This window comes from Scomber japonicus, chromosome 19 (assembly GCF_027409825.1).
Source record: "Scomber japonicus isolate fScoJap1 chromosome 19, fScoJap1.pri, whole genome shotgun sequence".
Classification (NCBI taxonomy): Eukaryota; Metazoa; Chordata; class Actinopteri; order Scombriformes; family Scombridae; genus Scomber; species Scomber japonicus.
In genome coordinates this window covers 2895018-2967106 of record NC_070596.1, presented here as the reverse complement: position 1 = coordinate 2967106, position 72089 = coordinate 2895018, and the positions used below count along the sequence as shown (strand labels likewise).

At 38.1% G+C, this 72089-nt stretch overlaps 3 protein-coding genes and 1 long non-coding RNA gene across 5 annotated transcripts in view; 3 read left to right on the top strand and 1 right to left on the bottom strand.

Annotated features, from left to right (window-relative positions):
* Positions 1–192, top strand: part of lmnb1 (lamin B1) — a 15518-nt gene extending 15326 nt beyond the window's left edge. The window contains exon 11 of the mRNA XM_053340004.1: positions 1–192. This exon is cut by the window's left edge and continues 1932 nt beyond it. The gene's annotated coding sequence lies outside the window, so the exon portion shown is untranslated.
* Positions 193–2537: 2345 nt separating this feature from the next.
* On the bottom strand, positions 2538–11858 carry LOC128380264 (E3 ubiquitin-protein ligase MARCHF3-like). 2 transcript variants are annotated; one of them, XM_053340009.1, is made up of 6 exons: positions 11742–11858; positions 9815–9856; positions 9405–9721; positions 4282–4486; positions 3982–4191; positions 2538–3348 (listed from the first exon to the last, which is right to left on the bottom strand). In XM_053340009.1, exons 3-6 carry the CDS (start codon positions 9662–9664, stop codon positions 3199–3201), a joined length of 825 nt encoding a protein of 274 aa, XP_053195984.1. In that variant the 5' UTR covers positions 9665–9721; positions 9815–9856; positions 11742–11858; the 3' UTR covers positions 2538–3198. The 2 variants fall into 2 exon arrangements, with proteins under 2 accessions (XP_053195984.1, XP_053195983.1); XM_053340008.1 differs by lacking the exon at positions 9815–9856.
* A 13764-nt stretch (positions 11859–25622) lies between these two features.
* slc27a6 (solute carrier family 27 member 6) lies at positions 25623–54907 on the top strand. The gene is made up of 10 exons (XM_053340002.1): positions 25623–26182; positions 29325–29534; positions 32578–32736; positions 39415–39539; positions 43603–43797; positions 50288–50378; positions 50469–50667; positions 51396–51493; positions 52133–52263; positions 53943–54907. Exons 1-10 carry the CDS (start codon positions 25696–25698, stop codon positions 54117–54119), a joined length of 1872 nt encoding a protein of 623 aa, XP_053195977.1. The 5' UTR covers positions 25623–25695; the 3' UTR covers positions 54120–54907.
* Positions 54908–57236: 2329 nt separating this feature from the next.
* LOC128380266 (uncharacterized) lies at positions 57237–59793 on the top strand. The gene is made up of 2 exons (XR_008323479.1): positions 57237–57340; positions 57426–59793. It is a non-coding gene; the product is annotated as an uncharacterized LOC128380266 (long non-coding RNA).
* Positions 59794–72089: the final 12296 nt, after the last annotated feature.

Below are 72089 nucleotides of genomic sequence, written 5' to 3'. Positions count from 1 at the left end.
AGAGTGACATTAGCAGTCCTACAGTGAAAAGTACAGCAGCTTTCAGCCAGGCTCACTATTACTGCTTCCTCATTTTAGACTGAGGGCAGAAAGGTGATAGTGTTCAATATGGCCTCTCCACCTTGACCATCCCGGCCGGGTGGGGCTAAGGCATGTTCATTATAGTAGATATCTTTCACATAATATAAAACTATCCTTTTTCACATTCTGTTGCTATTTGGTCATTTTTGAATGTTTTAAGGTAAAATGATGGTGAAATCTTACACATTGTACCTTTTTTTTTTTTTTTTTTTTTTTTTTTTTTAAGACCTTATGTGTAGGTTTAGGAACTGTGGCTTTTTGATAGTATTAAAAGATTTAAGACAGCCACCCCTGCAGATCTGACTTGACCCACAAAAATACTGACAGTAAACGATACATCAGATTAAAATGTTTGCCATCAGAAGAATTTGGCATGATGCTATAATCAAATGTTACACATGGGGGTGCTTTAATGTAATGCCATGCAGCATATGCTGACTTTAAATAAGCATTGCACCACTAATTAAGAAGTGTTGATTGTATTCTTAACTTTTGATATTTGAAGTGTTTGAAGTACTCTGTGTTTGTGTGTTACTATGCATGCTATGGTTGTAATCTTTATAGTTGAAAGATTAAAAATTTTTTCTTGTACTTGTGTCGTACTTGTACTTCTTTTAAATACATAATTCCATGTAGCCGCATACAAGACAGGATATTAAAACATAAACATGCATATCAAGCAATACAGATAATGATGCTGGATTACAATAATGTATATGGTCCTGTTTTTACTGATCTATCCATTGTTCACCACTGACCCGTGACTGGATCACAGTGGCATCAGACTGAGTCAGGATACTCAAATGTCCTTCACCCTGACAACAGCCTCCACCTCCTCCCAGGACCAGAGCGTTCCCAGGACGTTCCCAGGACAGAAGCGATATGTAATCCCTCCAGTGCAATCTGAGTCTGTCCTAGTCAGTATCACTCTACCTCCTACACTAGCTCAGTGTCCTTCCTATCCACATCCCTAGAACCAGTTTACGATGCCCAACTGGCAAAGAGACAAGTTCCTCTTTTTGTTACTATACTTCCACCACAGCTCAACAGGAAACACTAAGAGGGAATTTGATGGTAAAAAGACTGTAAATGTGTCAGATATCACTTGATATGACTAACTCACACTGATGAAGCTCAATAGAAGCTGATCATCTACTTTTAAATGAGTGTGTGGACACACTGTGGATTTAGACCTCCATCACTTCCATTGAAAGCACATTTCAAGGAGATCTTTTAATAGTCAGTATGAACAGGAGGAATGATTACAGAGAGGAAAACATCTTTACTGTTCATATGAGGCAGTATGTGACTTGAAAATAGGCTACATGAAAAATTGTGAAGTTTATTGCATCACCAGGATAAGTTTACTGACACAAACATGAAGCTCTTTAAATGTAGAAAGAACTGTATCACCATATAGCACTACGTAGGTTCTGATTTGTGATTTGTCTTAGGTCACATTTAGACATGATGGTCTCAGTGGACCAGATTCATTCTTCAGTCAGTCTTACGAGTGATTTACGAGAGCTTGTTGCATTCACCAGTTTTCTCGTATTTAGGATTTTCTCTTAGGTATGAACACAACCTAAGAGTGGTGCAGTCTTGTTGTAACAGTCATGTACAACCAGCCTGTCATTCTCCAAAGCAGTAAAAACATGACTGGTTGCTGACTAACGCTGTTATTCTCTAGGATGTAGTATGTTCTGTTTTAGAATATGATTGTGGTAAGTGTTCCATTTATAATGTTGCATGTTCCATTCTACAATGTGATTGTGATGGTAAGTGTTCCATTCTGGAATGTTATTGTGATGGCATGTCTTCCATTCTAGAATGCTGGATTTATCATTATAGAATACTAATTGGGTAATGGGTTTCAATAGGGACATTTGTGTCCCTAAGGAGCCCTGAGGAACAATTGTGTCTATACAGTGTATTATAGATCTATTAGAAGTGATTAAAATAATAATAATAATATATATATATTAAAAAGAATGTCCTTGGAGAATTTGTTGCCATAAGCATAAACACAGTCTAAATGATCAAGAAAATAAAAAATGAAAAGCCAAAAATGTCCTTAGTGAGGCACATTAACTGAATTAAGACCAGTCAATTGCGGGCAGCTTGTCCAATTGAGGACAAACGCTGTGTCCCCAATTTGGAAAAAGCTGATTTTGGGTCAGTGGTTAAGGTTAGGGTAAAACATGTAAGTCTATGTAATGGCCCCATTACTAAGTTACCTATGTTAGTGTGTGTATATGTGAGTGTGTGGTTGTGTGTGCATGGGGAGATGTGAGAAATATATATATTTTTCCTACAGTACCTGCCAGGCTCCACTGTATTTGGAAAAGTGATGGATTGATTATTCTATTCTAGTTCTGTGATGGATTAATTATATAAGGCTGTGATAAACCTCATATAATCAATAAATTAACCTCACCAACACAAGCGTATTTATTGAATACTGTATTTTATTTTCAATCAACACACACATAAAACAGAACAAACAACAAATACAAAAGATAACCTTTGGTTTAAATGTGTCTATCAATCAGAAGTGCCAAAAACTCTCCACTGACTAATTAAAACACTTTAATGTACCATGAGAGGACTTTAAGGCTGTGCACCACTTGACATCACACATCTTTATTCATCCATGTCTTTGTTTATGCTGCTAAAATATGGACATCCACAGCTTACTTGTTTCTGCTGAAGTAAGTGCTTACAGAACAGTCATTTTTAAAAGGAACAGTCTGATATTTTGGGAAACTTCTCATCTGAATGAGCCAACAACATTTCCATAAATGTCAAATGGTCCTGTTATTTGAAGTAATGCTAGAGCCATAATATCTTCATTATGGCGCAAACATGTCTCACTTGGGCTTCATTTCATCTAAGGAGCAGTGCTATTACTGCAAGTGACAATCACAGTGTTTATCCCTCTGTTGTTTGGTTCAACAGAGGTCCCTCCCCCATCAGGGGGCTGCTTCATCAGCTCACTGTGTGATCCATTCACATGTGACATCAGCTCTAGTAGGTCTCAGATGAGTACTTGAAAGTGCAAAGTGAGCAGAGGATGAATAATGTCCATGAGAGCCTGTGTTGGAGCAGGCTCTGTGCTCACACTATCGACTCTTTGGATGGCTGCTTCCCTCGTTGTGAGCCTTGGAAGGAGTGCAGCGCTAACGGTTCACTGTGTAACAGGAGAACCACTCTCTGATTGGACTGTCGCCACTCGTTGTACAATCGACAGTGATACCTGAGAGACACCTGGGGAAGACAGAACAGATGTTAGAATTTCCCAAAAATGTCACACTACCTATTTTATGTGTTTATGGTTAGTACTTCTCAGCTTGTGAGGGTCTGGAAGAAAGTGATGATGTCACCAGTGTTATGTCAGCTTGGGCTAACATTCATACCACAAAACTTAAAAAGTTATAAACTGGAATTTTGTATTTAGAAGTATGTGGGTGTTAACCAGGTGGAGAGGGTCTAAACCACAAGATGCTTGCATTAGTTGCATTATGGGAAATGTAGGATCCAGTGTTTTGGAGCTTTGTTGCATAAATTCTGACCATTCTCTTTTTTTTTTTTTTTTTTACCAGTCTTCTGTGTGTCCCCGAACTTACTAGAAGCGCAATGTTGAAATGCTAGAGTAACATTTAAGTCAGGTGCTAAAGATAGCTTGTGTAACCCCCTACTCATACATATTACTAAGAGATGACATACTAATAGATGTCAGTCATTTTCTATGAAGACCTGCTACAACACAAGGCACAAGCACACAGAAGTATCAAACATGCATAATGTAGTCAGACCTGCAAACTCAAGTTGGATGAAAATGTGATGAAATGGGACAGAAACTGACCCCCCCCCCCCCCCCCCACGCCTCAGCATACTCACCAGTGTCCAGAAGAGGTAGATGGTAAAGAGGGCAATTGTCAGTGTGATGAGCCCCACGGCCTCCAACCGACTGGAAAAGTGAAGATGATCGATGGCACCGCGAAGGCAGAGCCAGCCAGAGATGGTGGCCAGAGGCGTGATGAGCAGGAAACACACCATGTCACCAAATAGGGTGCGCTTCTCCTGACGAAGACCCGGGTTCTGCAGCCACTACACACCACCAGAATCACAAAACACAGTCAGTAACATATAAGGTGAAGAAATAACACTGTGTTAACTGTTTCTTACTTATCTCCGTACCTCGAGCAGCGGCCTTGACTTCCTCTGCACGGTGAACTGGTAGTGACAGAGCTCACAGTGGCTGGTTCCTGAGGCAGACAGCCAGTGCTCCAGACAGCTGCGGTGGATGGTAGCCAGGCTCCCTGAACATTCACAGGGGGACAGCAGCTCCTCCTGGGCCCCACTGTCATGGCAGATCCGACACATGGGGCTCTCTGTCAGGGCACTGAGAAGACAGACGGTTATAATGCTGTGTGAATATATCATGTATCATATATTTACATTACATGATTAAACTGCATCATACATCCAAGGAAAATGCAGATGCTGGATATTTTCAGCTAGAAGCTTGGTAAACTGTGGTCCACATAAGTACACAATAGGAATGTCTGTCACTCAGCACTAAATACAGCTTTGTTACATTTACAAGTGAATGAAAACTATTTTTCCAGCTGGACATTACTGTTACAATCTGTTACACAAGTGGGGTATCAAATGACACAGAACACATCTTTCCTACTTTAACACTACACTATTTGTGGTTCCTAATTTCCATCTATTGATTATGACCAGGAAACAGCTGATTACATAGATAGCTAAAGGGGACCCATTATGATTATTTCCAGCTCTATATTTCCATTCTGGGACTCCACTAGAGCAGCTTGGCATGATTCACAGTTCATATATATCTTATACTAGTACTTTATGCAGCTCCTCAGTTCAGCCTCTGTCTCTAACAGGGAGTATTGGCTCCTTTTATTGGGATTTTTTGTGAGTCAGCAGAGCTTTGTTAGTGTGACTAAAAACCAGCTGACACAACATATGGAGATACTTGGAGCTCTTTGTTCAGCAAATCAGTTAGAAATAATGCAGGGAAGAATCAAAGTGATGAATAATAATTGATGTTGGAAATGTAAGACAGAGGTGAGAACTTTCCTGCACTGTATTTGTAACAGCATTCTGGGTTAAACTTCCTGAGTCATTGGTCAGGTATAGTGATCCCCCTGACCCCTGAGGAATGTTTATTAGGGGATAGATCTCAGGTACCAAATGTATCAAAAAGAAACTGCCTGTTATTGTGGTCCAGAATTATTTTAAGATATTGGAAATCTGCTGTATCAGCGGACTTGAAGGACTGGATGAATGCAATGGTGGAGACTGCATCTTATGAGTCTATGTTGAACAGACTGAAAGGGAACAAGGACGATGGGACCTACACTTGGGAGCTCTTTGGGACCTTTATAAAGGCTGATGAAAATTCAGTCCGGAGTACCAGTGACTGAAAACAGTACACCCCCTTCCTTTATTATGAACTGATTTTCTTTCTTCCATATATGTGAGTCAGACTTGTTCGCATTTTTAATTTTGATTATTTGGTATTCTCTATTTCCATGTACCATGTCTCATATTGTCTACGGCAGAAACATTGCCTGTATCACCAACCCTGCAATGTTGAAAAATTCAATAAAAATTTAAATGACAACAAAAAAGAAATAATGCAGGGAGGAACAGTACAAGCAGAAACAGCCACAGTGATGATGATGTGCTTGCCCTGTTGTGTGATGGGAAAACACCCACAGTTTACCAGCACAGCGTGACTACCCCCAAAACAGTGGAAACATGCCACAATGTTAGCAGAGTGGAGCAGTGAGCTGGTGTGCTGCGTGTGGAGCAGATGACCATATAAAGACATCTGTCGTCAGCTGAGGCTGCAAATAGAAAACAGTGTGAAACCCAGCATTCACAGCAATCTGAAGTCTGAGCTCATTGCTCACAGTGATGACTTCTACATTTCCCAAATATCTTAGCCATGTTTAATATGAACAGCCAACATTATATATACATATATGACTTAAAATGAGGAGAAACATAATAGAAGTCCTCTATTGAGACAGATGTGTAAAGATTTTGCCTGTAATCTAAATCAGCTGCTGTACCAGGACTGATCTGAAGTGAAAATCCTTCATTCTCTGATACAACTCAATACCTATATGTGAGACACAAGTGTTTTCCCACAGGTTTGAAATGTACCTTGAGGTGGTCAGGAGAGACTGGTTCCAGTTTCTTAATGTTAAGTAAAACTGTGAAAGGGTGTTAAAAACAACAGGTTCATGTTAGGGTTGTGTGGATCTTCTGCTATGTGACCCCTCTCTAGATGTGTACTTAGTCATTCATTTAACTGTATTTAGTTTATCCTAATATTACACTTATATTTGAAGTAGTGAATTCGAAATAGCCCACATGTGTGTGTCTGCTGCATTAGTACGCAGAGGTGGGAAGTATCAAAGTATTTGTACTTTGTTACTGTACTTGCGTAGATTTTCCGGGTATCTGTACTTTACTTTAGTATTTATTTGTCTGATTACTTTTTACTTTTACTCCCTACATTTGAACACAAATATCTGGACTTTTCTACTTCTTACATTGTCAAAACAGGCGTGTTACTTTCAACCTCTATGAAGACATGATGTGCAAATAAGCAATAGAAAACCTTTTTTATTTTTTTCTCTTGGTGTGTACAGTGCTCCGTGACTCCCTGGTAAGATGTCACCTTGGGCGGCTGACACATTGAAAGCTCATAGAATCAAAGTGTGACAATGTGTGTAGACAGTATGGAATAAGAGAAGTTTACAGAGGTTAATAACAGCAGTCTGTGTTAAAACAGTAACGCAGCAGTGGCGATCCTAGGATCTGGGGGGCCTCAGCCAAAGAAGCCCACTGTGCAGGTTGCTAACAAAAGAGGAAAACTATCCAATTTTGTGTACTGAGAACTTTTTATGTTTTGTCAAGTGATCAAAAGAGATATTGTGTATTATTGATGGTAAAAATTAATTTATACTGTTTACTTTTGAACTTTCGCAGCCTGTACATTCTTACTTTTACTTGAGAAAAGGAGTTGAATCAGTATTTCTACTTTTACCAAAGTCCTTTTCTACACAAGTATCTGTACTTCTACTCAAGTACAGAATGTGAGTACTTTTGCCACCTCTGTTAGTACGCATGGTAAATGACACACTAGCAAACATTAAGCCGGTCCCTGAGTAGGAGGAATTTTTAACACTGATATGATGAAATTGCTGAAATGTTAACGCTTAAATTACTTTTTACACCAACAGCACTGAAATGCTGCCAGCAGAGTGTCATTTGCTTCAGTTCATGGGTCGGTGTCATCCTTCTGAATCAGGTGGGTGCATGTCTATTGCCTTCAGCTGGAAGAGTTGGAGGCTGTGTATGGTGTTAGCTACTGTTGTGTTGGTAACTAACTTCAACTACCACGTTGCCTTGAATAACAAGCAGGTTATGTGATGCCACTGGCATATTTTATGACAGTGCTGTGCATTCTGCAGACTGCTAATGCAGTTGAATGATTTAATGCAGTGTCAGCACTTCTTCCTCTATGTTGATGTGGAAATAAAATGATCTATTGTAGCATTTCAGTTGTATGCATATATTTCTGTTGTTTGTGTTTACACCTCTGACCACCAGGCGGAGCTTCACTTTTCTTGATGAGCGCTGTACTTAAGGAAGTCAAGGTGCATCAGCGGCAAGTCATGCTTATTTTTTGAGTGAGGCATACAGGGGGTGCTCTCCATTCTGCTAATTCATGCTCTTCTATCCGCCAACATGGAAGATGTTCCAATCCCTTAAACATGCACCTCAGAGGAGATGAGGAGACGAGGAGAGAGGAGAGAGGAGCCACAGGTGTTTCCTCTGTGGACTTTTTTTTTTCTCTTAACCAGACAGTAACACCTCTTTGATCAAATGTCGTCATTGATTGGTCAGTTTAGACGACAGGACAATAAACAGTCAGGCTGTTGTACAAACTACTTAAAGAAGTAATACTCATATGTGATTGCAGTTAGCTGTGTAACAGCAGCTGATCATACAGTCAAGCCCGAAATTATTCATACCCCTTTTGGACATGCCACTTTTTGTTCAAATATAAATAAAAGCTGACTGAAATATTTTTTTTACCACAATGATGCCTTTTGTACATCGTCTTTTTATCTTCTTGGAGACGCCTGTGTCACTTCCGGTCAAAAAACAACTTGCTGGTTGAATAAAAGTAACTTTAAGTCAAAATTTGCCAGGGGTATGAATCATTTCGGGCTTGACTGTATGTATTCAGAAAATAACATTGACTGAATCATCAATAATATCTCAACTTCTTCTGGAAAATATGTGACACAGCTGCATGTCTCATATAAAATCATCCTGAGCCTGAAAATCATGTCAGACTGTCACAAAAAAAGCTAGATTTTATTTAAACATGGCCTATTCTGTAGGTTACAGTTGTCTCTATAGCTCCTTTACATTGTGCTGTTCTTTCAGTAATTAACACATGTAAATTGTCTAATTGTGTGACAGAGTTTTTAAATTGTTGCCTATTAATGGCTATATATTAATAGCTGATTCCTTCATATTCGATAGTTGAGGTGATGATTCCTCAAAATAATGGTGGAGTGAGTGAAGACATCTTGTCTGGTCAAATAAATTCCTTTCAGGGAGATGAGAAGTAACAACACTGGAATGAATTATCTTTAACTATTTTTTGATGGGGTGTTAGATGCTATAATATGTGGATGCCTGTCAGACTGTTTATTTGAACAGATATTGAAGCTACTTCTGTGCTGTTGGAGGATGTCACTACACCACTGTGCTGTCAGTGATAACTGTGTGCAAACACAAACCCTGAGTCATCAAAAGAGGCTAAAGATCTGTTAACATCTGCATACTGAAAGCAGAACCAGCTGTGATCCAGCTGTGCCGGCTTCATCAGAAATTGACGTCACCTCAGATGTTCAGAGGAAAGAGCCTCTCATTCACAGCCTCTCAAGTGTGTTTCCTCAATTCCTCTTCCCTCACATACTTCCTTATGTCTTACACAGGACGAACTAAGACTTGAGGATAAGACCAGTAAAGGGAACAAAGAGACATTAATGGGAGGCACTACAATGGACAATACTAAAATCAGCAAGTGGTGAACTCCAATGATCATATGATAAATCTGACCTTCTGCTCATCAACAAACTGGCCCCGATTCTCAAGTATAGTAAATGGTCAATACAATTATTGTTTTGCATATATCCGTCATGGACAGGGTTGTGACAAAAAAACAATGATTGAAAACGTGCATGACCTACCACTGTTTGGTGTATGCATCCAACCCTGCAGGCATCAGCTGACCGTCCAGTCTGGAGGACACCTGTGTGTAATAATGAGTCTGCTCGCTGGTTGACACGCTACTCTCCTCCATGGTTTTACCTGGAAGAGCCTCTGCAGAGAACCCATACATGGAGTCTGAGTCGGGTTCAGGTTCAGGTTCAGGCCGGCATCTTATATGAGCTGTCAGACACTGGTTTGGCAAAACTTCTGGCAACAAAGTGCAGCGACCCGTCGTCATGGCAATAGAGAGGAAAGTGCTGGACACAGATGGAGGGGCTTACTGGGTGTCTCCCATCTACAGAAAAAGAGAGAGGTGTTCAGATCAAACGGCACCTCACTAATTCCTCACCGCAGAATACCAGCATGATGTCTATGTGTATTTACATACAGTGTCATTCTACTGCAGCAGTAGCACTGTGAGAATTTAGCCCTAAATTTAAAAAAAAAAGTGTCAGAATACGGTCTTTGGTCTCCTACACTCGATATCACATTTGAGTGATGCAAGAAAATGTGTGGCTTTTACCAATTTTCTAGTATGGAACATAACATTCTGAGACAGTGGTGACATCACTGAAAATAGGTCCGAAACATGAGCTCATAAGAAACATGAGACTGCTTGAGGCACAAAAGTTGGAAACAAGCCACCAGTTTATCTAGAATTTGATTCATTTGGAAAGAGTTCCTCATTACACAAGAAATCTGTCAATTGTCACACACAGTTTGGACATTTGCCTTCCAAATAAGTTTGGTCATCTGACTTCATGTTTCCTGACCTATCAAACCTTTTTTTTGATTTCCTTAAGTTGGCTTGCTTAGTATGCTAGAAAAAACTCCATTCTCAGATTAAGACAGAGAGAGGCAGTTATATTCTTTATTATTATTATTATTATTACTACTATTATTATATATGTATGTGTGTATGTGTGTATCTGTGTGTGTATAAAAATGGTTTATTTTGTTTATATGTACTGTGGTTTGTTAATTTGATTAGCACTGTCTTTTTGTCTGTATGCGTGTGCATGTGTCTGTACAAAATATAAAAAAAGAAAAGAAAAACAAAGAAAACTTAGCTAGGGTCAAAGATGTACTTACACACTTAACATGGACATTTCTGATTGTGACCACCTGATGAATGCAAATCCTTTTAGCTCTAGTTTGGTCTAGGAAAAGTATCTCTTTAGCTGATAAATGCTCCACTATGTTGGCCATGTTGGTCTAATATCACCTTCAGACAGCAGACACATGTGATGAGGCCTTATGCAACACATATTCCACGCACATGTTTGGACCTGTTCATGAGACAGTTATCCTGCTTCTCACTGTTAGCAGAGACTGCAGTCTGCTGTGTACTTCATACATCTCTCTCTCTCTCTCAATTTTTATCTGTTCCAGGTGGTAATGCCAGGTCGTCAAAGCCAGGCTGTATCCAACCCAAGTCTAGAGGAGTGTCTGCTGATATGTGTTGACCCATACAGATCAGTCTGGATGGGGTATAACTCAAAATATCTACCTGCTGCTGAAAATCAGCGTGATATGAGTGCAAACAATTAGCTGAGATGCTTAAAAGCTGAAATAAACTACAGAGCTGGTTATTATTCTACTTTTCACATTATACAAAGTCATCTGATCATTTGTTAATATAAAACTATGCAGTTAGTCAAAGTGAAAGCTAACAGAACTTCTTATGACATGTGACAGCACAGGTGTAAGAAATACAATGAATGATGGCTGAATTCCATTTAGCTGCTTGAGTTTTAGGGTCGTGGTATGAATCCATGCTGGCACTGTCACACTGTCACACAGGCATTACTGGGAGCCATCTTTAATGTTATTAGTGACAGCTGCTTTTCCTGCTGCTACAAAGCACCACTAACATTTCATTCAATATTCTCAATTCAATTTTCTTATCATAACTCTCTCAGCTGTATCATATCTCAGTTCCAAGCAAACTGCACCATAAAAAGTATACTTAATATTTTGAGGCTAACATAAATGTAGACGTGTTGCTCAAAAATGAATGCCCATGTAACGTTACTGCAACTGCTGAGAAATACAACATTAATGTTTATATGAATAAACATGACATTAGAGAGTTTTGTCCTTACAGTCACGTCAGCTAATGTCAGCTAATGTTAGCTGTCGTACTGACTAACTTCACGTTGTTTCTACACAAACAGCGCAGCTACCTCCTGCGTACAGTACGCACTATTTCCTCTTCTTCTTGCTGTGTTTTGATGCCAGCACGCAGAGGAAGTTACAGAGGCCTCATGTGCCACACCTTTCCTCGCTACTTTCTTCACATTTCATTCACTTACCTTCAGTCGACAGCCTGACTCCGCTGTAGCTCCAGGTTTAGCGGCAAACAATGCTAATAAGTCGCGGTGTCTCCCTGAACTCATGTAAGTGTGTGTCAAAACTCTGCTAACAAGACACTGCGCAAACTTCCGCTTTGAGCTAAAAGGTTGCTGTTCGGTTCAGCTGTCTGGCTCTGTGAGAGTTCTACCCTGAGTTATGTCTTACAGGCACATCTATTTTACGCTCCGTACACATTTCTCCCTGTAGTCTTCCATGGTTGGTTGGCGGAATGTTTTTTTTTTGTTTGTACAGTGGACATGGTCCCGGGGAAAGCCTTGCCTGTGAGTCTTACTTCAGGGCAAAGTGTGAAACATTTCTCTCTAGCCACTGGTTTCTGGCCACTAACATCATGTGTAGTCCAGTCTATACATAGACTGGATTAAATAGTAATATGGGACATTAACTAATGTGGGACAATGAAGCTCCAGTGCATTTATCTGTTTTTCTATTCAATTATTTTAAAGCTAACTATGCTTACAGTGTAAGTTATTACTTATACTTATATACTTTATTTTTATTATTTTTATTATTAGTGTGTGTGTGTGTGTGTGTGTGTGTGTGTGTGTGTGTGTGTGTATGTTTTAATGTATTATTCACTTATTTATTTATTTATTTATTTATTTATTTTGTTATTATGTTTTTGTAAATATGTAAATATGTACCGGAAGACTGATTGTTAATAGAGTAGTAGAGAAGGGGTAGGTTTAAATAAGCATATGCTTCATCCTACTCCTTTTTGGACATGTTGGGTTCACATTATTATTGTTGTTTTGACTATTCTCTAACCCTATTGTTTGTTTCTCAGATTACTTTTTTTGTGTCACTCATACATGTTTGAAATAAATCAAATCAAATCAAAAATGTTTCCATGTTTTTACTGTTATTGGGTTTTATTTTTATTTCTCAAATTGCATTTTTTATGTTTTTTTATTTCCAATTCTTACTGTTAAATGTTTGTTTTATGTAATGCACATTGAGTTGCCATTGTGTATGAAATGCGCTATATAAATAAAGCTGCCTTGCCATGCCTTATATTGTTTAAAATTACATACAGGATTCTAGATTTTAACCTAAAAACTGTTGGCCTACGAAATTAAATGACTAAATATGGGTTTTGACAGATAAGGCTGCTTTATATTAATCAAAGTATTTTTCAGCCTAAAAACTAGTGTCCCAGATTACAAAATCTAGATATTCTGAAATGATTTGGTATGAGGAATATTAATATATATGCCATTTTCCTTTTGAGTACAATATCTAAAAATTGTCTCCTGGTTTAACAAGCAAACGGCATTAGGGATTTCATAATGATATAAGGTGTTGATATAATGTATTGGATTCATATGTAGATAAGGTAAACAAGTCAGAATTGCAAAAAGTGTCCCACATTACCCTGATCTACCCTATGGTAAATGGGGAGGACATATATTTCTGTGTAATATAATCTAATCCAACATGGACCTCTCTACAATAGAAATTGTAGCTATAGAAATTAAGGCCTGGCGAAAAAATAGAATAAATTAAAAGATGGGTGGCACGAAAAGAAATCATTTAGAATGTAAAATATAAATGATGCAGATTATATTAATTTATAAACTCTCTCTGCATTAGTTGATGAACTGAATATGTTTTTTCTGCTCCCTGTGATAAATGTACTACATTACAAATTGAATCTCTGAAGTCTGAGTGGAAACTGATAACGTCCTCTCAAATATAGGTGACTAACGTAGTTCTACTGTAGCTTTACACATCATTGACATTAGTTATGAAATGTCAAAGTTCCTTATATGATTTTAGGGGGATGTTCCATTTTGGTTATTTTATGGTCACATTGCAGCACCACAAAGAGGACTTTTGGGATGTTAAGAGAGTGCTCCCATATGTTTTCCTCTTTGTCATTCAGGACTGCTGTTGACAGTACAGTACGTTTGTTCTTTTATAGTAACATGGCATCACAAAGAGGACTTTTGGTAGGTAAAGAAAACATTCCAGTATGGTTCTGTGTAAAACATATATATAACCATTATATTACTGCAAATCACACAAAAAGAAGATAATAAAACAAAAGAGGTTAGCTCTGTGGTATAACTACCAAACCCACAAAAAGAAAACATCGCAAACATTTGAACGGATATGGCATTCCATCAAACTGGAAGAATCTTGCTTAGTTTTATAACATACAGTATATGCTGTTTTTATTACTTATCATTACAGTAACAGAGGAGAATAAAACTAGATTCCTTTACCAGGCTGACAGAGTCATAACTCTATTCATCCATGTATTCCTATGACTGTCAGAAGTAATGACTTCAGGAGCTTCTTCAATGATAAAATTCTATTAAAATTCATCACCTCCTGCCCTCAACAGGCACCAATTTATTCCCAAACCCAGGAACCTTAGAGACAACTATAACATTTTTTGACCGAAGCAGTCAATAAAACATTGATCAAGTAGGACTCTTACACTTTATTTATCATCAAAAATTGCAGTGGCCAAGGAGCAGAAGGCACTGACACATTGTTTGTAACATCTCTATGCTGGACAGGAAAGGGGGCCCCAACTGAGCTGCAGGAGTTAAACGAGCAAAGTGAATTGAATGTGTTTGTGACCTAGTTTCCTGTTGTACTGCTGCTGCTTTTATCAAGAGGCCTTACTGGAGCAAATTCTATGAGAACGGATGAAATACAACAGGAGGATGGAGCAGCAGCAGCCCTGTACTCACTGCAGGTACTGGTGGACACTGACACTGACTGAAGTACTGCAGTTTTGGTACTGGTATTTATTAACATATTTCCATTTGATGTTATTTTATACGTTCACTCAACTACATCTCAGAGGGAATTATTGTACTGTCTACTCCACTACATTTATTTAACAGCTTTAGTTACTTTTCAGATGCAGATTTGACACAATGGATAATATAACAAGCTTTTAAAATACAACACATTGTTAAAGATGAAACCAAAAAGCAGTGTGTAGTCGGCTCACATTTCACATGTCTATGAGTTGTTTTGCTTTTTCCCTCTAAACTTCTCACATGCTTTCATTTCAATAAATGTTCAAATAAGTGTTCAAAAAGATTAGAGAAAAAGTCCAAAAACTGAAAACATCTTGTGTATCAGAACTTAGTTTTTTCTTCTTTCCTCTCCCATTAATCATCTCAGCAGCCATCACATTTATCTGCTGACCCTTTGGAGGGGCCCCACCCCTAGGTTGGGAACCACTGGACTAAACTAGCTAACTGTATATAAAGTAATGTAAACTAGCTAACTGTATATAAAGTACTGTAAACTAGCTAACTGTATATAAAGTAATGTAAACTAGCTAACTGTATATAAAGTAGTATAAACTATAAAGTACTGTAAACTAGCTAACTGTATATAAAGTACTGTAAACTAGCTAACTGTATATAAAGTAATGTAAACTAGCTAACTGTATATAAAGTAATGTAAACTAGCTAACTGTATATAAAGTAGTATAAACTATAAAGTAATGTAAACTAGCTAACTGTATATAAAGTAGTATAAACTATAAAGTAATGTAAACTAGCTAACTGTATATAAAGTAGTGTAAACTAGCTAACTGTATATAAAGTAGTGTAAACTAACTAACTGTATATAAAGTAATGTAAACTAACTAACTGTATATAAAGTAGTATAAACTATAAAGTAGTGTAAACTAGCTAACTGTATATAAAGTAGTGTAAACTATAAAGTAGTGTAAACTAACTAACTGTATATAAAGTAGTGTAAACTAGCTAACTGTATATAAAGTAGTGTAAACTAGCTAACTGTATATAAAGTAGTATAAACTAGCTAACTGTATATAAAGTAGTGTAAACTAGTTAACTGTATATAAAGTAATATAAACTAGCTAACTGTATATAAAGTAGTATAAACTAGCTAACTGTATATAAAGTAGTATAAACTAGCTCCACCTCCAGCAGCTACAACAGTAACATGCTGCTCTAACACTGATGCTTCACTATTAATAATGTAATGATGTCATATATAATAATCAGTCAGAGGAACCAAACTGTGTTCACATCTTAAAAAAAAGATGTGTTGATTTTATTCTACCACTTGTTACTTTGCAAAATGACAACTAGATGTTTCACTTTCTTTTTTTAAAAACTTCTAATCCTGTTGTTATCCATGTGTATTCTATACTTGTTTCAACTTCCAAGTGAAACTTTTTAATTTACAACTTGATTGAAGCTACATTTTTCTTACTTTGCTCAATACATCTACATGCACTGACAGGCAATTATTATTTTTTTGTTGTCAGATCAGAGTCTGACCAAACTGTTGTTTTTTCTTGAATGAGGAAGATTCTACTTTCTACTATTGTCAAACTGTTATGTAAGTATTGTTACATTAAACGTTTAAAGATAGGTGACAGACATTAAAAACTATTGTGTTTTTATTGAAGTTTGTTATAAAAATGCTTGATGATGTAATTTGTTCCTTTGCCTACTTCCTGCTGCTGCCTCAACCAAACAAAAGTGCTGCATAGCCCAGTTGTAATATTCTTGTGATTCCTCAGTTTTACAGAAGGTGGAGCTATAGCACAATATCTTAGAAATGATCATATTCATGGCAGGTTTTAGTTTCACAAAGCACACAAAGCTTATTCACACCACAGGAATTTAAAGCATTCATTTATCTAAATGTTAATGCCAGTATTTCTCAGCAAACTAAATTCTTCGACTACTTTCTGTTTCAGTCCTGGTTTTGTCAGTGTGGAGCATGTTCTCTTCTCTCTAAGTTCATGTATGTTCCCACGTGTGTTTCCTCTCTCACACCAACACTTGTCTTTTACCAGGAAGTCACTCTGAATTGGACAGAAGGAAGAAGAGAGAACTTAGAAGAAGACAGAGCAGAATGAAGTTGTGATGAGTCTTCCAGATGAAGAACTCTATCAAAAGCTTCAGTGTCAATGATGATCAGGGATGTTTTCCATACAGACTTCATCAAGCATAATAATCACACTGAGACTGAGAGTAACGAACATACTCTGATAAGAACAGACGACCACATTGCCTTGAGCCCCACTATTTCCTGTACTGTGAACATTATGTACACCGACATATTTGCACACTATGTACACACAAAATCACAGACTGCATGGCTAAAACCTTCTAAATAAACACACAATAACTAGTAGGGTCGATGTGCAGCTGTTTATAAAAGTTTGTGTTAGAGAGAATTTCTATTTAATATCTGTCTGTATCTTGGACACAAAAAGTCTCACCTTTATCCACACATTTAGTCACAATAGCGTTATCTGTAATCAGTTTAATCAAAGCAGTCCTTTATTCTATTCTACAAAGAGTGTAAATGGATACATGAGTGGTTTTGGGCCAAGTAGGTACTCTTGGGTATAATAGGGGTGTGGGAAACTTTGGTAAAACTGTGTTTTTGGAGAGGCGATGTCTAAATTGAATCTGTTCAAAACACCTGAACATGCCCACTGCTACTGCATTTACACCACTGGTGGGAAGAAGTCCTTCCTTTCCAAGATCATTTGATAATTCCTAAGAGGAAATGTTAATTACTGTATCTAACCCTAACCCTAACCCTAACCCTATCTAACCCTAACCCTAACCCTCCTGCATCTCTTCAGCCTTTTCTGTTGTTCTTCCTGCGTCTCTAAAAAAAGAGGCCAGTATGAGAGGGACCACTTGAGTCACTTTCAAAAATGAAATCCCTTCCAATGGAAGAGAGAGAACTCCTGCAGGGTTGTGGCGGTCCTATACACGATTGAACATCAGAAGACTGCGAGGATGAGATGTGTTCCTTTGTTTCCCAGTCATATACAGTGGGAGAGCACTTTCCCAATAGGGAAGTCGTCTCAGAATTTTGGACCCCACTGTATCTCATTTCTTTGGTAATCTCCATTATCATATTTGTATTTCTTCAGCTTGGTAGCTTGTAGTTTGTCTTTATATTTATTCAGCTTTTATAGCCTCGATCACTAAAGAGATGTGCCCAAATTTCTGTTTAAGACTCTCTTCTTGTGCTTGAATTTCAGTCCCACTGAACAGCAGATATGGTGTTTGACGATAAACAGCATGAGGTCTAGTGATCATTTATTAAGGATCTCTTCCCATATTTCTCATCTGATTTCCCAATTGTTGTTGTTTTTTTTTTAAATCGACAAGCCCTGAACAACCTTTTTATTTCTCCAGTATTTGCTCAAAGTTGAGTCATGCATGAGGAGACGTGTTTCTTTCACATATTGTCTCTAGTTTGACTTCTTTTGACTTTTCTTCTATGTAAACACAGCTTTCAGCTTGTTCAGAATGAATATCTTCTGAGTATCTTAAATGATGTCTTCAAATGTAGTTTTTTAGTGAGCATATTGATCTCTTGAAAGGAACTAATTGTGAAAAAGGCTTTAAACAGTGATACTTGCAAATAAGCAAGGTGCAAAAAGAAAAAAGAACAAAAACAGGTTATGCAGGAACATCAAGGAGCAGAACTTTTGCACACCTAGATTGACAGGTGTGTTGGAGAAGACCTTGTGCTGAACACTGTCTTCTGCATTTGAAAGATTATTCAGGACAATGTTTAAGTATACAGACCTTCAATCAGGTGACTTTACACACCTTAAATAGGTTGGTCGATCCACATCTACCAATCAGATCACACAACAGACATCATTCATTAAATCAACCATCATACATGTCACCAATATAAATAGATGACATAAATGCAAAATGCAAAACACAAAATGTGCATTATACATAGCTTAAAGTGCACATAGTTATAATAAAGAAAAGCTACCATACCAATATAAATATTTACAGTATTTTCGATATCTGATTCAAATCCGGTTGGAGCTTGTCAGAACTGTCTCCTAGTATTTGTCCAGTTCTACTCCTTTACTACATTTTTATTATAATAATAAACTTTATTGCAGACACAGGTCCATATAACACAACATACAGTAAAAAAAAAGTATAAAAAGAGAGATTCAATAAGAATACAAACAATATGCATATTATAAGATATACACGCTATTGCACCAATGCCGTCTTAGCCTAGACTTTTCAGAGGGCTGACTAGGGCTTCCATATGCGCTTCTCTGACTTTTCCAGGCGACGCATAAAACTAAACATCAGCTGTCTTAAGAGAGCCTCACAGGTTGGCACTCTAGTGGACACAAACAATTGACTGGCACTATGCCACCTAGGAACACTGAGCCTCTGCATACTCTTTTTGTTATAGTTAGACCACAATTGGGCAGTATAACATGGAGTGATAACACTTCACAGAGTCAGAGCATATAGAAAACTTCCTTATGAGCATGTTAGCTCGAGAATACATTTTACAGCGCTGTCGATGGATGTCTTTGTCATCCGTCCAGTCATATGACATGACCTAGGTATTTCATTTCCACACACACAGCAAGAAGACTGTCAGACAAATAAAAGGTTGGAAAAGTTGATTTCTTGTTCCCAGCGATATCATAATGTGGCTTTTCTTAGAGTTATACTTCATGTCATAATCAAGGCCATATAGACAGCACACCTTCAACATCTGCTGCAGCCCAGCACTATATGGACATAGCATACATAAGACGATTAACAATAGTGTTGCCCACAAGAAAACCAGTTTTTAGCCTATTTAACTGATTTGATAATTCATCCATATAAAAATTTAATAAAATAGGAGATAAAATTCCTCCTTGTCGCACTCCGTTACCAACACAGAATGGAACAGAAACAACGTTGTCCCATTTGACCTGAACCGTTTGATGGGCATACCAAAACACTGAAATTCTCACTAAAAATTTAGGGGTACCTCTATCTAACAATTTTACAAACCCTTTCTCGTGATTAATTCTATCAAATGCCTTGGACGCATCGATAAAACATAGAAACACAGATGAATTCAGGCTTGTGTACTCGAATACAATCTCTTTAAGAGCATAGATACACAGGTCAGTTCCAACTGATTGTCAGTAGTAAGGACAAACATTTCTAGCTTTGTTAACAGTATTCTCTGCAATACTTTAGACAAAATACTGGCTAATGCAATGGGCTGATAATTGTCAATACTATTGAGATTACCAGCCTTGTTTTTAAGCACAGGCACTAATATTACATACATAATAGAGTTGGGCAGAGCACCATAAACTAAAACAATTCTTCATAGGAATGTTAGTAAAAAACTAACCATCCAACAGTACTTTCAATATATGAACAGATCAAGCTATTGGACAAGATATTGTTCTGTACTTGCAATAAATATATGTTGCTTTTCTTTGTCTCTGTTTGCTTCATGTGCAAACAAACCAATATTTCACTTTTTCCACAAATAGCTGTTATTGTGTTTCTGTGACTGACTGTGTCACATGTTTTTATGTTTCATTTGGCAATTTTGAAAATTACATTTTTATCTGAAAGATAAAAGTTACTCAGAATCATTGTCATGGTGAAATGTGTGATTTGCTACTGTTTGTTGAGGATTCGTGAAGTTTTAACAGGAAGAGTAGGCTACTGCATTTTTAGATTGCTACTTTGACATTTTTCCCTTGCTGGTTCATCACAATGACTGGGCATGTGGTCTCCCATCTTACCCATTGTATCTAACTTTTAAGTGGGACAGACTGATTATTGTTTAGCTGTCCAGCTGCAACTGTCACAGTGTTGGTTTATTGGCTGCAGCAGGCAGCAGTTTTCAAAGAAAAAGCTGTAAAAAGTTACTGTACACTACCTGCTCAGCACCTAACACCAAACAGACACAGTACACTGTAGACTAGCATGCATTTAGCAGCTAAAGAGCCAGATATTTCCCTCAGGAATTGGTAAAGAACAAAAACAGCTAAAAGAGAGAGAATATTGGAGTTTCATTCACCTGGTGGACAGAAACACAACTCCAAATGAATGATAATGTCCTGGATGTGGAAGTAAGCAACTGTTTGTTTTTGCCACTGACAGACTCAAACTGTTATTATAATTGCCTAACAATATTATGAAAAGGACCATACAGAGATATAAAATGTTTTCTTTACCTATTGCTTGATCCAGTCTGTTTTTTACGGTTTCTAACTAAGTCTCACTCAAGGAGAAGCCTGAGTTGAGTTGTTGTCAAAATCAGCACAGATGACTGAAAATCATTTCGATAACACTAAGTAAATGGTAAATGGACTTGGAATGGAATTATGACCACTCAAAGCACCTTAACACTACATGTCTCATTCCACACAGGGTGCCAACCCACTCATCAGGAGGAGACTAACCATTCATATACGTCATACACCGTTGGTGCAGCAACGGGAGCAACTTGAGGTTAAGTGTCTTGCTCAAGGACTCATTGACATGTGGAGTGGAGGAGCCAGAACCGTGGACGACCACTCTACCTCCTGAGCCAGAGCCGCCCTGCACTAAGCTACGCTTTCTGCACTCAAATACAACAAACTTCTCCTGGTACTCCTCTCTACAACTCTGTCATGGTTGAATGTGTAGCTAATTTTGACAGAAACTCAATTCTAGTCAGAATTCAGAGCGAAACTTCTCCTTGAGTGAGATATGGTTAGACACATACAGCTTAGAAAATAGGATCCAGGTTGAAAAAAATTTCATTTTCCTTTAAGGGGTCCCAGATATAGAAATTTTCATTCAAAGCATGGGTGTTGTCTTGAAACCTCTCAACATGTATCCCTCAGACCAGTTCCCTAAATCATGTGGAGAAAAGAGAAGTGCTGGTAGCCTTCCATCCCTTGACAAGTATCCTCTTTGCTTAGTTTTCTAAAGTAAATGTAACTGCATGGGCACAATGTGGCACAGAAGAATAGTATCAGTTCTTTCAGCTGTTCATTCATTCTCTGCCTGCCTTTGCCATTTTCAGTCATGTCATGTCAGACCCTGCCACACCTGTCCTGTAGTAACCCTAGTCCCTTCCACCTTCCCAGTCACCTGATTTGCTCATGCCCAGCTGCTCATGCCCCAGATGTTCCCTATTAACTCCCCTACATTTAAATCAGTCCATTTCCACTTACTGTCTACCAGATTGTCTATTGTGCTGTTCCCATTTTTGCATCCCGCCTACCTGTTTTTGGACTTTGCTTTGCCTGCCCGCTGCCCCTGCTTATTTAGCCTCTCTCCTTTCCCATTTGCCCACTTTGCCTGCTGTAATCTTTGAATTGAAGTGAACTGTCTGAACTTTTACACAGTGTCTCTGAGCATATCTGAGTCCAATGCTGACCTTTTTATGTACCATTTCAACATGATCACAGATTGTTTATCAGTCAATCCTTTACTGACTGGCCTCTTTCCACTGCTCTTCTCTCACTGTTTTGATTTTATGGATAATTAAGGAGTAGTTTTAAGCATAATTTATGGACTATGTTTTAACCATGTCATGGATTGTTAACTGCAGACCTTTTATTGAAACCTCAGACTAAGAGAAATTGCACCTGTGTTATGATTCTCTGTTTGAGACAGTCTCTACCAGTTAAAACTGAAATTGTGGGTGAACTAGGCTGTTTATAATCCTGACCTCGATGGCTGGATAAACTTAACTAAGGATGAAGTCTGTCTTGCTGATGATGGAAGAGTCAGGGGTTCAGCAAAGTTATATCAATTTTTTTTTTTAGGCAAACCATTCAGTAATTGTGTAGATATTTCAAAGAGTTAGTGTCAGGTACCTGTCAGTGTCATCATTCAGTGTAAACTGGGCCTCAGGGAGGCTGTATGAATGAGGAAAAGTGAACAAACCAGTGAGCCAGTCCTTCTTGTATGACTGCTTTTCTTTGTGTGTCAGAGGAACAAAGCCATGACTCATTTAAGTGCTCAGCAGTTCAGCAGCTAACTGACACACATTAGGCTGGTCCAGTTTATCATTCCCTTGGTGCTGCTCCTATCACTATTCACAGATTTAAACAAGAGACTCATCTGAATCTGAATTATTTTTTTTAATAAAATTAAGAAGAATTAAGCAAGAATTTGATTTAGGTCACAGGAATTCCATGGACTTGATAAACTGCAATAACGTAGCTGCAGTGATTTCCCAATGGCCGTGCCATTTCATTGTTTCCAAAGAATTAAAACCTGAATGGTAGGTAACGTAAGAAAATACAAAGTGTCACTATGTGACAAGGCAGTGGAGCCTTTGTGGACTGTTGTTATGTGGATAGATCAGAATGAGGGACTGAGTATAAGGGAATAGTTAAACATGAATTTTGGGCCTGTGTGAGTGAACTCAAACCTAACATACTAGACAGTGTCTGTGCACATATGATGTAAACAGATGCAGGAAAGCAAATTAAATTGTCTACAAACCTTAACTACCATGATTAATACGATGTGACTGTCATGTGACAGTCTTTTGAGTTTCACCTCACGATCACACTGTCTGCTTATCCTGCGTACAATTTTTTATCAACTACTGGACAGATTTTCATGAAATTCTGTATGGATATTTATGTGACTATGATGATCTCCTGACCTCTCCTCTGGTGTCATTGTCAGGTGGAAACCTCCACCTGGCCGACATGTCTGTTCATTAAAGCCATTTTCCCCAACTTTTGCAGAAGGTAACTCCAATTTAAGTAATTGCACAATGCTATGACATTTTCTGAACATATTTAGATCCACTATAGAAAGAATCTTTTTAAGGATGAAATTTCTTTTTGTCGACAAATCCCATGAAAAGACCAAAATCAAAAATGTTTTCTTGATGAGGGTTTTCAAAAAAAGGCTCAGTCATTTCTTGGGTCTAAAGATCCTATGGTGCTGTACAATGGGAAATGAAATATCCAGTGCTTTTTGAAAACTTGACTCATAATAGAGATTAAAAATCAGGATATCTCGGCCTCTGTTGCTCATTTTGACCATTCTTTCTTGTGGGTTACTAAATATGGCAGACAAAGACTAAACCACTGGATTCACCCTTTAAATAGGTGTTATTGAAATGCTGCATTACTTTATTTTTTTATATATCATTTTTTAATTGTGCCGCTCGAGATAACTGACTACAGTGACCCACTTTACCAGAGCCAGTGTTCCTCTCACTGTCCTGCAGAGCTGGGCATGCTGCTGATAAGACTGATTATTGACGGTGCTGACAGTCAGTGACCTGTGGACTCTTCCTAGATATTTAATGTACTGTAAAGTCAATGACACCACAACCAGAAAAAGTAACTTCATTACATTGACTGTGTCTTCTTTGCATACTTAATTTGTTCCCTCACACTTTTGTCAAGGTCAAGGAAAAACAGTGTTTTAAACTTAAACAACAATGTTTATTGTGATGGCTTGTTTATTTCAAGTCAGTCATACACTGATTTTCATGAATGGTAATATGGAAGGTGAGACTTTCACATTCAAAAATGTAGAATTGGCACTAGTGAATAAATACAGTATCCATTGATACTTTATTAATCCCATTGGGGAAATCCAGGCATCTCACAGCTCAGAGTCCATACATACACACATTCATAAATACACAGCAAAAGACAAACAGATTGTCCATAATAGCCAGTATCTTGTTCTGCATCAGCCTGTCCACTACAGTCTCCATACGCTCAAGGCTCCTCCCCAGCACTGAGCCAGCCTTGTTGATGTTGTACCCCCCCTAACCCTAACCCTAACCCTAACCCTAACCCCCCCCAGCAGACCGCAGCATAGAACAGCACATGGCTCAATAATCCACTGTGTTGTGTAGTATAGGCTACAACATTCATAACACTGTTTTGAACATTGTAATTATTTCAATACATTTTACATTGTTTGCCACATCTTTCAACATAAAATAACACATTTGAACCACCTGTTCTCTTTTTGTAGTGAATAATAAATCACATCACAAAGAGTGATATGTGCATTTATGCTTAAATGTGCAATTTAAAACACCTTCACCAATAGAGAACCAACTTTTTAAAATCATAGTCTCATTAAAGACAGAACAAAAGCAGAAATAAACTCCCAATAAAGTCACAGAGAGGGCTGAATATTCAGGGGTGAGTCATTCTCTCTAGTATATGTGTTTTTTGGAGTTTTTTCATCCTTTAACAATGTCAGCATTTATAAGAAGTATATACATCCCTAAGGTTTAAAAATGCTTTAGTGCCACATCTATTGCAAAGTGCAAATGCTGCTTTCTATAAACTGGACGAACAAGCTGTGGGGCAAATGACAGTGACAGGCCAGTCAGCGAAGAACACACATTATTTTATATCATTTAAATGCTGAATTTCAATATTTCCATAAAGTTAAACTTAATCCATCATATGCCTTTTACGTCATCCACCATGTCAAACAGCGTTTATAACATAGAAACTGTCATGTTTTACTCTATTGCTCCTGGTAAGTTTTGCTCAGTAAGAGTTTCACGTGTACAGCAGCAGAGAGCTTCTGCTCCCTGTTAACTGCCAGAACACACTAACTCTGTTATCTGACTTTTAAACAGAGAGAAGGAAGGCGCCTCAGCACGCCCTCCCACTCATCTTCACAACAACAGTCACATGATTCCATTAGCAGAGACGCGCAGTCAAGTTGCCCATAAGAATCAAGCTCCACAGGAAATGATTCTCCCTGAAAATAAAATGCTTCTGTTGTGTAACTTCTGTAAGAGCCTGAATAAAAAGTCACATATTTTGCATGCCAGCACGTCATGGATGGTGAGATGCTCCAAATGTATATTGAAGTTTAAAAATGATTTGAATGATTTAGTTTTGTACAGTAAACATGCTATCACACCGTATCCTCCAGTCAAAGTGTCATTTTTATTTTGAAGGCAGCGTTTCCTGTGTTCTGTTCTAATGTTCTGTAGCTTAACTTGTATAGCGAAGTCGTTGGCTTACATCACTCTCACGGTCAGTGTTTATCACCTGAAACATGTAACAGTGAATGTAGAGAACAGCTCGTCTTTGAGCCTCAGCAGTCTTCCTCTTAAGCCGCAGACATGACTGCTTCTCTGGGCTGGCTCTCAGCTCTGGTCGCGGGTATTTTCTCCGCTCATGTGTTACAGAAACTCTGTTTTCCATACTTTTGGAGGGACTTCGTCTTTCTACTGACTGTGATCAGGTACGGCATGAAGCTGGAGCTGTTCAAGCTGACATCCAGAGTGTGTACAGTGCTGGACAGGTTCATCCAGCAGGCGCAGCGCATACCCGACAAGCCGTTTGTTATCTACGATGGAAACATCCACACCTACAGAGACATCGAGCAGCGCAGCAACAGACTCGCAAATATTTTCCTGGACAGAGTCAAACTGAAGAAAGGAGACTGCGTCGCCTTGCTTATGAACAACGAGCCAGACTTCTTGTGCGTTTGGTTCGGGTTGGCAAAGGTCGGCTGCTCGGTTGCTTTCCTTAACACAAACATCAAGTCCAGGTCTCTGCTGCACTGCTTTAACTGCTGCGGAGCCAAAGCTCTAATAGTCGGCGCAGGTAAAGCTCTTATTATCACCTGTTATCTATGTGTTGTATCACACATCAGTCTCTTTCTGGAGATGGATAAATTATGAACTGTGAGTCAAGCTGCATTAAAGGGTCATTTCACCTTAATTGAAAAGTAAAACAAAAAAGGTGCTGAATAGAGTTTAGTTTGCATTGGTCAGTTCATTGATAAATTCCACTCAGCAGCATGGTCTGTTTCCAGAAATAATGTCTCACTTAATAATCCATGTAATGATTCTTATTGTGGTTCGGGTGAAGTGGCCCTTTCAGCTGTATTTTTGATTATGGTAAATGAACAAATAATACTGAACTCTGCAATGCTGTGCAGCCTTTATTCGTTTCTTTTCTTTTCTTTTATTATTGTAGCCCACTCACTGACTATGGGCTTGAGTCTTATGGCTCTCAATAGTGTTGCCTCACTGGCAGATATTCAGTCAGGAGTTAGTGGAGATCAAAACAGAGGTAAAAGTAGAGTGAATGTTGTATTTACATTTATCAGATAAGCTCAAACAAACAAGTAAGGAGTCTTCATTGCTGGTTTTGTGAAAGATGTGAAATCGTGTAAATACAGTAGCAGTCAAAAGCTTTGACACATCCTCCCATTACCTTGAATGAGAAAGCATCTATACTTTTAACTGGTACAGTATAAATAATGTAAATTAAAAAACAAAGAAAGGCAGCACATATCTATCTATCCATCTATCTGTCTATCTATCTATCTATCTATCTATCTATCTATCTATCTATCTATCTATCTATCTATCTATGCTGCTGTTCTCAGTTAAATTTTTTTATTTACATTATTGATACAATATTTTATTTATAAATGTACATTATTTATAGAGTATCTATCTATCTATCTAGATAGACATGTTTAACATTAGATAGACCCCATACAGTAACTATTGGTTTTGTGATAAGGTCCAGCAGAGAACTACAGTCTACAGTCTAAATTTAAGAGGTTGTGGTTATTTCACGTATTTCTGTGAGATCAGGTTGCTGATGTTACAGTTCAGTGAAGGATGTGAACAACTGCTTAACGTGGGCTTACGCTCTTAAATATGGCATTATATTGAAATCTGATGTGATTGATGCCATGGTCTGTGGAGAAAATCAAAGTTGTAGGTCAGATGAGGACCCTCTAATCTGGAAGCACCCTGATGAAACATCATTTAACGTGTAATACTTGCTGTTCCATTTAAATGATAAAACAATATGACAGTCTGGAAGAATCCTGTTTCTACACTTAATAGGATTCACCATGCTGGAGCCATGTGACAGGATGACGGATCATTACTCAACTAAACAAGCATGATGTTGGTCAGGAACAGTGTCCTCACTACAACCCCAGTGTAACAGGAGGAGTTATGGAATAGCAGGGTCAGACAGACTGTGCTATACAAGCACTTAGTCTATATGAAGGCCTTACAGGACACAGTTCTTCTGGTGTCTGAGGGTTCAGGGGAGCAAGAGCAGAGTGGATCCTGCCAAACACTCTCTAGTTCCACTTTGATGTGTCATTTAAGAATATTCGTGTTTCCCAAATTGTTTTAAATTATGTACCCACACAACACACAAGCAGTCATTTCAGCTAAAAGACACACATTAGTATATAATACTGTATACAATATGTCAGTTATATGATGTCTGTTTGTGAATACACACACTGATGTCAGTATTAAAGGTCCGGTTCACATTTGGTAAGTATGTCTTGAAACAACAGTCAGGAGCCCAAATGAATATTGAATCATGTTTTTCTTCTTGTAATGATTCCTCCTGTTCATACTGACCATTAGAAGATCTCTTCATAATGTACTAACAATGGAAATGATGGAGGACTAAATCCACAGTCCTCCTTCTGTGTAACAATGGATTTAAAAGTTGATGTGAAGCTAATATGAAGCTTCAGCGTCCAAATGAGTCAAATCTTCATCTTCTATGTTTCAACGTTACAGTGTTTTTAGTAGCAAAGTTCCTCTTTTTGTTACTATACTTCCACCACAGCTCAACAGGAAACACTAAGAGGGAATTTGATGGTAAAAAGACTGTAAATGTGTCAGATATCACTTGATATGACTAACTCACACTGATGAAGCTCAATAGAAGCTGATCATCTACTTTTAAATGAGTGTGTGGACACACTGTGGATTTAGTCCTCCATCACTTCCATTGAAAGCACATTTGAAGGAGATCTTCAGAGATAGTCAGTATGAACAGGAGAAATGATTACAGAGAGGAAAACATCTTTACTGTTCATATGGACACATGACTGCTGCTTTAAGAGTAAAAAATACCAACCTGTCCTTTAAGTGAAACAACTTAGGACTATTCTCAGGGGCAGCATGTTATGTTATGTTGCTTTTCGGATTTTTAAATAATTATTGAATTTATACCAAATAGTGAACACAAAATCAGCATGTTAATTGGCTAAGTGTATTACTTTAGTTAAAAAATTACATTTGGCAACAGTCACATCACTATAGTTCAGGACTTTTTGGTTACTGCTATAGCGCCACCACTGGGCCAGATGATGCATTTTTAGTGTAAAGAGCCTTGAGATGACTTTTGTTGTGATTTGGCGCTATATAAATGATTGATTGTTGTTATTGTTATTGTTGTTATTGTATTATTATCATACTGTCTGTCAGATACATATCTTAGCAGGGTGGAAAGAGCGGAAGAATTCTTACAACAGCAGTGTAGTTTCAGCACTGTGGAGCAGCTCTGATGTTCAATATAATTCTAACTCCAAATGATGCTCTGCTTCGTTTTTCATTTTTATCCTCCTCGTTGTGCTGCATTATAATTCCTTCAGGACTTTACTAGTGGTCCTTCCTCTGGGTGCTTTTAAGTTTTGTTTTTCCTAGCTGGTGATGGAGTAGGATTCACAGATGTATCATAGCAGTTTGCCTGGGTAAAGCTTCTAATGATCCCTGAGAGACAACCCAACAGTGCTAACAGGAGTCAGAATATTGACTAACAAATCAGAGTGTTACACTGCTGTGATTTCTCTTTTTATGATTATAGTGTGCTGATAGGCTTTTGTTTACTTTGTGTTGCATTACAGAGTGCTCCTCCATAATATTCCATATTATCATCAACTGTAACTAGAATCTGTGTATTTATCTCCCAGATCTAGTCGAATGTGTGGATGGCATCCTACCCAGCCTGCTGGAGGACAACATTCAGGTGTGGGCAATGAAGAGCCAGAGTGAGCACACACAGGTGAACACTCTGTTGGATAAGATAGATGCTGCTTCTGATCAACCTGTACCAGCAGCGTTACGTGCCACCACCTCCCTCAAAGCCCCCACCCTCTACATCTTCACCTCTGGAACAACTGGTGAGTCTGCACTCTACAGCTCAGTTACAACAGTTCATACTAATGATGCACTTTTAGTCTGTTCCTTTAACAACTCTATCTCAAATAGTATTTTCCATGCCACCAGAAGATGATGAATGAGTGTCTGCATTCTATAAAATGGATTAGTACTGCGTCTGGTGGCAGTAATGTTGTTGTGATGTGGGGACAAGCATTCTGCACTAGATGTGGATATTTTCCCTAAAAGTTATTTTTAGTCAGACACACTTTACATCAAGGAACTCGGTATTTAGTAAATGTCTGTAATGGAAAGTTTGGCACAGATGATGCTAATCATTAGGTACAGATGTTTGAGTTGATGTTATGCTTCATGCATTGTTTGCACAGGTTATGATTACAAATTATTATCTTTACCACACATTAAAGATTACATTTTTCTAATAGAAGATATTACTTTTGCTATTAGCCTACCTCATCTAACCTCTGTTTGTTCTACCAGGCCTTGTTCCCGACTATTTACAGGTTTTGTTAAATCATTCATTTTCATTTCAGTTTAACTCTTTTTTCAGTCAGGATGCAGGTAACAGGAAGTAGTAATGGGATTTTAATTTATTGACTTTCCTTCAGTTTTAAGTTCTTTTTTTATTGCTTGTTTTTGCCATTGTTTCATTTGCATCATTTTCTTTTCTTGCATTGGCTCCTGCCTTGAGTATTTTAATTAATCATTTTCCTCGAGGTCTACCTTTATGTGAGGTGTCAGCTAAGCAATTACAAATAATCAGTCACCATCTGATTTTATGATCTTTTGTATAACTCAGTTTATGTTTTGTTTTTTTAAGGAATACCACGATCACTCACTTGGGCTCATTCATCCAACTGTCTGTTATAAAGTGTCATGGTTGTGTTGGTAACAGAGTAAACAGATCGGTTCAGATGTTCCCCAAGGCCTCCCTCAGTTTCCCATAGGGACACTGGAGTGTGATCCCTCCAAGGTTTTGGGGCCTCGCCCCACCTTCTCACACCATAACTGTGTCTAAGAAAGTGAACTGTGAGCTCTTGCTCTGGTTGTGCATGGTTGACTATCACTTATTGGTATTCATTATTAGTTTAACTCATTGTTTACCGTTTGCATTTTCAATAATAACAATAAATGCCCCACAATTCAAAGACATGCTGTTTCACTCACTGTAATGCAGCACTTCACATAGTCTGCAAACATGAGTCCTACATTTAAGATTAGAAGAATACTTAAAGACCATGTAAAGTGAATTCAGACATTTTCTTCTAAACACATTAAATAGGTCATAAATGTATTTCTAAAAAATGTTTAAAAAGCATTTCAACCATTTAGATTTGAATTGTGGAGCTAGGCTTCACAAACTGTGTTTCAAGATTTCTGTGTTCAGGATTTAGTGGACGGGTCTGAAAATCACATGATTAGCATAAACCCACCCCTGCTGCTGTAGAGGTATAAATACATTCAGCACACACTACTACTACTACAGTCTACAGTTAGCCAGTTAGCTGAGCTAGCCGCCGAGCTAGCAGCTGAGTTAGCAGCAGAAAGCTCTCAGACATAGCGTACATGTTTCTGGTAGAGGTGGTGACTTTGATTGACAGGTGACACTTGGTAGGGGGCGGGGTTTCAGCGGACTCGACGGGCACTCCCACAGCGTTTGGGAGCAGAGAAAGAGGCTGATTTTTACACAACTTTGAAGCCTAATTTCATATATTTAGCAATTTTTTTAATCATTCAAATTTGGCAGGGTGGTTAACAACACACTTTTCTGTGATATGTCAAACTCAGAACACATATTTATTCTTATTTTACACAGACTTTGAAGATTTTTGGGGAATATTTCAACAGCATGAGCATCTGTTCATTGAGCACAGTGTCAGAATAAGTTAAGTCAGTACTTCATTTCTGTTTTTGCTCCTTTTTGGTGTTGAGCTTTTAATGTTTTATTAGTTAGTTTTGGTTATTAAATGGAACATGGAGTCATTTGCTAAGCAGGTAAGATATATGAGTAACACTATTGACTTGCATTATGGGAAATGTAGGATCCATACTGTGGGCTAAAAAACAGGATATTTATTTCTGTGCTACTTCAATTTTGAACATTTTTGTAAGTTTGTTTATTGTGAGTTCCCAAACTTCATGGAAGTGACATACTAAATTGCTGAATTACCCTTTTAATTTAAAAAGCTCTGGTTCAACACAGTGTAGACTGAACTGTGATCGAGAATTTTCTGGCATTTATTTTTTATAAAAATCCGTCTGAATTTACCGTGAGATCAGGCTCTTCAGAAAGACACTGAAAGCTTGTTCCCACTGGACGTCATCCATCTGTCAGAACAGAAATCCTTTGACTTCAGCTAATACTGCTGCCTTCACCATCTACATCACATGCACATCACGGTATCCTAAAGATACTTTTAATGCAGAGGCTAGATCAGAGGACAAGTCTGACATAAGAGACATGTCAGGACTGAAAGCATGAGGACTATCTCCCTGTGCATGTACACCATTTTCTATCATTGCTGGAGACCGAAACCACAAAACTAAATCTAATGCTAGCCAGGCTAACATTATGCTGCGTTCCATTTACCTCAGAAGTCGGAACTTGGAGCTGGGAATGACATCACATCCAAGTTTGTATTGTTCCAGGTTTTAGCCAGGTTAGCCACCATTAGCAATACCAGTTAATAAAAACACAATTCGCTGTATTTTGTTCATACACACACTGTAGCAACATGTCCACAGATAAAAGTTGGACAGTGCTGTGTGTACAACTGATTTAATGAAACACACAAGACAAAACTGCTAATAAGCAGGATATTACTACAATTCTCGCACTGTTGATGTACAGGGCAGCCATTGTGGATTTTGAAGTTGGGCTGGTGGGGTATGTCCCACTTTCCGAGTTGGATATCTGACTTCAGGGGGTGTTCCAGTTAGAGTAAAACTGGAACGCTCCATTAGAGTCAACAGATGGTCACTGCAGTTGAATTTGTCACAAAGTATCAAATGTTTTTTGTTACATTGTGTGTTTAATTTTCACAGGGCTCCCTAAGGCTGCAGTGATAACTCACCTCCAAAGCTTGAAGGCAGCAGGAGGATTCTGGGCATTTGGGGCAACTGCAGATGAAGTGATATACATCCCTCTGCCACTCTACCACAGTGCAGCTTCACTGATCGGCATCGGAGGAACCATCGAGCTGGGTGGGCAGACCTTAAATGTTCCTACATTTTGTATTTATTATATATTGTTACCATTTCTACTAATTTGGAGGATGCAGTCATCACATTTGAGACAAGACACTCATGTCAAGATTTTAAACCCTTATTTCAAATATATGCTTTTCAGTTTGACTCTGTTCATGTGATGCTCTGGAACAAATCTGAGCAGGCATGACGCAGACTATCCCTGAGCTCAAAAACCCTTCAGCAGAGCCTGAAACACAAAACATATGAGAAACATGAACAGATAAAAAGAAGCATTCAACATCACAAATAACTTTATGCTAATAAATGAAGAGGCTGGGGATGTGTAGGAAGTTATATTCTGGAGTAGGCAGCAGTGCAGTGGTGAGGACAGAAATCAGCATTATTGTGGGCAGACTGAGCTGTCAACTGATCACCACCTCATGGTGAGTAGGATCAGGTGGCAGGGGACGCTGCTTGACAGACCTAGCAGACCCAAACGGGTAGTGCCTTTGCCCGTGAGGTCCTCAACTCCCACCTCCGGAGGAATTTCGCTTGTATCCCATGGATGGAGTCTGAGAGGGCTATATTCATGAGTTCACTTGTGGAGGTGGTTACTCAGAGTTGTGGCTAGAAGGTCATTTGGCAGCAACTTAAGAACCTGCTGGTGGACACCAGTGGTGAAGTGGGCTGTCAGCTATTCAGGTGTGGCTGGCCCAGGTTCCTCGCAGATATGTACCAAAGGGCTAAAAGGGCCGAAGCTCAGGTGGTTACTGAAGCAAAACCCTGGTGTGGTAGGATGTTGGAGAAGCTATGGAGATTGAACATTGGTTGGCCTCAAAAAAGTTCTGGCAAACCGTCAGGAGACTTAGGAAAGGGAAGCAGGGCTTAGCCCACGCCCTTTTCGGCAGGGGTGGAGAACTACTGACTTTGACTGGGGACGTTGTCGGGCAGTGAAAGGAACACTCTGAGGATCTCCTAAACACAACCAACATGCTCTTTTTGGAGGAGACAGAGTTGGACGCTCACCTCACTCATAACAATAATCTTGTTGGCAGGGTAGATAAGGCTTTTAATTAGTAGCGATCAGTAAATTAATCGAGGACGAAACTGGCTGTTATGTACAGCACAAGGCCATGAAGTGACCACTTTAAGGCAACCAAGAAAATGTTAAGACAGAAAGATGAGTTTTAAGTTTAGATGTGACTCAGTACCCTCAGATTATCTGACATCAGCAGAGAAGCAACTTCTTTATAACTCTGGGGAAACACAGGAGCCCTGCATTCTGGGAGTGGAGAGCTTGAGATAGAATATATTGCTTAAGGAGATCAGACAGGTATGATGGAGCATGCTCATTTGGGATTTTTTTAAGTTAGCATAGCACATTAAAGTCTGATATAATATGGATAGGTAACTAATAATAGGAGGCTAGAATTGGTGTAATGGGGTCAAATACTTGTACTACTAGCATATGTAGGGAAAATGTGACGTATGTGTAAAAGGGCAGTCTTAGTGATTTCTTTATTATGCTTATCAAAGGAGCAATTGTGGCTGCCACACTTGAAATCGAGGTTGTCAAGCGTTACTGTCACTTGATCAAACTGGTGTCTAGCAGGTTCAACGGTCAGCATCTCAGTTCTATCTGAATCTAAAAGCTGGGAAGTTAGTGGCGTCCAATTTTCACAGCAGCCAAGCAGGCAAATTTAGTAATTTGAGTAGCAGCTTTTATGGGCACATACAGCTAAATATCATCTGCGTAGCAATGGAAATGTTTTCAATTTAAGCCAAGAGGTGAAATATAAAGGCAGAGGGCCAAGAACTGAGCACTCTGGTTAGAGCAGTTTCAGTGGAGCGACAGGCCCAGGAAGCTATTTGAAAAGGCTCATCCAGGCGACTAGGGCCACATTTTAGTCACTGGTGACATTTTCAACAGAGCCTGTCTCTGCAGGGAAAGCAGCCAAGACTTTAGACAACTGACCAAGTGCAGCTAGAAGACAGACCAATGTGCTGACATTAACAGGACAGGCCAGTGAATTTCTCAAATGAGAAAATGATCTAACACAGTGGATGTGGCTGGAGAGACAGTTAGATCAGAATCACCTGTCCCTTTTAGATAAGATTAAATCAAGGGTGTTACCATTGCAATGACTTGGCTCATGAACGAACTGAGTAAGCCCAAAGTATCAACAAACAACAGAAATTCACTAACTTAATAATCAACATTTCAGCCCCAATTTTTGTAATGAAAACTTAAATAAAACTTCTTAAAGCACAATGGAATAACAGGCACTGCAGCACGATAGTTTAAATCTGAGAACTGCAATAGCAGTTATAACTAATTCAGGTTTTTTCAGGCTACTAAAACTATTTTTACGTTGTAACATATAGTAAAAATAGACCTAACCAAAAGAACAGGTTTATACAACAGCAGTATTGCTGTGAATGAAGACAGTATCAGAAGGGAGACTGAGGTCAGTTGGTATTCTTAGAATAGAAAGGTAAAAGCAGAAAAAACCCTTACAGAGGTTGCAGAAGCTGACCAATATGTTTTGCCCAATTAACTTTAAAGGATCTACATAGAAGTTGGTTTAAAATCAATTGATGCATGAAAGCAGGAGTCCTCACTACATGAGTGTTGCCCACCATAAGCTTTGAATTCCATGTAAGATACAGAGGAGCACTTTTCTTGGTAGACTGGCTTTCAGGGCTGCAGACAATGTCTTCTGCCCATAGTGTCACAGCCAAAAAATGCGACCCCTGAGGACCCACTGTTTCACTTCAATTAGCAGCTTGATTAGAGGCTTCAGAGCAGCAAAGGGACACTGGACACTATTATGGAGAATTTCATTATTGTTTTAGGTCACTGTTGCTTGCCCTCCTCATGGAAAAGTCCACTGTATGAACCTTCATATTTGGGTTTAGATTACGTAATAGTGTGGAAAAAACGTTTTGTTCATCAGATAGCAAAACAGATGATTTATTGGTTACAAACATTATTAACCTTTCACTAATTTGTATGTAAGCTGTCTAATTATATACATGTATCTAAAGGTTGAGCTTAAAAGTAATGTTGCAGATCTACATAATGGTTTTGTAAGTCAGCCATATTATTGAATTCTTGGTTTCTACATTTGTTCCAACTGTTAGTTAAGAGTTCAATGTCCTTCACTCATAGAGATAAATGTCCCAACAGGTTGTTCTGAGAAGCCATGGACAGGCCATTGTCCTGACAGCTTTAGATGTTGAAATGCAGTAAACTTTGTACACATTAATCTCATTTACCCTTTAGAGATTGTATTAGAACATAATGAGCGAGCACATATGTAGACCTACAGATGTAAACGTGCCATCACTAATGGCGCTTTTCCACTACACAGTTCCAGCATGGCTCGACTTGTTTTTTTTTGCGTTTCTTCTATGGATAGTACCTGGTACCTGCTACTTTTTTAGTACCTGCTCTGCTGAGGTTCCAAGCGAGCCGAGCCGATACTAAATGTGACGTCAACAGACTGCCGGCCACTGATTGCTCAGAGTCTTCACTGGTAGAGCCGTCTCACACAAGAATCAAACCCAGCATTTTTAAATACCGTCAACAGCGTTACAGTCATACGTTTCTCTTCTCTTGCTTTGTGTGTGACAGAAAGCCACATACAGCAGCAAGTACACCACTGCCTCCATGTCCTCCATTGTTTATGTGTTTGTGTCGAGTATAAAACGAAGTCACGGCAGGATCGCGGATCCGTGCTATGACGACCCCGCCCACGTTGAGCAGGTACTTTTATGTAATGGAAAAGGTCTGTCCTGGAACGGTGTAGAGTCGAGTCGAGCCGAGTAGTGCTGGAACTGTGTAGTGGAAAAGCGCCATAAGAGACAAGAAATGTGATAGTTCCTGTAGATTTTAGGCATCTCTTTCCGCCAGTATAGCACCCCAAGTATTTTAGTGTCAAACTGGGTATATACAAAATACAGTCTATTTAAAGAAACTAGTTAGCCATTTTAAGCCTCTACATGCCAGATGTTTCTTTTTACCAGGTACATTACATCTGTAAACTGTTGAAAAGAAACCCATAGCTTGCTAACCTGCACTACACCTTTGTTGGTAAAGTAACACTGTAAGGTCACAGTCAAAAGTGTTATTTTGTAGTGTTGGAGATGAAGAATGTCCTCATCGTACCCTGAGTTTAGTTTGTTGGACTGAAAGTAAAAAAAATAACATCAAGCTGTCTTTTGAATCTTTGCCACAAGATAATATTGGCAGACACTGTGGCCTTGTTATTGGCAATGAATTTGTGTACTAGGCCAAAGAGCAAGCCCCACTTTATTCAGTCAGGTTTTGACAGACATCAGGGAGGCAAAACCTGTTTGTATTTGAGGTATCTCTGTTTGCACTGTGAGTGTATCTACTAACTAGCTTGGCTAACACCAGAGACCGCGTCTCAATCTCATGTGAGATTGAGGTAGGGTCTGGAGAGGAGCTGTTCATTTCCTCGTATTTGAGGCGGGATCAACAAATGTCGATCAAATGCTTCTGTACACTACTGGACAAACTTGCAGCCAATCATATCAACGAAACATGATGACACTTCCTTTTTATGAAGGAAATCATGTAGCACAAGTTTTTGTTCTATTTTCAAAGTGAACTTGCCTTCCAATTTATTTAGCACACAATCTACTGCTGCTTGGAACGGTTGCTGCACCTCCGTGGCCGCCATGCTGGTCGCTCTATGGTCGTCATCAAAATCAAAATTTTATCTTGGTGACCATGCAAACTTTCTGAGTGAAGTAGAATCTCGGTGTAATGAGAGCAGAGGTACTAACAGTTTCTGCCTCTGTTTGTGGAGTGAGTGTATCTGTTCACAGAAGTCTGTAAATGGGTTGTATCTCAGGTGTTATCATTACGAAAGGTTCAGGCCCAAACAGCTACACCTTGTTATTTTCCTTGATTTCCCACATTTTGAAAAACTTGTGTGAGATCCATCTGAAAAAGCATTGTGTGTTTGATCATAAATCTTCTCTCACTTACTAACAGTTATCCAAAATTTGTTTCTGAGAATATTTTTGGCAAGAAATACACTGTGTAGCTGATGTAATAATACATACTTTCACCTAAAATAGATAGCATGAAGTTCAAGCCACTTCTGAACTGGACTTCCCTGGCAATTTCCTGCCATGCTGAACCTTCACTAACAAGCGCGGCCAATTAAATGCTGTAGCTCATAAGTGGATGAGGTGGATGAGTCAAGTTCTGCCAATGCTAGTAAAGGGAGTGCAGCCTGAGAGCACCAGGTTGTGGTCTTCGAGTCCTCCTTTGGTGTAGTTTTACCTTTTACAGCTCTTTATCACATGGTTACCATACACTGCAGTTAGCAGAAATGTGTCACTGTGCATCAATGTCCTGGCCACACTCAAAGCCAGTGGTCATAGAGAGGGTGAGAGGTGTCACCTACAAGACTTACTGTCTCACCTCCACACACCTGGCTGCATTAAGTGGCAGTGATTTTTAGAATTGTTAGTTTTCAGACAGAACCAGCTCCTCCTCATTTCTTGTTGTCAGATGTTCCTTTTTCTAAATTGAAATAACATGAAAAACCAAGTTCACTGAACCTTGTTGACTGTAGAAGGAACATGGTCAGATTTTTATGAAAAATACTGGTTAAATCCATTGATGCAAGCCAGTGTCCCACAGGTGTAAGCAGTATTTATTCATAAAAATGTGATAATATACAGGGAAATAAATGTGAACTAAAATGTGGAATAAATGTAATCCAATTTGACAACGCAACAAAATGGTATTCAACACATTTTACATCATTAGCCCCAACTTATTTAGAAAGAATGGTTGTTTTTAGGAAATGTCCTGATCAATATTGACAAAACACATTTAAATTTAAATGAAGGAATACTCTTTTTTTTTTACTTTTCATTTGATGTTTTAACATGAAGAAATTATTTTAATAAATGCACTTAAATACACTGTAGGTGATTCAAAACTTAAATATGTATAATTATTTGTGGTTACACCATGGGACACTTTCAGGAGCATGTCTTACTTTTGCCAGCTCTTATTTGTCACTGACCCATTTATGTACACCTTAAGGGCATCAGTATGGTGTTGAACAGCATCTGACAGCTATGTCAGAACTACTGCATCTGTGTTTTGAAATGGACAACCCAACAGTCACACCCACCTTACACTGTGATTGGCCAGGTGTGTGGAGATGAGAAAGAAGGAAGGATTTGAACTCTGTCTCTCAAGCTTTTTCATTCTTTACACAAATACATTATCTCCCCTTTGTAGAGCCTGTTGTATAGACAACGTGTGTAGACATTAAATGTGCCTTGGTGTGTTTATTTTCAACTTTGCATGGTGTGTTCAAGAGATTTAAACTGAAACTGGACATGCTTAATGACAAAATCCTCTATAGTACCACCAAAATACACTGAATACATCTTCTCTGTCATCAGACCTGCTCTATGAGAAAAATACCTCGTGATAACTTTTATTGTGCTCTGGCGCTATATAAATAGAAAATTATGAATTGATTGATTGATCGAAATATTTGACATGTACATCCTATATGAATATTGAATGTTTTTCTTTATATATGAAAATAACCCGTTATTAAGAACAGGGAGAATGAGAATCATATCCTTTTAATAATTAATTTAATGAGACCATTTTATGTCCTATCACAGGTGCAACCTGCGTCCTGAAGAAGAAGTTCTCAGCCTCACAATTCTGGAATGACTGTCGAAAACATCATGTGACTATTTTCCAATATATTGGTGAACTCTGCAGATACCTCTGTAACCAGCCTAAGGTAATCCTTAGTATTAATGACCTCTTATACACATAGTATTATGCCTTCTTTGCATGAACAAACTGGCAAAAGTATGTGTTACATTAGTGGCTTTGCATAACTGTTTATTTCCAGAATATTTTGGTATAAATTTTCCATCAAATAATATTCAGATTTTTGTAAAACTCTCATACCTCTTTGGAGTACTTTCTTTGTTACAGTTCTTTGTTGTGAGTTACAGACAAGTGACAAATTAAAGGAAAAACCAACTTAAAGTGTGTAATAATGTGTGCACCATGTGCCACCAGAACAACGTCAATGCAACTTAACCCTTGCCTTTAAAGGACAAGTGGACCCAAACTCTGCCAGCAAAGTGACCCAAAAGCATGACGCAGCCATTGTATCCCCTCACTGTAGGGGTCAAGTGTTCAGACCTGTACCGGTTTTTCCTTGAATTTGTAACACTTCTGTAGTTTGCTATTAAACAAGGCACTTTCGTTTTGTACTCACGTTCCCACAACAGGCCTGGTGTCTCCAACTGCAATCAGCAATTTTAAATCAATCAATCAATCAATCTTTATTTATAAAGCGCCAAATCACAACAAAGTCATCTCAAGGCACTTTAAACATAGAGCAGGTCTAAACCGTACTCTTCAGGTTTAATTTTAAAGAGACCCAACATTCCCACATGAGCAGCACTTGGTGACAGTGGCAAGAAAAAACTCCCTTTTAGTGTTAACAAACCTCAGGCAGAACCAGACTCGAAGTGGGAGAACATCTGCCTCGACCGGTTGGGGTAGAGAGGAGAGAGAGGAAGGAGAGGAGAGAAGCACACTGTAAATCAACATTGAAGTTTGAAGCTCCAGGGCAGGAATCTATCATCCGGACGTCTACAGGCCCAGATTACCTGTGAGACCAGAAAGCACAGAGGAAGAAGTTTAGGTTATTGGATGTATTAGTGGTACATGAATGTTAATGAATATAGATGGATGGATAGAGAGAGAGAAAGAGGGGGAGAGAGGAGCAGTGCATCATGGGAGTCACCTGGCAGTCTAAGCCTATAGCAGCATAAACTAGGAGCTGGTCCAGGACAAGCCTGGCCGGCCCTAACTATAAGCTTTATCAAAAAGGAAAGTTTTAAGACTACTCTTAAATGTAGGGAGGGTGTCTGCCCCCCGGACCAAATCTGGAAGATGGTTCCACAGGAGAGGAGCCTGATAGCTGAAGGCTCTACCTCCTGTTCTACTTTTAGAGATACTAGGAACCACAAGTAGACCTGCATGCTGGGAGCGCAGTGTTCTAGTAGGTACATAAGGTACTATCAGTTCTTTAAGATATGATGGAGCCTGACCATTGAGAGCTTTGAAGGTGAGGAGAAGGATTTTAAATTCTAGTCTGAATTTTACGGGAAGCCAATGCAGTGAAGCCAAGATGGGAGTAATATGATCTCTCTTTCTAGTTTTTGTCAGAACACGAGCAGCTGCATTCTGGACCAGCTGGAGAGTCTTTAGAGAATTGTTAGGACAGCCTGATAGTAATGAATTACAGTAGTCCAGCCTAGAAATAATAAATGCATGGATGAGTTTTTCAGCATCATTTTGAGACAGGATATGTCTAATTTTTGTAATATTACGCAGATGAAAGAAGGCAGTCCTTGAAATTTGTTTTATGTGGGAATTAAAGGACAGATCCTGATCAAATTTAACTCCTAGGTTCCTTACAGTGGAGCTGGAGGCCAAAGTAATGCCATCCAGAGTAGTTATGTCATTAGATAATGTGTTTCTAAGGTTTTTAGGACCAAGCACAATAACCTAACTGGTTGCTTTCATTTGGCTTTATTGATAGATATAATTGAGTATCGTCTGCATAACAATAGAAAATGTATTGACTGTTTACGGATAATGTTTCCTAAAATAACCATATATAAGGAGAATAGTATTGATCCAAGCACTGAACCCTGAGGAACACCATGTCTAACGTTTGTTTGCATGGAGGATTTATCATTAACATTTACAAACTGAACTCTATCAGATAAATATGATTTAAACCATTTTAATGCTGTTACAGAATTTTCCAGAATGATTTCTGTCTGTGTGATTTATTGAATGTTGATTTGAAGTGAAAGTCTGGAAAGAGTCACTCAGTCTTGGGACTAACTGAGTGACACTATTTCTTCTATTCCATTCCACCTATTATATTCTACTCTAATTCATTCATTACTCTATTCCATTGCTTGCTGTTACTATCTCAACATCTACAGTATATTTAACACCACACACACCAGACTACAAAACAAATCAAGAGGATCAACATGCTGATCCACTGAATGATTGACAAAGTGAGCATGTTTAAGTAGAGTGAAAGAACAAAACACCAATGCCCTTTACAGTAGGCAGAAGTTTTTCTCTGGTGAGTCCTTCTGCAGTTACTGCTACTTGTATATCATTTCAGTAACATTGTGCACAATTGTTGCAGAAAGACAAGCACAGTCTTTGTTTTAGTTTGCGTCCTCCCATGGTGGACACATAGACATGCACGCACACACAGTATGAGAGCAGAGCATGTTCTTATTGAGGCTGGACTCAAAGTCCTCTTTGTCCACTTGTTTTGTTATGTCTCTGTGTGGGTGAAAGGGAGGCTGTGGAACTGTCCTCACTACTGATTGGCACTGTCTGGGAAATTAAAGATATGCACATGAAGAGCTCATAACCAAAGGTTCACAATATGTGCACACAAGAGTGAGTACTAATTACTAATTGTATTCTGTAAATATGCACAGTGATCAATGTGCAAATAAAATGTTTGCTCACAGGTGGTTTTAGCCATGAGGAGTCTAGATCTTAAGTTATCAGAGAAACTAGCTGAGCAAACGTTAGCAGCAACTCAGCTCGCTATGGACATCGTCAGAGAAACACTGATTTTTAATGTGAAACTTCTTTATTCTGTGTTTTTTTTTTGTTTTTTGTTTTTTTTACCAGTCCGGTTTCAGAGACCTCTGCAGATAATTTGGCTGCTGGTAAAAACCTCCTGAACTATGAACACTGAAGATCAAGTAAATCTTAGGAAGTGCACTGTAGTAAACTGGAATGTGTGTAGTTTAGGACAATGGCTTGAAGCAGAGGAAAGTGCTGAGCTATCTTACTTTCAGTACTATAGTGGATAATGCTCAGTTGACGTCTGGTAGAAAGGGTGATGTCATATAGGCTAACTGTAAATTTAACCAGTAGCTCCCCATAAAAGATCCTTTCTCCAACAGAGCTTGAGATGTGGGCGATGCCTCTCATTGGCTACAGCCCCACATTGTAGGAATGCTGTACATCTATAGAGATGTTCTGCTGCAGTCAATACTTGATCTTAAAGCTACAGGAAATTCAAACAGTTCAAATTGAAACGGTTACAAAGTATTTAGTCACAAACAGGAAAATGATGTGCTGCTCTAGGAACTGCCTTTGAAATATGATTGACAGGTTATTAGTCTAATTAGCTTGTAAGGGATCTTTATTGAACAATGGTTGTTGTGTTGAGGCGTATCAGGTTGTGATAAGGTTCTAGCTACATTGATCTGTATTTGGTTTCTTGTATATATTCTTCTCTTACCTTTACCACTGAGGTTGTTGTTTTTTTATTGTTTCCATGGCTATCTTTATTTAGTTGCCATGTAATATAAACACCTCTTCCACCCTGATTCCAGAACAAGTCAGAATACTGAACACTAGGATATTTTTAGCTTTTATTTGATGTGTTGTGTAACTTCATCCATCAGTTATAAGGTTGGTGGTTTGATCCCTGACTCCTGTTAACATGCCAAGGTGTTCTTGGGCAAGATACTGAACTCCAAATTGCTCCCCATGGCATGATATTTCTTTGTCTGTGACACACACACACACTCTACACATATTCCTTAGCATAGTAGTTTTATAGCTCCTTACATAACTGACATTTCTCTGTATGTATACTACTGTGTCAGCTTAATGAGATGATCAGATATTTACATGGAACCAATTTACATATGATTGAGAAATGATCAGCTGTCACCTGTCAGATCTACTCTGCTGATGTCATCACTTCTCTCTCCATCCATCAGACAGACATGGATAAGGTTCACAAGGTGCGGATGGGAGTAGGGAACGGGCTTCGTCAGGATGTCTGGCGGGAGTTCCAGAGTCACTATGGAGACGTTAAAATGTGCGAAGTGTATGGCTCCACTGAGGGAAACCTGTGTTTCATGAACCACATTGGCAAGATTGGTACTGTGGGTCGCTCCAACTTCTTCTACAGGGTAAGTCCTTGGCAATTCCAAAGCATGATATGAAAATTCCCCCGCCGCGGTCATAAATGTAAAGTTCACCATTGTCAAAATAGTTTGCAATTCACATGTCAGCATTCTCTAATGTTATGTCCTGTGTGAAAGCCCCATCCAGATCTACCCCACCTTCACCAGAAAATCCACTTATTACAACATTCCATGAAAATGAATTGCTCCTGTTAAAAAGTTGTGCCATAGATTGTATTGTGACGGGGTGGTTTTAGGCTGAAACATTCAATCAATCAATCAATCAAACAACTTTATTGTTTGCAATTCAGTTTGCAGCCTCAAGTCACATGGAAAGAACAAAAAAAACAAAAAAAATACTTACAGCATCTGCTCTGTCAGTACCACAGGTTGGCATGGGCAACTGGAGCTAGCAGCAAGTAACAGTAATTCATTACAACCAACAGAAATCACAAACATATTGAAGGTGATCCATAAACTTGGATAAACTGGATGTCTTTGCCCCTAATATCTCACTGTATTTTGATGTTCAGATGCAAATATACTGTTCACAAAATGTTTTTTACTGTGCCCATTGGCTAAAAATAACAAGGGCATTATATTGGCTATATTGGGCAGTCCCCATACACACAGGTACACACAGGTACACACAGATACACATTGTCTCTTTTTACTGTTCAGATGGTGGTTCCACAGCAGAGAAACAACAAAGTTACTGCAGACCAATATCAACTTGAACAAAGAAAAGTCTTGTGGGTTTCATTCACTAACATAATAAGACATGAGTACTTACTTACTTTAACTAAAGCTTTCAGTGAAATTACTGCTCATACATTTTGAAACTTTGCTTCTGCTTCCTTACCTCCTCTTCACAAGCCACATTATTGTTGGAAGGTGTTTTATTAACAGTCCACACTTAACCACAGTGACATCACTGCACTACTGCAGCAGGAAGTGCACCACTTGATTATAGTGACATCTGTACAGGGGGTAGAGTGGGTTAGGCAGGACCACTGTGTGCTGTATTATGTACTGTTCTAGTGTGGAAGAGCACATCTGCATTACACTTTCCAAGAATACTCCCAAAGAATGAATCACTGACATCCTGCCTAGTACATTGCACATTTCTGACTCACAATGTGTGTGCGTATGAGAGAGAGAGAGAGAGAGAGAGAGAGAGAGAGAGAGAGAGAGAGAGAGAGAGAGAGAGAGAGAGAGAGAGAGAGAGAGAGAGAGAGAGAGAGAGAGAGAGAGAGAGAGAGAGAGAGAGAGAGAGAGAGAGAGAGAGAGAGAGAGAGAGAGAGAGAGAGAGAGGTTGTGTTTTAAACTTCAGTCTGCATACCTATGGGATCTTTTGAGTAATGTTTTGTTGACACAAGTCCAGCAGAACATATTCAGGGTCTTGACAGCTCATTGTTCATCTTTAGCAGTAGACACATTTCCACTGAGTGACAATAAATGGTGAATTTCCTGTTTGCTCTGCAAGTGCAAGGCATTGTGGGTATTGAAGTCTTGACTATCTGTACATTTTGAGGAAAAATGAAACATTTTTGGAGATACACTTACACTGAATCTCATGTGAAGGTGGGAGCTGGAATCTGGATGTGGTTTGCGTAGTTTAGCATAAAGACTGGAAGCAGAGGGAAACAGCTAGCTTGACTCTGTCTAAAGTCCAAATACATTTAGCTCCTCTAAAGCTAACTGATTAACATGTTGTTCCTTTTTTTGTTTAATCCATACACAGAAAGAGCTGTGCAAAAATGATAATTTGTGGTTTTAGGAAGACTTAAGTGCTGGAACAATTTTAAAAAACCCATAAAAACAGTGTGAGTGTCCGGGTGGAGCTTCCTGAAGTCTTGTTATCACAGTGAGGTTTCCAGGTTTGGTACTATCATGCCTCTACAGAGACCAAAACCTAAATCTGAGCCTGTCTGACAGCTGTCTTGTAGCAGAGACACTGCATAGAAGTAGAGAGTGGATGGATACACTGTTGTTCACCAAGAATTGTACTTCTATGTACTTTCTTTTTTATATCTGGAATATCTGACATTTTATGGACCAAACAATTGATAACCAATCAATGACTTAAGAAATGAATCAGCAATAATGAATGTAATCATTAATGCAACCCTAGCTGATGTCTTGCTGCTGGAGTTATGTGATGTAAATACCACACAGTAACATTTATGGTTCAGCACAGACTGATATTTGCTCTTTCTTATATTATAATAACCATCCAATGTGTGGTTTTACTGCAGAGTGTATGACACACACACACAATTCTCTATAAACAATTAAAATATTGACAGATTTACATTCAATAAAATGATGTTTTGTTATGATTAGATAACCATTATAGTTTATTTTTGAAGCAGGTGTAGACCGTATCAATCAATCAATCTTTATTTATAAAGCGCCAAATCACAACAAAAGTCATCTCAGGGCACTTTACACATAGAGCAGGTCTAGACTCAGACTCTTCAGGTTTCATTTTAAAGAGACCCAACATTCAGGAAGCAGACATCTTTTGGCAAATGAACAATATTTGCATATTCGGAGATTCTGGAATGTTTAATGACATAGAAGGAGATGATGTCATTTCAAGATGATAGCATACAAAACACACAGATTATTATTGAAATTAGAGAATTTTACTGTATATATATCTTAAAACATGTTTGGAAGGGATATTTAAACATTTGGAGGCAACCCAAATATATGACTTCATTTTGGAGGTGCATACCTACACAACACACATTCATCTTTAACTGTTGCAGTGGCAGTGAGTCGGATTTGAATTTGATCACTAAAGTGCACATGGTAAGTAGTGGGGGGGAGGAGTAAACAGCTTACAGAAGATCTGCCAGGTCATGTATTAGCCAGGATGTGTGTGTCCTCTATTACAGGGGTCTTAAAGGGGTCAACCAGTTGACCGTAGTTACTGTATATGGGGTAATATAAGTATCATAAACACCTGTGAGATATAAAGTATTCAATAACAATATCAATACATTTATTTGTGTACATTGTTCAGTTTTTGTTGAGATTGGGTCAGAGAGTTATTACACCTGTAATGAATTATATTACAATATAATGTGTATGTTCTTTTTATTATATTTTATTATACATGGTAATGATCATGAATCTGATCTTATGTATGAAATAACACATTAATATTAACCAAATCTATAATACAATGTATACATTTTAAGATAATACTACACAAACCCTACAAATGTAAGAATACAAATTCACATAACTTTCTACAGATTTTCAGACCTTCACTAAACTGAACATTTTTCATTAAACTGACTTTTACTGGTGTTAACATTCCCACAACATGAGTACATCAGTCCTATAGATACATAGCTCATCATTCCCTCTTAAACTGAGTGAAGCCCTGCAGCACATTCACAACTATGTGATTGACTCCAAACAAGTACATTCTTATTATACTTTCAAAATAGAAAATGTCTTGTAATATGATATAATTAACTATTAACTATAATACAACTGTCATAGAATATTCAGTACAATAGAAATGTAAAATGTATTCTGTATATTCTAAATATTTTAGCAACACAATGCACCACAATACTATAACGTAATAAGTAATGATTCAATACAACACAATATACTAAATTATAGTAACAATAAATGTAAAAACAATAGCAAGATGTTTTTGCAGTTTCTTATTTTTTTATATTTTCAAAATAGACATCTATGACATGATTACATGAAAACTGATGAGTATATATATGAGTATAACATACTACAAAATAATACAAATAACGTGAAATATTACAGTTTAATAATATAATATAATATGATATAATATAATACAATAATTAACACAAAATAACATGTAAATAATTTAGGGTTATTAGCATTATTACTCTGCTGGGTAAAGAAGAGGTTGGGTAAAGAATGCCAGCTACATAATCAGAGCTAAAGATCATGCTGTAAGTCTTGTCAGACAGTTAGAGAGGATAAACAGTGGCTGTAGTACACTAGGTATTAACCACACTAATTCTAGTCTGCAGGCCTACCGTTAATCATGTTTAATCATCCAGTTACAAAAGGATGGCAAAATCAATTTAGCTTTTAAGCTCTGACCTGAGTTATTCTTAGAGCCATCCTACTGGCCCACAGACCATTATAAAATCTAGTTAGACAAGTGAAACATAATGACTTTCCTAACAGAGGAAACATGATTGACAGTGCTAAAACATGTAGTTATCCAAGTGTTAAGAGTGTTCATGTTTGAACTGAGGAAAGCCTGTCAATATCATTTTTTCATTAGTGTGTAATAGAATTTTGTTCTCTCTCTCTCTCTCTCTCTCTCTCTCTCTCTCTCTCTCTCTCTCTCTCTCTCTCTCTCTCTCTCTCTCTCTCTCTCTCTCTCTCTGTGTGTGTGTGTGATTTAAAGTAGCATATATATATATTTACAAATGATCAGCTTGTTCTGCTGACCCCAAGTAGCCAAACAGTTACATGAATGCAGTTCTTAATGAGTTGTGTAATGTTTAGTAAGTGTTGTTTAATTTTCATACATTTAAACTGAATATATTGTAGTTCTAATAGAAGTAACAAACTTTGAGTATGATATCACCCAAGTAACACTGAGATTATTACCCAAGAAAAGTTTTTGAAATCTTGTTAGACATTACAAATACTAATAATAATTGTAAACATGTAGGAAATGCAGTGTAATGATTCCTCCTGTTCATACTGACCATTAGAAGATCTCTTCATAATGTACTAACAATGGAAGTGATGGAGGACTAAATCCACAGTCCTCCTTCTGTGTAACAATGTATTTAAAAGTTGATGTGAAGCTAATATGAAGCTTCAGCGTCCAAATGAGTCAAATCTTCATCTTCTATGTTTCAACGTTACAGTGTTTTTAGTACCAAAGTTGCTCTTTTTGTTACTATACTTCCACCACAGCTCAACAGGAAACACTAAGAGGGAATTTGATGGTAAAAAGACTGTAAATGTGTCAGATATCACTTGATATGACTAACTCACACTGATGAAGCTCAATAGAAGCTGATCATCTACTTTTAAATGAGTGTGTGGACACACTGTGGATTTAGACCTCCATCACTTCCATTGAAAGCACATTTGAAGGAGATCTTTTAATAGTCAGTATGAACAGGAGGAATGATTACAGAGAGGAAAACATCTTTACTGTTCATATGAGGCAGTATGTGACTTGAAAATAGGCTACATGAAAAATTGTGAACCAATTCTTCAATTAATTCTACCAGGCAGTTTATTGTTTTATATAATCTGAATAGAATATGAGTAGTGTTTGGTTCTTAACTGAAGAAGGAAGTCTGTGGTGTGGGCCTTCTGAGTTTATTGCATCACCAGGATAAGTTTACTGACACAAACATGAAGCTCTTTAAATGTAGAAAGAACTGTATCACCATATAGCACTACGTAGGTTCTGATTTGTGATTTGTCTTAGGTCACATTTAGACATGATGGTCTCAGTGGACCAGATTCATTCTTCAGTCAGTCTTACGAGTGACTTACGAGAGCTTGTTGCATTCACCAGTTTTCTCGTATTTAGGATTTTCTCTTAGGTATGAACACAATCTAAGAGTGGTGCAGTCTTGTTGTAACAGTCATGTACAACCAGCCTGTCATTCTCCAAAGCAGTAAAAACATGACTGGTTGCTGACTAACGCTGTTATTCTCTAGGATGTAGTATGTTCTGTTTTAGAATATGATTGTGGTAAGTGTTCCATTTATAATGTTGCATGTTCCATTCTACAATGTGATTGTGATGGTAAGTGTTCCATTCTGGAATGTTATTGTGATGGCATGTCTTCCACTCTAGAATGCTGGATTTATCATTATAGAATACTAATTGGGTAATGGGTTTCAATAGGGACATTTGTGTCCCTAAGTAGCCCTGGGGAACAATTTTGTTTATACAGCGTATTATAGATCTATTAGAAGTGATTAAAATAATAATAATATATATATTAAAAAGAATGTCCTTGGAGAATTTGTTGCCGGTAGTCAGTATGAACAGGAGGAATGATTACAGAGAGTTCATATGGACACATGACTGCTGTTTCATGACGTTAAAAATTGTGAATGTATCCTTTAAAACTCAAGAAAAAGCTAGTTAAGATTTCTTAAAAGTAGGAAGTAGTATCATTTCGGGCCTGTCACAACCGCTTCACCATGTCTTTTTTTTGTTGTTTGTTTGTTTGAAGAACAATTGCTCTGACATTTTCTCAGCAGACATTTTGATATGCTACAGCAGGAAACAGCTGAATAAAGGCTGCATTCAGTCAGTGTTCCAGTTCCAGGCCTGTGGTGTTGTGCATGCTGACTCACTGGCATGGTGTCCTGGCACATCTAAATGGAACTGAGCCATCACTAATGTTATTTGTGGGTGATAGTTGCTTTCATTAGTTTAGACTGCTATGTAACCACACCATGTATAAATATTTCCTTCTAACTTTTTGTGCAGCTCCTGTTCAAGTATGATCTGGTGAAGTATGACATGATTAAAGATGTACCAGTGAAAAATCAGTATGGGTTCTGTCAACGAGTGAAAAAGGGTAAGAGCTCCTAAATATTTCCATGAATGAATATAATTTCCTTTTACGATAGTATTGATGTGATATTATCTGTCGTATGTGTGTTCTCAGGCGAGACAGGACTCTTACTGTCTAAGGTGAGCGCCCTCAGCCCTTTCTTTGGCTACGCTGGAAGTAAACAGCTGACTGAGAACAAGCTGATGAGGAACGTATTTGTGAAGGGAGACGCCTACTTTAACACAGGTGACCTCATGGCTGAAGACCATGAGGGCTTCATCTCCTTCAGAGACAGAGTAGGAGACACCTTCAGGTACAGTTGGATAAGATTTGTTTTTTAACTACAGGTACAATTCATAGACCAGGACTAGGAGTTTGAAACAACAACCAAGCAGGGAGATGATTCACTAACAACAAGATACATTTAAATGATTTATTAAGAAAAATGATTCATGTGCGTAGCTCCTCTGCTTGCTGACGGAGGACACTATACCACAGAAGAAACAGGATGAGAGAAATGGGGCAGGGGTAGAATACAAGAGCGGAAGAGGAGGAAAGGGTTAGGTGGTATTTATAGGAATGCCACAAGTTGCATTGTGGGCCTGCTCCTGAAACTTCACTGAATAAACTTCAATATTGAGCATCATGGGAAATGTAGGATCCAACATTTTTGGAGCTTGACTCTTACCATGGTCAGGATTTTTATTTTTATTTTTTTTAAATCTATCTTGTTTCCCAAGTATATGGATTTGCAATGATCAATGGAGTAGCTTTTTTTGTACTGGTGTAAGAAGAGCTTCTCTGCACAGCTCTCACAGCAGGGAGGCAAACTTCAGAGAGAAAAGATTGGAGTGCATAGATTTTTGACACTGCTGCTATGTTTTGTGATAAAGATGCAGTACAACTGATAATCATGACTAGACACTTAATAGGGAGATGGGTCTGTAACAGGCTATGTGGTGATTACATATTTTGAATGCAAAGCTTACTATAATTACAATGTTAATCACTTAAATGAAATATTTTCCCCCCTGATTTCAGGTGGAAGGGTGAAAATGTAGCAACAACAGAGGTGGCAGAAACTCTTGGACTGGTGGATTTTATCCAAGAAGTCAACGTGTATGGAGTAGAAATACCAGGTATGTTTGTATAGTGTGGCTGAACATCAGACTTCACCTAGATGACAAAACAAAATGACAAAACTTTTGAAATGTATATGTTTTCAGAATAATCAACGACTGGTAAATGTGCCACATACTGCATATTGAAGACTGTGTAAAGTGAATTCAGACATTTTCTTCTAAACACATTAAATAGGTCATAAATGTATTTCTTAAAATACTACTACAGTCTACAGTTAGCCAGTTAGCCGAGCTAGCAGCTGAGTTAGCAGCAGAAAACTCTCAGACGTAGCTTCCATGTTTCTGGTAGAGGTGGTGACTTTGATTGACAGGTGACACTTGGTAGGGGGCGGGGTTTCAGCGGACTCGGTGGGCACTCCCACAGCGTTTGGGAGCAGAGAAAGAGACTGATTTTTACACAACTTTGAAGTCTAATTTCATATATTTGGCGATTTTTTTAATCATTCAAATTAGGCAGGGTGGTTAACAACACACTTTTCTGTGGTATGTCAAACTCAGAACACATATTTATTCTTACTTTACATGGCCTTTAACTTTATTCTTGCAGTAGTTTGCAGCTAAAGACTTTGTATTGACTGACAGTGAATGGTGCTAGAGAGTGCTGGAACAAGTAACACTGAACCATGTTGTCCACAGGACATGAGGGCAGAGCAGGAATGGCTGCTATGATTGTAAGACCAGACCTGACGTTTGATGGGAACAAACTGTTTGAGCATGTGGTGAGAGATCTACCAGCATACGCTCGACCACACTTCATAAGACTTCAGGTAAGTATCTGCAGCTTAATTTGGTTTTGATGAATGGTCTTAGAACAGAGCAGTGAGCGGCTGAAAGAAGCACTGTGACACCAGGTGCTTAACTATATCATTACACAACTGTAAGCTTGTGTGTACAGACCTAGTTCAAAGGATTAGTTCAACACAAAACTAAACTGTTGCATTTATCTTATCACTATGGTTCCCAGTGCCCGATCGTAACATAGGTGAAGTTGTGTAAGTGTGTAAACGTTCCATTATTACACTGTTCTGCTTCTTGTGCTGGCTGTGGCTCAGGTAGAAGTCTTCTAGTAAACATAAGGGTGATGTCTGATCCCAGATTGGCCCCAGATTGGCCCCAGCAGTCAGCAGCCAACTGCCTTTCATAGCAGCTCCACCACCATCAGTGTGTTAGTGTGTGTGAATGACAGGTTTTTTAAACACATTTTGGATGAACTTTTGGGTGTGATCTCTGTCAGTGATGTCATCATCAGAGACATGTGATACAGCACTGTCATGGTCTTCTCTATTCAACCTAAACTAAAGTGTGTGTATATATTTGTGCATGTGTTGAAAGCTTATTATGGTGTATTCATATTGTTGACTACTGGTCCTGTGAACACACTGAGCAGAGCAGAGATGAGTAGCATGTTCCAAAGGAGACAGATTGTTTACTCACTATTCACTGCAGCAGCATTTCATACTGTATGCTGTATCAGTAAGTGTACTACACCCTCTAGTGTCCATCAGCTGCTAGTCCTTTGTCCTGTAGTTGATCAGTCATTAGGGACAGCAAACATTAAAAAAAGTGACCACCACAATTTCCTGTGATGTCTTCGAAAAATATATATAAAATATATAAATTCCACATGTGAAGGCATATTGTACTCCTTTATTTATACAGCTCCCTTGTGGGCGTAGTTTAAAAAGGCGAGCATGCAGAAGACTCAGGTTGCTTATAATGACACCAGGTACTGTTCTGTAGAGCATGAGTCGACACTTTCAAGGCCTTATTGAGGAGTTTGATGTACAAATGTGTTTGTCGCCTGAACGTTTCTCAGAACAACATTGTTAGTCTGTTGTCAGACCCAAAGTATAGATCCATACATTACCAGTCACCTGTATGGAAACACTGGTATGAATGTCTTCATAACTAGTGCAATGCTTTTATTTTTCTATGTATCTGATGTCTTTTTATATATATATATATATATATATATATATATATATATATATATATATATATATATAATATATATTGTGTCTGTATTGTCTGTGTGTTTTTAAACTGGACCCTGAGTCTGACAATAAAGGTGATGATGATGATGATGATGATGATGATGATGATGATGATGATGATGATGATGATGATGATGATGAAAAATACACAGTTTATGATGATGTAAAACAGAGAAAAGCAGCAAGTCCTCACATCTGAGTAGTTGTAGAAAACGTTTGGCACTACTGCTTGAAAAATATTTTTAAACCATCAGTTACTGAAATTGTTTTTGATTCATGTTTTCTTGATCAAATAATCAACTGATAAACTAATCTGTTTCAGCTTTATTGCAGTCAGTGTGTGCACAGCAGTGGAGCCTGTTTACCTATAAATCATTTATTTAGAAATGTTCAGTGTGAAATCTGCTGCTACCCTGAAATGACACTGATGGTTGTTGTTTTCGTGTCTTCAGGAGGTGATGGAAATGACAAGCACCTTCAAGCAGCAAAAGTTCCAGTTGGTGCAGAGCGGCTTCAACCCCTCAACAATCTCTGATCCTCTGTATGTGCTGGATCACCTGCAGAAGAGCTACATTCCTCTAACAGACAGTATCTACCAGAACATCCTCTCTGGAGAACGCAAGCTATAAAAGTCACAAGTATGGGGTGATGACACAGCTCCAAACCATGCACAAAGAGGGATCTCATTCAGTAGCTCTGCTTTCTGCAGTATTTTATATTTAATGGAAACATTTGTGCCTACAATCAAGTTGAGTGATTTACTGAGATCTGAATGAAAAGCTCTTATCTAACTAGTGAATAAGCTGAATGAGCTTCACTACATATATGTGAGCAGTAATGTCCCTAACGTACAGTTATTTTTGTTCAATAAATAATATGAACCTGAATGCATCACAGTGAAACTACTATACCTTAAAAAAACCTGAAAACACACCAAGTACCTCAAACTGAAGATATTTCTTATTCATTTACACAGTAATAAGAACATATTTGACAAATCAGTTTTGAAAGTGTTAAGAAGGTTAAGAAGTCTGAAATATTTTCAGCAGTAAATGAAGGACATTTGAAGGAACTCTTATTCAGTTAATTAACTGTATTGTATTTACTATTATTTAATGTATTTTTTCATGGATTCAGAGGTTTATAATAGGTAAAAGACCTTTAAAATACAAAAAACAAAAACAAAACAAAAACATACTGGTAGCCTTTCATTTAAACCTTGAAGAAGCCTTCATTCTTCAATGAAGGTGTACAATCTGTGGTTAATTCATTGATACGTTGATGAATTAACTGTAATGTATTAAACTGATGTGTGTTTAGAGGAAAATAAAAGCACACAACATGAAGGATATTCATTAATTTAACTTTACATTTAAGGTTTCAGAGAAATGAATGGATTATATGAAGGGAGGTGATTTGAATAAAGCAAACATCATGCAAGTCATCCCTGTAAAGCCACTATAAAAACCATTAAACTATACAGATGTAGATAATTCATTAAAAATACCACAATATATGATCATCCATTAAATGAATTATTTCCTTTTAAATCCGGTATAAAATGCCATATTTACTACAGCAGTAAAAAAGAATTAGAGTAAAAATTGAAGCGATTCTATTTATTAGTGTACAAAAATGAAGATACACAAATCTGGTTTGTAACTTCTAAACAAATAAATGGTTCACAGATATGGTGTTGAAAATTTGCTGACACGTCAACTTAATTCTGTTTGTTAACAAATGTATCCACAAATATTTCATTTTCACTGATTTTATTTTAGCCAGTCAGATTTAAATACATCATTTTGAGCAAATGATGACCAATCACAGCACACATCCTATGTGTTCAATTCATATTGTTTATTTTTGAAACAAAAATAACTCTGTTTGTCTTGACTGATTTGGGAAGAAAGATTTGAATGTAGAAGTCCAGAAGTACCCAGTTGTTTAGTCATATCAAATGTTTTCCCACTTGTGTTTTTTTAATGCTGTGAACGTTCTGATGATTGATATGATTTATTTATCAATTTAAAAAAACTCTTTGCTTTTGTTTACCTAGATTTGAATGTTTGCTGGTAATGTACTGACAGACTTTAATACTGGTTCAATTAACATGAAAGGTGTTAGAAGCAGGAAGTGACTTCATAGTGTCTGCGCTGTTCTACTTTGAGATATCAACAGATTATTTCAGAATATTCCCACAGTTACATGATAACTCACTATAACTGAGATGAGAGATGTAAATATCACCTGTGACTGAGCTGTACAGTGTTATTCAGGTGTGAGCTGTTAGAGCATTATACTGTATACTGTTTACTGGTTGGATTTACAATGTGAACAAGTTGTAAATTGTAATATTTAGAAGGTTCAGTTCACTCTGTTCGTGTTTGGGATATGAAGATAAACTATATATAAAACATATTGCATACAAATGAAAAGATGATTGTGATTTATTACAACTTGGGTCTTATTTTGTAGTTTTAGCCTTCATTTCCTGTGAGCCATAGTAACAAACAAACTGCTAAGAATTTACTAAGAATGGTGAAGAAACATGAGCAGTCACATGATCAGAAAGGTTGTAAACAAACAAACCCAAATAATCTGATAGAGGAAACAAAGGAAAACATAAGAACTTCCTCCATAGAGGAATGTAAACTCAGAGTGTACAAGTGCATGCTGGGTAGTGACATCAGACTAAATTAGAATGGCGGCTTTGCGTCATTGGTGCATGCACACAGTTATCCTGCACGATGACGGAGTGATCACTTCCACTTCTCTCTGGTTTAGATCTAGACACACTTTGTTTCACACCTGTCTAATCATGTTGGACTTAGTTGTATTGATGATAGAACTATGTATAAGACCCTAGTTGTAATAAAGTTGATACTGTCCCAAAATTGTAAGAAATCTCATGAGGCCAGTATCTCATGAGTACTGTGCATTCAGCGCAGTGAAACATTTGAGACATTCTCTGAATTCTTTACCCTTTAGTCTAGTTTTACAAGGTGTGTCAGGATATCATATACATCCTGTATCCAAGGACAGAGTACAGATCTGACATCCTCACCATGGCGACAGGGCATAGATCATGTTAATGTCAACAGTGATATCTCCTTCTAACATTGACACACTGAGGTGTGTTTCTGACTCTGGATGAGAGTGCAGCAAATATATATTTACTAAATGTTAAATGAAACATTACTGTTAAAACATTGATTTGATGTGGAGAAGTAAACCTCTGATTAACATCAGGTGTGCAGCTGTTTGCTCACAAACACTGTCTTCTTCTTTTTCACTCTTGCAGAATTAACCTTTGTGTCGTCCTTCCGGGTCAAATTGACCCCGTCTGTTTTGACTGTTCCTTCTTTCCTTCCTCCATCCCCCTTTCTTCCTTTCTTCTGTCCTTCTTTCCTCCTTCCCTCCTTCTTTCCTTCCTTCCTTCTTTCCTTCCTCCACCCCCCTTTCTTCCTTCATTCTGTCCTTCCTTCCTTCCTCCCTCCCTCCCTCCTTCTTTCCTTCCATCCTTCCTTCCTTCTTTCTTTCCTTCCTTCCTTCTCTCCTTCCTTCTTTCTTTCCTTCCTTCCTACCTTCCTTCCTTTCCTTTCCTTTCCTTCCTCCCTCCCTCCTTCTCTCTTTCTTCCCTCCCCCTTCCTTCTTTCCTCTGTCCTTCTTTTCTTTCTCCCTCCTTCCTTTCTTTTTTCCTCCATCCTTCCTTCCTTCCTCCCTTCTTTTCTCCGTCCTTCCTCCCTTCTTTCCTTTCCTCGCTTCCTTCCTCCCTCCCTTCCTTCCTTGACTCAGGAGGGCTAAGGGAATCAATTCAACATGCTGGATAAAATTCAGCTCTTCTTAAGTGCAACTGAACTTTGCACTTTTTTCATTTTTGGAGGACTCAGGTGATTAGATATCAATTACACTGTGTTCAGAATAGGAAGCAGCAAGTTCCCATGGTTCCTTTGTACATACTAGAGTGCTTTTAGAGAGACAAAGAAAGGCACTAAAGGCACTCTAGTACACACTTCCAGGTACTCTCTTTCTGGTTACTTTTGTGGTGTGGCATTTAAATGTATCTGATACAGAAGTAAGATATTGGGCCCCATCTTGCGGTCGGCGCACAGCGAATGGCGCGCGTGGCGCATGTCTTTATTAGTTTCCCCCGGCTCAGTTATCACTTTCTCGCCCTGTGCCCACGTTGTCTAAATAGCAAATGCACTTGCACCAGTCTGTGCGCCTATGGGTGTGTTGGTCTCTAAATGAGATGTGGTCAGGTTCATTGGTGGCGCGATGATATTCTGAGGCAGAAGAAAGTGTTTGCGCTACTGACCAAAAAAAAAAACAGGTCTGAAGTCACTGGCGCATATTTCACTGTTATTTAAGAGTCTTATTATCAAGAGTCCAATATGCTCCTATAGATAGCTTGTTACCACACGGACGCAGCACACAAACATGCAAAACATCACTAATAAAAGGACCACAATGTGAATTCGTATTGTGGTGTAAATCAACATATTAAAAATGCATGTCATATTAGTTAGTCATAATATTTATCAGATTTAATTAATTGTAAAAAATGGAGAGCGCCGTTGTGGACAGTCCTAACAAAAAAGTCTGTATAGCCTCTGACAAGAGCGCAGTGCCATTACGCACAGCCACTCACTGTTTATTAAATCACCTGATGACACCAGACTGCTGCAGTATAACTACACACACCTCTACACTCATCACACTGGTTGGTTATATCTCCATATTCTTCCTTTATATGAATTAAATGTGAGGTTAGCAGTTAATCAGCCAACTTTCCTTTCAGCAAAAGTAACTCATGTTATATTATTGAAACGCATTGCTGGGTAAATGTTATAATAGCAATCCACCAAAGTGACAGCGCTCTTTGATATTAAAGGGAATGGGAGATGACACTCTGATTGGTTTACTCTGGCGCAGTGACTGTTTTTCCGCCGTTAAAATAGCAAAAGTGGATTTGGATACGCCCCAAAGGCACTTGCGCCACGCGCTTCACGCCATGAGCCATTGATCGTTAAAATAGGGCCCATTATGTTTAATTCCTCACCTACACTACTGACTGACTGGACTCCTTTAGGAAGGAACTGGTTAATATCGTTTGATAATGGTTTAATTACAGTATCATCAGTTGATGTATTTGACTCGAGCTGATAATGTCAGTTAACTGTATTGGTTAAAAGTAACCAACTGTAAAAATCAGAAAGTATCATTGCAGGATTTTCTGCAACCTTCCACAGCTTAAACAAGGTAGTGACTTGTTCCATGGAGATTCATTCATTCATTGCGTTAACTGAAAATGTGCTCATTAAATGAGTTTGTGTGATCGCTTTTGAAACTAATTCAAGAAGATACATCATCAAAAAAATTCTTCTAATCAGAGTTATGACATCTATGGAACCCTAACCCATCACCTCAAAATCACAAGCACAAAAGAATCATTGTTTTCTTGATATGATCTTTATTATGAGAAAACAACTTTGTCATCATAAATAATAAGAACCCTAACTCCTGATTTTGAGATAATGGGTAAAATAAAATAAAAAAAAGTTTCCAACTGATTTGTTTCATTCCTAGTCACAGAATGATCAGTTTGTCTGTTTTTTATTCTTTAAAACCATATAATATCCAATGCCTGAGGTCAGCCCCTATGAGCAAACCTTAATATTGGCTTTGTAACAGAGGGGAATACTGTGAGCTTAGTTAATCTAATGTGAATCATGTCTATCTGTCAAACCTCTGACAGGACCGAGCTGAGCCAGAAACATAACACTTGAACAACTTTGACTTTCACTGAAGCTGCTTGATGTTTGTGTTTGAAGTTTGACTTCTGTGCTCGTCTTCCTGCAGTTTCATCACACACACACATGCATATGAGTTTGCTTATTGCTTAATTATGTGGCAAAGATTAGGTCATACTGTTGTTGACAAGAAATGGTTTCATTTCATGTTGTAATGTCTTATCTGAAAAAAACCCTATTTTGTCCTGTGTTCATTCTGACAGACCGAACAATGTTCTGAGATAAACAAGTCATTTTTTGTTTTTGATTTGATTAGATTTTTTTATTTAGATGTATTTCATATCTTCATATTTAATCTCATCTCTGCACACTGTGCATTTGTTAAAACTTATCAGTAAAAGTTTATTATGATCTCAGCAGTGAGCCAGCAGTACATCAACAGGAGTTAACCTCTAAGGAATTAACTCATTTTATACCACATTTTAATATTAATAATGCATCATTTAAGACAGAATTTTGTAAAAAAAAAAAAAAAAAAAAAAGACAATTGTAAGAAGAAAAAAAATAAAACATACAGAACTCTTGATATATTTTTTTGTTTGTTTCCTCAGCACAGATCAGTCTCAGAACTCAGTATATTAAAGCCCTTATCATTTCAGATCTTTTTATAGTAAACACTGAATATCTATAATCTGTCTGAGCTTCCATAGAACTGTCCACAATGTTGTAGAAATATATCTGTTCAGCTAACTTTCACATTAAGACTTCCCTACATAACATGAGCAATCATAGACGAAATTTTGATTTCAGAGGTGGGGGGGACACAACTGGCTCGAGTACTGAGGTGGCGGGGGTTATCAGTGTTGCCAATTGGGACCAAAACTGCCTTTTGAAAAAGTGCAGGGGACATGTCCCCCCTGTCCCACCCCAAAATTACGTCCATGTGAGCAATACATGTTTCATAACATAAATTATGTGTCAGTAAACCATGAAGCAATTTCCAATGTTTTTATTTTCTCAGTATCATAAAAAAGAAGAGAAGATAAGATGCACTGATCATTATTGTTATGTTTAGCAATATAACTTCATTCCCTGTCTCATCAGCCTACAGGCAGTCAGGTCTCATCAAGCCACTGTACTCTACCTGCTCAACAGACACAGTTAAAGAGCAGCTGATGAACTATTTTTCTAATATATTTCTCACTGGTGGAGAGAAAACCGGAGCTAAAAGGAGAGTGAATCTCAGTTGAACAGATACAATACTCTAAATTCAAGTTCAACTCTGTGTGCTGCCTGTGTAAATAGTGTTTGCCAACATGTTACTAACTTCATGAGGTGATTAAGGTCCAAGACACATGTTTAGTAGCCATGAAAAAATCAGTTTGCTTTGAGTGCCAGACCTCTGCAGGTGAAATATCAGCAGCTCAGTTGCCACTTGTTCAGATATGACTTTAAACATGGCTGCACAGACAGGGCTGAGTGGTGTAGAGTACAGCTTTAAACATGGCTGCACAGACAGGGCTGAGTGGTGTAGAGTACAGCTTTAAACATGGCTGCACAGACAGGGCTGAGTGGTGTAGAGTACAGCTTTAAACATGGCTGCAGTGAGCAGTGTAGAGTACAGTGAAGAGGTAGTAAAGATAACATTAGCAGAGATTGTTGCCACACTGGAAGAACTTCATGAGTTCTGTAATTAACTTTGTTGAAATCACAAAAGGTTTTGAACTCTGATATGTTCTGTATTGTGCTTATATTTCATATATTTGATTAATGAGAGCTGGACAGAGGTGATGTCAGGACTTTAGCTCTCTGTTAACAAAGAATGTTTTGGTTTCCTATTTCATTTAGTTGTTTTCTCTCACTCAGTCTATTTTCATGTTACGTCTTCTTTTGTATAAGCTGTAACACTTGGCTAAATGTCAGTCACTTTACTTTCAATTGATTCTGAGTGTGTTCATTCACATCATTGTTTAGAGTGTTTACAGAATTTCAGAAAATGCTAATTTTGTCAAATGAAGTCACTGATCGACAGATTGAGAGCTGCATAAATACTGGTACATAGATTTGTATTGTTAATTATTTCCTTGGGAAACCACTTACAGCAATACTTTTAGTGTTATGAGTATTTAAGTTTGCTGCACTTGTTTTAATTTTTTCATGCACACTGATGTAACATGGTCTGTTTGGCTTTGCCTTCACTGTAATCAATCAAGTCTCCAACAGTCAGAACTTTTGTCAGATGTAGCCTGACTGAGGAGATGAGTTCTAGTGCCATTGTGTATAAAAAATAACAGAATAAATAAATATTGGTCCATTCAGTACATTTGCTTTGTTGGTTTTATTTCAAGCATGTATAGCATTTATTTTTAAAGCCCCTATGTGTGTCTTATGACAGCAGTCATGTGTCCATATGAACTCTCTGTAATCATTCCTCCTGTTCATACTGACTATTAAAAGATCTCCTTGAAATGTGCTTTCAATGGAAGTGATGGAGGACTAAATCCACAGTGTGTCCACACACTCATTTAAAAGTAGATGATCAGCTTCTATTGAGCTTCATCAGTGTGAGTTAGTCATATCAAGTGATATCTGACACATTTACAGTCTTTTTACCATCAAATTCCCTCTTAGTGTTTCCTGTTGAGCTGTGGTGGAAGTATAGTAACAAAAAGAGGAACTTTGGTACTAAAAACACTGTAACGTTGAAACATAGAAGATGAAGATTTGACTCATTTGGACGCTGAAGCTTCATATTAGCTTCACATCAACTTAAAGACCTGCCAATTTATTTGTGTCTTCTTTCTAAGGATGCCACAGTTATGTGAGTGTAGCTAATGGAGCACATGGACTTTCCTTTCAAAAAGGTGGACATGATGAGGAAGCTATCATAGCTTTCACATTTTATAGCAACATGGGAGGTAAGTGATCTATTTCTTACAGATATTGTGTTTTGGTTGCTAATAATCAAATCGTTATTTCAATATGAGAGTCTAAACTTCAATGTTATAAGCTTTCAGACATATACAGTAATTTTAACCCTTTCAATGCACAACTTTTATTCCATTTTTAACTGAATTCTATATTCCCAGGTCTTCTTCCCCTCTAGGCAGGCCTCTAGGCATCCTCTGAAGTGACCCTTTCTTCTCTAACCCTAACCCTGACCCTTATCATAACTGTTTCCCCAGGACTCCTCAGAACCCTCCAGTACCCCAGTGGTGGGCCCCAAGACCCCGGTGGGCAGCCCAGAACCCTCTGGTTCCCCAGTTGGAGGCCATGGAACTTCCAAGACGCCTCCAGTACCTCAGTGGGAGGTACAGAATGCTTCAGGACCACTGTGGAGGTTCCCTGAAGGGACCATTTCCCCTTAGACTCTAATCTAATATACATATATTGGCTGTGTCTCAATTCCGACCCAACTGCGAGGCTGCATCCTCGAAGTACGCGGCCTTTGCGGCCTTCGAAGGATGCAGCCTTCTGAGGAACCTCCGAAGGCTGCATCAACCGTTGTTAAATGAGACGGTCTAGCCTTCGAGGCATTTCCTGGTTGCGTCACCAGCTGTTCCCTCCCATAAGACGAGAAAGACGCCACGACCGAAAAGACGGTGAAAAAGCTGACAAAATTATAAGAGAGAAGAAAGGAGAAGAATAAAGGAAAACACACAAGAAAGAAAGAAAGAAAGAAAGAAAGAACGAAAGAAGAAAGAAGGAAAACACACAAGAGAAAGAATAATAAAATAATAATAATCTGTAAATAGTTATTCCTGATGTAATTTTTGTAAATAGTTAAATGTTTCATCACTTGATAATAAAAGAAAATATTTAATCCCTTGTTCTTCCTGAACAGTAGCACTTTATGCCGTTTGTTATAAATTGTACTTAAGTTGTAAATACTAAATGGAATAGACAACGTGTAACAATTGACAATATTTTTTATTTTATAACATTAACATAAAATCACCACTTCTTTTTCGCCTGGTGGGGCTGGACCTTCCCCTCCATGCCCATCTTTTCCAGTATTGTTCTAAACACAGAGGGAAGCAAGAGAAAAGGTAAACACAGGGATGCTATGTTAACAGACAAAAGGGTTCTAATATAGCAAAAAATTATCATAATAATGAAGTATAACATATAATAGTGACAATCCCAAACGTAGCTCTTTATTAAAATCTAAATTTGTTCATCTTAGTCTATATATATATATGTGTGTATATATATTTACTTATATATATATACACATATATAAGTCAAGTAATAAAATATAAGTAATTAGTAAAAGTATAAAAGTATAAGTAGTAATAAGTACAAATAATTAAATAAAACAAACCAATACTTACACTTGAATGAAAAGTCTTCACCTGTTGGTGTCGCCATTGTTGTGTTTTCGCGGCACTGAACAGCGCCGCGCAAAGGATCTTGGGATCTGGGAGGCCGCGAAGGAGAGTAGCGATGCATCCTCGAAAAAGAGGGAAAAGAAGGCCGCATTTCAAGGCTGCATTTGAAGGAGTCTTCGAATTGGGACAGCCTTCGCGCGGCGTTGTGACGTAATCGGCCTCGAAATGCGTCCTTCGAGGATGCAGCCTCGCAATTTGGACCAAATTGGGACACAGCCTATGCTTACCCTAACCTACACTTCCTGGACATGCACAGCAACTTTAGTGACCATGGCCCCACCTGCTGGATGGTACTATGTATGATGTCACTTCCAATGGAGTCCAATTGACTCAGAATGTCCTGAAACCTGCTCCTAGACACATGCTAATGAAAGTCTGTGTGAAAGTCAATATCACAAACCACACATTGCCTCAGTGGGCTTTACAACAACACAACTTTAATGTGGATCCATCTCTCTGCACAGATAGATATTCAATAAATGTTGTATGTAAGAATACACAAAGAAAGACAGGATGACAAAGTAACTGATAAATTGATAATAAACTAAGTCTCATTAGCAGCTAAACAGATTCACACAAGCCTCCATCACCATAGAGACCTGGAAACACAAACACATCACCCCATACCCACAAGGGAGAGAATGAGAGACAGGAGGTCTTCCTGAAGCTATGCTATATGTTTTCTACACAAAGGAGCTTTGACTGGACATGAATTCATTACAAATATTACATACAGTCTTCATCAATATATCACTGGATTCTGTTCAAAAGCAGTGGACAAAAACGATGATAAGAAATGGTGCATCAGGGTAGCCAATTCTTAAATGGAACTGTTCCTGAGAAGGTGACTGTAGTTAGTTAGACATGAGCTGTAGGAATAGTTTAAGATTTGTAGTAACTGTGTGATGTCAAGATGTGTTTTTCCTCACAGAAACATGGCCCCCTAGCCATTTCTCTGAGAGTAGAACAGGTTCTACAAAGTTCTTTATCTAACAGCTCATCTGACATGAATTTAGAGATGTGTCTGTCTTTGACCTAGTGAGTGATTGTTAGGACTGTTGTTGTGGTGCATTCATGAACATAATGGAAGATATATCGTAGGACAACTGGAACAAACTACCAACAGACTGAAATCAGCCAAATGTGAACATTTTAAAATCCTGGTTAAAAACGTTCTTATTTTTCATGTGTTTATGATTGAGCTCTTTTAAAGCACCTTAGAAATGTAATCTTTCATTTGCACTGTATGTCCCTTTAATGATTCGAATACAAATCATTATTTTATGCTGCAATCTCATATTTTATGCTCTTTTTTAGTCTAGGTTTTTATTTTCTTTCTCTCTTTCTTTTTTCTGTACTTTGTTTTAATTGGGTTCTTTTTTATTGTATGCTTTAATGTTTCCAATTACTATAATAATTGGGTTTTATTCATTAATCTTTTAATTGTATGTTTTTATGCTTCCAAGTCTTGCTGTCAAATGTTTGTGTTCATGTAAAGCACATTGAGTTTCCCCTGGGAATGAAATCCCAGCTACCTAAATGAATAAAGCTGCCTTGCCTTGGACAGTGGGACAAAGACTGTGGTGAAGCTCGGACAGACAACACACAGTACATTAGTCATTTTATACACTGTTTGCTTGGAACGTCTCTATGGCTGTTAGGTTTCTGCAGGTTCTAGTCTCTGGAGTATGAACTTATTTCAAACTCCTCTGCATTTAAAATTATTGATAAAAAGACAACTGTACATGTGATCACCAGTAGTATACAGTAAGAAGTATTCAGATATTCTACTTTAGCAAGAGGAGTAATACCACAATATAAATGTGCTCCATGTCATGTCAATTAAAATAACTACATGAATACAGTTACCCTGGTAAAATCAGTTAACTGTACTTAAGTAATCAAAAGTTAAAGTTCTGATTACATTATGCAGAAAAATGACCACAGTTAGTGTTATAGTATATTATTGAATTATTATTACTGATGCAATAATGTGTGAGCAGCATTTCACTGGCTGGGGCTATAGTACAATTGTTCCTCCGGGAAAGTAGGAGTAGGAAAGTAGGAGTAGGAAAGTAGGAGTAGGAGCAAGAATAGAAAGAAGCATGACATGGAAAGATTATGTCATAAAATGTGTGTATTCAAATAATAATGCTATATAATATAAAACACAAAGAACACATTCATACAATCACAAGAAATCATGTGACTCTCCTAAAAGAATATCAGATTTCATCATCAAAACATAATCATCATCATACTTCATAAGAACAACATTCCTGTGCTCATCAGACACAGTACAGATGAGAAATTATGTTAAAATAAGACATTTCTTAACATTTTCTTTCAAAATCTTTTAATTTAGTAAAGACATCTACTAAATGACCAAGGACTGAGTTTTAGATTTTGTGGCCACTACTGGAAATTATAAATGAAGTACACCACTGTTGAGCATAAGCTAATTCTAGCTCCATCATAATGTGTTATAAATGTATCATGTTTACATACATCTACACTATAAAGATATTGAGAGTGGCTAATGTAGGATTTGGAGTTGGAGTGTAAAAGTAAAGAGCACTGTGATTTTTGATGATTTTTCTACTTGTATGACATAAAAAAATCTCCTTGTGTTCCAGTTGTCGCTCTTCTTCTAAACAGCAGGTGGCACCAAAACATTTTGAACGTCACACAGCGGACAGAGAGGTGAGATCAGCATTTGATTATCAAGAGGCTGTTTAAGATGGAGTGTAAAGGAAGGGACAGACATTTCAGTCATTCAACCATCATTTTAAAGATGATGCATGTGATGAAAACTAGATAATTGAATGGATAGTTGTATCAAAAGGATAGTTGTAATAGTGTCACTTTCACCAATAAAGGATGACATAAGAGTCTTGTGATCAATTTCATGTATAACTACTCCCTCCCTGACTTCACATGTGAATTGCATGGCTGTGTGAAGAAGTGTGCAGATTTTACAAAAAATAAAAAATAAAAGTATATTGTATGTATGTATGTATGTATATTGTACCAAGCCTATATTTTGATTAATACTGATACTGTTTAAATTGAAACTATGTTACTTGTATTAGATTAGAAGGTAGGTTCTTAGGTAAAATGTGAGGTATGTTATCTGTGCTTATTTCAAACCACCATGTTGCTACAGCTAGCTAAACAATGGCTGACAGGAGTGGTGATGATTCTAACACCTTTTAAGAAAGTGTTACAACCATCCGCATAATCACAAATCACAGATTCTTCTCTATCCTACTTAATTTTTTTCAGCATTCCCAGACAGTGAGAGAGGATGTACAGTACTTAAGGCCACATAAGATGACCTGATTCAGGGAAAGTCAGTGAGGTCAATCACCAAAGTTGACTCTATCTGTCATGTGACACTGAGCAGATACTGCAAGAAATTGGCAAAAGAAGGAGAATCAAGAAAGCTGCACTGTACAATATTATAATTAACTCTTAATTAAGTTTGATAGATAAAATATTCAATGCACATCAAGAGGAGGTGTTGATTGGTTACTTGATTGAGGCAGCAGACTTCATGATTTCTTTGTGTTTTTGGTGAAGATTAAGAATATATGCAAGTTTTGGCACATGCACAATAAACTTATTCTGTATTTTGAAGGCTGGTCTCACTTTTTAAGTCTTCAATCTTACTGTTACAGTTTACCCCAGGTTGCACTCCTTGCATTTGACATCAAATATAGAATGTGGTGATATAGTTGAAGAAGTTGAAAACATTGCTATTTGTAGTATACACATGAGGGTCATTTGTGTTGAAATGTGAGTGCTCTATTTAAACAGGTGCTGAGACAAAAAGTGTTACAACCATCCCTGGTCTCCCCCACATTATCTGCTCTCATCATTATTGCTATATGCGTTCACATCTTTACAGCTGATGGATGTAGACTGTGTCAGTTTTTAATATGATGTCATTATTTCCTGTATTTGGATTTTGGAAGCTACATTTCAGAAGTACATTCCCCATGTATGACAACGCACAACTGAACTGTATTAGTTATTGTCATCATAAGAGCTGGGATTGTCTGTTGTCAAACATTTACCCTGATGAAGGTCCAGCAACCAAACAGTGGCTTTATTATGTATGAGAGCAACAGTGTGGAACCATCCTTTCTCCAGAAATGACATTGTTTAAAATATACTTTATAAATATACTTTTATCCTTTGAATTTATCACTACATGTCATTTTAAAGAAAATGCAAAGTCCCTCCATTTTTTTCTCTTTTTAGAAACAGTGGTCATAGTTGAGTGAAAGTTGAGGAGAAGAGAAGTGTAGACGCTGGTTGCTGAAACTGAAGATGATTTAAAGTGAGTCAGTGGTTATTTTAGTCAGACTGAGTAAGAGACATTAGACTGGTGGAAGAACAATGTGTGTACGGATGTGTGTAAAGCAGCCTCAGGACATCCTGCAGCTCCTCCTTGGACCTCACTGACTTCCACTGCAGTGGAATATGCCTGCAGGATCTTTTATGACATTTGAGCGTCCGTCAATATTGACATCCATAATGTTTACTGTGATTCAAAGTTCATCCACCGATCTCACTTCTCCATGCTCCAGCTGGAAGAATAAATGCTGGTTCATCTGCCATATGTGTAAGCTGACAACAAGCAGCAGTGTGTACAGAGTATCCACAGAAAACTTTCCACTCTGGAGTCACAGTGGGAATGACCCTTTGTGTGCTGATTTGTTAGTCAATAATGTTCTGTTTGTTAATGACTGCTACTCTCATTCTCTCTCCTCTCCTCTCCATTCATTCACTCATTCTGCTTTTTTCATGTGTGAGTGATGTTTTCATCACTGAATCAAGAAAATGCAGATGTGTGTAATCAGTGTAATTCAATTCAGTTTGTAATACACTTTAGTTCCATACTGAGCAACAAAACTATTTTGTTTGTTGTTGCTTGTTGAACTGTATCACAGTCTTCAGCAGCTGAAGTCCTGTAAGAGCTCAGAGCAATGGGAAGATCTCATGATACAATGATACACTCACATGAAACACATGAGTAAGAGGACTTTAAATTGAGATTCCATTTACTGAGAGAAGTCTGTGAATCTGTGTGAACATTGTGGTTTTCCTGTTCCCTCTAAAGCTACCTGCAGACTATCATGAAGATTTCATTTAATGAACTCTGTGTAACCATAGAGATACTACAGGAGGCTGGTTCATCACCAGGGTTGATTGCCACTTCCTGTTATCTTCCTGTTGACTGTGCAACTTTTGTCTTTCTCCTCTGGTTTGATTGTCTATAAAGCATAAGGTATAATAACTTATTAACACAGGTTTTACACATGTTTTTGGAAATGTTAGTAAACAGGCCTCATCACAAACCCAAGAACAGGAGGGTTCAAACTATTTTCAATCCATTTTTATTTATTTTTATTATTTTAAGTGAAACAGTTATAAATGTGCTCATGTACCATTCAGGGCAGTTATTGTTTCTATTCAAGTTGCAAAAATGTATTGAGGAAGGAACAGGGGTGCTGCCAGGGATTTTGGGCCCCAACACCACACACAGACCATGCCAACCATTGCTGTAACCACACCTCTACCTTTGCACGGTTGAGCAAACAGATGGATAATCTTAGTAAATAAATGCCAATTTGTCAGAGTCTTGCTTTGCTCTTTAAGACCTTGATTTGTAACTCTCTTATAGTCCAATATTAACTGTACAATATCTACTGATATTGAACTGTGAAAATAGGAGACAGGACTGAACCATTTCATGAAGTCACACACAGAAAACACAGATTCCATCTTAAGTGACCTCTAACTGTCACAGTATGGCTCTGTTACAGTACTATCCTCTCATATTTTGGGGTTTTCTACTCAAGTACATTTTTGTAACTGAAATCTCACAAATGGAGTGAAGCAGATGGTCTTCTATGACAGTCTTGGTGGGATTACATCAAATTCAAGTTGGTGTGGTTAAGAGAGTTTGCAGAATCTGACAGGTACAATGTGTTTAGGTGAGAAACATTTCATGCAAACAGAACTACATGTTTGTTTGTTTATAAGAAAGGAGAGATGTTTGACAGGTCAGTGGGGGGCCTCCACTCATTGTTGCCCCAGGGCCCCTACCTGCTGAATGAATACTGGTGCAATCAAAGCCTGTTTTCATCGAAGCTTTTCTATCTGGATCCAAACAAGTTACAACGTAACATAGGATTAGGGTTAGGGTTAGGATTAGGGTCAGGGTTAGGTATGTTAGTTATTTTTTGAATTCCTCTCCTCATGGATCTGAGCATGGCTGTTGCCGTGGTTTCTGGGAATGTGAGCTGGCTCCCTGGGTCAACTATGTGACTATGTGTTAATAGTCTTTTACACTGTTCTGAGAGGTCGTAGTGATACTTTAGGCTGAGTTACCTCCCCTCCCCCCAGAAATAGAAACCCACTCTGACCTACTGTACTGCCTCTTATATTTCTGTAAAGTGTTAAAGCAACAAACTCTCAGTCAATGTAAGTAAAGGTCAACACTGTACTGTTGTTGAATGTGTTTTTTAGATGAATGCATTGATTCTCATGATAAAAACCATAAATAGAGAGCTAAGACAAGAATCCATGATGAACATGAGCATTTATGTTTTTATTCCCATTGAAACCTTCAGGCCCCCAGAGGACAAATTCATGCTGCAATTAAATTGAATAAATGTGTTTCACCTGTAAATGTGATGAGAATCAGCCCAATACATTATACTTGAGTATTCAGCCTTTTACATCTGCTCAGAAGCTCAGAGTGTGTATAAAAATATTTTCACCTGCATGCTGTTTGTGATGGCAACCCACTTGTTTTGTGTTTGGCAGTGTATCTGCACACAGGGAGAGCTACAACTCACTGCATTACTGGCATCTGTAGCCGTTAACTGGCAAAACTACAGAAGAAACTCACTTTGTAATATCTCCACAGTAGAGTGTCACTCAGTAAAAATAAATCATGTCTTGAGAATATTGTGTTGTATATATGACTTACAAATGATGATTTGTGATTACATTCTGGTGATTAAAAATGCAACCCCCAGTATTTTATTTATTAAATATTACTGGTTGTGGAGGGATTTAAAGTTGAGGAGGAGCAGTTTATATTGAATGTGGTGGGGGGGGGGGGGGGGGGGGGGGCAGTGGAGGTTCTGGAGGACAGGGGTGATGAACTTTGGATGTACTCGAGTTTATTGATGACTAACCCTATTCCACATTCATTCTTTTAATTGATCAGTTAAGTTGATACAAAGTTGAATAAACAGCAGAAATCTAAATGAAATCAGTATTAGCACTGAGCAGCTTTGCCTGCACACAGTGTTTCAGGTATTCAGCAGGTCTGTTGCTCCTGCGTCTTGGAGAAGTTGCCACAGTTCTTCTTCTTCTGTGGATTTCAGTGTCTCAGCTGCTTCTGTCTCTTCATGTTAATACCAGACTGACTCCATGATTCAATTCAATTCAATTCAATTCAATTCAAAACACTTTATTTGTCCCAGAGGGGCAATTTAAAAGGCATGAGGAGCAGCATCATTAAAAAAGGACAAACAGAACATCAAACAACATAAAATTCATATATAGTCAGTATTTTCAGAGACTGTCACAGGAGGTCAGGAGAATGACTTTATTCACTCCAAACAATCTCAGCTTCCTGAGCAGATATTGTCTCTGGTGGCACTTTTTCAGGATCTCCTCAGTGTTCGCGGAAAACCTCAGAAGGCCGTCAAAAATTGTGTCCAAGTAACTGTACTCCTCTACCACCTCCACAGGTTCCCCCCAGATGGTGGTAGTGATGGCCTCTGCTTGCTGGAGAATGTCACAATCACCTCTTTAGTCTTGGCTGAGTTCAGCTGGAGACAGGCGCCCTCACACCAGGTGATAAAGTCCTGAAGAACAGAGCTGGTGGTGAAGGTTGAAGGTAGAGAGCAGAGATAGCAGGGATCAGGACTCTGCTGCTGTATGTTTGGGCTCATTGTCATGCTGGGACTGATCAGTCGCCTCTCTGATGGTATTACACTATAGATAACAATCTAAACATCTAGACTAGAACTTTGACTAGAACTGACTAGAACTTTGCACAGTACTACATGACCTGTTTTCATACATCATTCAATGTCTCATCTGTCAGCAGTCACCTTGCAGCCGTTGAACTGTGTGTGATAGCAGGTGGAGTGAAGTCCTCAGTGAAAGTCACAGTACCCTGTTAAGTGAAAGGCCACAGATATGGTCAAAACAAATGAAACAGTGATGATACATAAACTCCAGCACAGCACCATGCTACGTAGGAAGTAGGGGTGTGACGAGGTCTCGTGCCACGAGAAAAATGTGACGATATTTCTCATCGAAGTGAAATTTGTCTCGCAAAGCTATAATTAAGGGGCGCACCAAAAAAAAAAAAAAAAAAGAGGATCGGTTTTCTATCGCTCATTCGCTCGTCATGTGT

Excerpts from the sequence above, each read along its gene's own strand:
- slc27a6 (XM_053340002.1), top strand. The coding sequence starts at position 25,696 with ATGACTGCTTCTCTGGGCTGGCTCTCAGCTCTGGTCGCGGGTATTTTC. Across the intron at positions 32,737-39,414 it reads CGGAGGAACCATCGAGCTGG|GTGCAACCTGCGTCCTGAAG; the intron begins GTGGGCAGACCT and ends GTCCTATCACAG. Across the intron at positions 39,540-43,602 it reads ACCTCTGTAACCAGCCTAAG|ACAGACATGGATAAGGTTCA; the intron begins GTAATCCTTAGT and ends TCCATCCATCAG.
- LOC128380264 (XM_053340009.1), bottom strand. The coding sequence starts at position 9,664 with ATGACGACGGGTCGCTGCACTTTGTTGCCAGAAGTTTTGCCAAACCAG. Across the intron at positions 4,487-9,404 it reads GATGCATACACCAAACAGTG|TGCCCTGACAGAGAGCCCCA; the intron begins GTAGGTCATGCA and ends CTGTCTTCTCAG. Across the intron at positions 4,192-4,281 it reads AGTCAAGGCCGCTGCTCGAG|TGGCTGCAGAACCCGGGTCT; the intron begins GTACGGAGATAA and ends GGTGGTGTGTAG.